This window comes from Sciurus carolinensis, chromosome 11 (genome assembly GCF_902686445.1).
Source record: "Sciurus carolinensis chromosome 11, mSciCar1.2, whole genome shotgun sequence".
NCBI lineage: Eukaryota > Metazoa > Chordata > Mammalia > Rodentia > Sciuridae > Sciurus > Sciurus carolinensis.
Window position 1 is genome coordinate 57,828,144 of NC_062223.1, and position 72,089 is coordinate 57,900,232.

General features: G+C 38.2%; 4 protein-coding genes and 3 pseudogenes across 4 annotated transcripts; 4 read left to right on the forward strand and 3 right to left on the reverse strand.

Annotated features, from left to right (window-relative positions):
* Window positions 1–11,147: 11,147 nt before the first annotated feature.
* LOC124959468 (mas-related G-protein coupled receptor member X2-like) lies at window positions 11,148–12,139 on the forward strand. Its single transcript, XM_047517913.1, is given in 2 exon segments — window positions 11,148–11,871; window positions 11,874–12,139. Coding segments are annotated over 2 exon segments (990 nt in total).
* Window positions 12,140–14,466: 2,327 nt separating this feature from the next.
* On the forward strand, window positions 14,467–14,993 carry LOC124959469 (mas-related G-protein coupled receptor member X2-like; annotated as a pseudogene).
* Window positions 14,994–20,219: 5,226 nt separating this feature from the next.
* Window positions 20,220–21,430, reverse strand: LOC124960071 (casein kinase II subunit alpha-like; annotated as a pseudogene).
* Window positions 21,431–28,003: 6,573 nt separating this feature from the next.
* LOC124959470 (arf-GAP domain and FG repeat-containing protein 1-like) lies at window positions 28,004–30,151 on the reverse strand. The gene is given in 1 exon segment (XM_047517914.1): window positions 28,004–30,151. A coding segment is annotated over 1 exon segment (1,530 nt). The 3' UTR covers window positions 28,004–28,621.
* A 1,639-nt stretch (window positions 30,152–31,790) lies between these two features.
* Window positions 31,791–32,753, forward strand: LOC124959471 (mas-related G-protein coupled receptor member X2-like). Its single transcript, XM_047517915.1, has one exon. The coding sequence runs from the start codon at window positions 31,791–31,793 to the stop codon at window positions 32,751–32,753; it is 963 nt and encodes a 320-aa protein (XP_047373871.1).
* A 19,846-nt stretch (window positions 32,754–52,599) lies between these two features.
* On the reverse strand, window positions 52,600–53,424 carry LOC124959472 (mas-related G-protein coupled receptor member X2-like; annotated as a pseudogene).
* A 9,969-nt stretch (window positions 53,425–63,393) lies between these two features.
* Window positions 63,394–69,708, forward strand: LOC124960163 (mas-related G-protein coupled receptor member X2-like). Its single transcript, XM_047518734.1, has 2 exons — window positions 63,394–63,481; window positions 68,206–69,708. The coding sequence occupies exon 2, from the start codon at window positions 68,231–68,233 to the stop codon at window positions 69,197–69,199; it is 969 nt and encodes a 322-aa protein (XP_047374690.1). The 5' UTR covers window positions 63,394–63,481; window positions 68,206–68,230; the 3' UTR covers window positions 69,200–69,708.
* The last annotated feature ends 2,381 nt before the right edge of the window (window positions 69,709–72,089 follow it).

A 72,089-nucleotide genomic window follows, 5' to 3' on the forward strand; every position in this document is an offset into this window, starting at 1 on the left:
GTTGCAGAGGAAGACAGCCCAGCCCAGGTGGTACTTGTAGATTGAGGGGAACCTCTAGGAGGGCAACTGACCAGCGAGACATCCCCACCGAGTGAGTCTTCCCGGCCGGGGGAGGTTTTCCCACAGGGACGGTAAAACCAGAGACACAGGCACAAACAGGTCTTGTCTCAGCCCGCAGTCTAGTTCCCCATTGGATGACCATTGGTCAACAAGTGGAGGCACCTCTGCCCACTAGCAGGGAATATACGCCACCTGAGGGTCACCACCCCTAGAGAGGCAGCTTCTTCGTGGAGCTCTGCATTATCAACCTCCTCCAAGACTTCAGGCTACTGAAGGATAAGAGGGGATATACTAGCAATCTTCAGGGACATTATAAGTTGATAGAGGAAATCTGCAATATCTTAATGACCCACTGATTCCTGAACAATATGAGAAAACAAGGGAAGAAAATGCCCCAAACAAATCTAGATGTTACATCAATAAAATCCAACGACAGCATGGCAGAAGAAATGACAGAAAGGGAATTCAGAATGTACATAATTAAAATGATTAGGGAAGCAAACAATGAGATGAAAGAGCAAATGCAGGCATTGAATGATCGCACCAATCGACAGTTAACAGAGCAAATTCAGGAAGCAAAAGATCATTTCAATAAAGAGTTAGAGATATTGAAAAAAAACCAAACAGAAATCCTTGAAATGAAGGAAACAATAAACCAAATTAAGAACTCCATAGAAAGCACAACCAATAGGATAGAACAGCTGGAAGACAGAACTTCATATATTGAAGACAAAATATTTAACCTCGAAAACAAAGTTGAACAAACAGAGAAGATGCTGAGAAATCATGAACAGAATCTCCAAGAACTATGGGATATCATGAAAAGGCCAAATTTGAGAATTATTGGGATTGAGGAAGGCTTAGAGAAACAAACCAAAGGAATGAACAATCTATTTGAAGAAATAATATCAGAAAATTTCCCAAATCTGAAGAATGAAATGGAAAATCAAGTCCAAGAGGCTTATAGGACTCCAAATACACAAAATTACAACAGACCCACACCAAGGCACATTATAATGAAAATACCTAACATACAAAATAAAGACAGAATTTTAAAGGCTGTGAGAGAAAAGAACCAAATTACATTCAGGGAGAAGCCAATACAGATATCCGCAGATTTTTCAATCCAGACCCTGAAAGCTAGAAGGGCCTGGAACAACATTTTTCAAGCTCTGAAAGAAAATGGAAGCCAACCAAGAATCTTATACCCAGCAAAACTTACCTTCAAATTTGACGATGAAATAAAATCATTCCATGATAAACAAAAACTAAAAGAATTTACAAAAAGAAAGCCAGCATTACAGAACATTCTCAGCAAAATATTTCATGAGGAAGAGATAAAAAACAAAGAAGCAAATCAGCAAAGGGAGGAATTATTCTAAAGGAACTGTCAAATAAAGGAGGAACAAAGATGTGTCAAAAATTTTAAATATGAACCAAATGACTGGGAATACAAATCATATCTCAATAATAACCCTGAATGTTAATGGCCTGAATTCATCAATCAAAAGACATAGACTGGCAGATTGGATTAAAAAGAAAGATCCAACAATATGTTGCCTGCAAGAGACTCACCTCATAGAAAGAGATACCCATAGACTAAAGGTGAAAGGATGGGGAAAAACATACCATGCACATGGACTCAGCAAAAAAGCTGGAGTTTCCATCCTCATTTCAGATAATGTGGACTTCAAGCCAATGTTAGTCAGAAGGGATAAATAAGGACATTTCATACTGCTTAAGGGAAGCATAAATCAGCAAGATATAACAATCATAAATATCTATGCCCCAAACAGTGGCTCATCCATGTATGTCAAACAAATCCTTCTCAATTTCAGAAACCAAATAGACCATAACACAATAATACTAGGTGATTTTAACAAGCTTCTCTCACCACTGGACAGATCTTCCAAACAAAAATTGAACAAAGAAACCATAGATCTCAATAACACAATCAATAATTTAGACTTAACAGACATTTATAGAATATACCATCCAACGAAGAGCGAATACACTTTCTTCTCAGCAGCACATGGATCCTTCTCTAAAATAGACCACATATTATGCCACAAAGCTAATGTCAGCAAATACAAGAAGATAGAGACACTACCTTGTATTCAATCAGATCATAATGGATTGAAGTTAGAAATAAATGAAAGAGTAAAAAACAGAAACTACTCCAACACCTGGAGATTAAACAATATGCTATTATATGATGAATGGATAACAGAAGATATTAGGAAGGAAATTAAAAAATTCTTAGAGGTAAATGAACAAAAAGAAACATCATATCAAAATCTCTGGGACACTATGAAAGCAGTACTTAGAGGAAGATTTATTTCATGGAGCGCATTTAATAAAAGAAGTAAAACTCAAAAAATAAATGACCTAACACTACAGCTCAAAGCCCTAGAAAAAGAAGAACAGACCAGCACCAAAAGTAGTAGAAGACAGGAAATAGTTAAACTCAGAGCTGAAATCAACAAAATTGAAACGAAAGAAACAATACAAAAAATTGACAAAATAAATAGTTGGTTCTTCGAAAAAATAAACAAAATTGATAAACCTTTAGCCACACTAACAAAGAGAAGACAAGAGAAAACCCAAATCACTAAAATTGGAATGAACAAGGAAATATCACAACAGACACGACTGAAATACAAAACATAATTAGAAGCTATTTTGAAAATCTATACTCCAACAAAATAGAAAATTTTGAAGACATCAACAGGTTTCTAGAGACATATGAATTGCCTAAACTGAACGAGGAGGACATACATAATTTAAATAGACCAATTTCAATTAATGAAATAGAAGAAGTCATCAAAAGCCTTCCAACAAAGAAAAGTCCAGGATCAGATGGGTTCTCAGCCGAGTTCTACAAAACTTTTAAAGAAGAGCTCATTCCAATACTTCTCAAAGTATTCCAGAAAATAGAAGAGGAGGGAACTCTCCCAAACTCATTCTATGAAGCCAATATTACCCTGATTCCTAAACCAGACAGAGACACATCGAGGAAAGAAAATTTCAGACCAATATCCTTAATGAACATCAACGCAAAAATTCTAAACAAAATTTTAGCAAATCGCATACAAAAACATATTAAAAAGATAGTGCACCATGATCAAGTGGGTTTCATCCCAGGGATGCAAGGTTGGTTCAACATCAGGAAATCAATAAATGTCATTCACCATATCAATAGACTAAAAGTCAAGAATCACATGATTATTTCGATAGATGCAGAAAAAGCATTTGATAAAATACAGCATCCCTTCATGCTCAAAACACTAGAAAAAATAGGGATAGTGGGAACATTCCTAAACATTGTAAAGGCCATCTACGCTAAACCCATGGCTAATATCATTCTAAATGGTGAAAAACTGAAAGCATTCCCTCTAAAAACTGGAACAGGGCAGGGATGCCCTCTTTCACCACTTCTATTCAATATCGTCCTTGAAACTCTAGCCAGAGCAATTAGACAGACCAAAGAAATTAAAGGGATACGAATAGGAAAAGAAGAACTCAAACTATCCCTATTTGCTGATGATATGATGGTATACTTAGAGGAACCAGGAAATTCCACCAGAAAACTTTTAGATCTTATAAGTGAATTCAGTAAAGTAGCGGGATATAAGATAAATGCACATAAATCTAAGGCATTTTTATACATAAGCGATGAATCTTCAGAAAGAGAAATTAGGAAAACTACCCCATTCACAATAGCTTCGAAAAACATAAAGTATTTGGGAATCAATCTCACAAAAGAGGTGAAAGACCTCTACAATGACAACTACAGAACACTAAAGAAAGAAATTAAAGAAAACCTTAGAAGATGGAAAGATCTCCCATGTTCTTGGATAGGAAGAATTAATATTGTCAAAATGACCATACTACCAAAAGTGCTATACAGATTCAATGCAATTCCAATTAAAATTCCAATGATGTACCTTAGAGAAATAGAGCAAGCAATTATGAAATTCATCTGGAAGAATAAAAAACCCAGAATAGCTAAAGCAATCCTTGGCAGAAAGAGTGAAGCAGCGGGTATCGCAATACCAGATCTTCAACTCTACTACAAAGCAATAGTAACAAAAACAGCATGGTATTGGTACCAAAATAGAAAGGTGGATCAATGGTAGAGAATAGAGGACACGGACACAAACCCAAATAAATACAATTTTCTCATACTAGACAAAGGGGCCAAAAATATGCAATGGAGAAAAGATAGCCTCTTCAACAAATGGTGCTGGGAGAATTGGAAATCCATATGCAACAGAATGAAACTAAACCCATATCTCTCACCATGCACGAAACTAAACTCAAAATGGATTAAGGACCTCGGAATCAGACCAGAGACCTTGCATCTTATAGAAGAAAAAGTAGGTCCAGAGCTTCAACATGTCGGCTTAGGACCAGACTTCCTCAACAGGACTCCCATAGCACAAGAAATAAAAGCAAGAATTAGTAACTGGGATAGATTCAAACTAAAAAGCTTTCTCTCAGCAAAGGAAACTATCAGCAATGCAAAGAAAGAGCCTACAGAGTGGGAGAAATTCTTTGCCAATCATACTTCAGATAGAGCGCTAATCTCCAGAATATATAAAGAACTCAAAAACTCTACACCAAGAATGTAAATAATCCAATTGACAAATGGGCTAAAGAAATGAATAGACACTTCACAGAAGAAGATATACAAGCAATCAACAAACATATGGAAAAATGTTCAACATCTCTAGTAATAAGAGAAATGCAAATCAAAACCACCCTAAGGTTCCATCTCACCCCAATTAGAATGGCGATTATCAAGAATACAAGCAACAACAGGTGTTGGCAACGATGTGGGGAGAAAGGTACACTCTTACATTGCTCGTGGGGCTGCAAATTAGTGCAGCCACTCTGGAAAGCAGTGTGGAGATTCCTTAGAAAACTTGGAATGGAACCACCATTTGACCCAGCTATCCCACTCCTTGGCCTATACCCAAAGGACTTAAAATCAGCATATTACGGAGATACAGCCACATCAATGTTCATAGGTGCTCAGTTCACAATAGCCAGATTGTGGAACCAACCTAGATGTCCTTCAATTGATGAATGGATAAAGAAAATGTGGTATATATATACAATGGAATATTAGTCAGCCATAAAGAATGATAAAATTATGGCATTTGCAGGCAAATGGATGATACTGGAGAATATCATGCTAAGTGAGATAAGCCAATCTCAAAAAACCAAAGGAAGAATGATATCGGTAATGAGTGGATGATGACACATAACGGGGGGTGGGAAGGGTTAGTGTTGGGGTTGGAGTTGGGTTTAAGGAGGGGCGCAGGAATGGAGGAAGGAAGGAGTTTATAAATGGAGGGGAGGGGGGAAGGGAAAAAATGGCAGAATGAATCAAACAACATTACCCTATGTAAATTTATGATTACACAAATGGTATGCCTTTACACCATGTACAGACAGAGAAACAACATGTATCCCATTTGTTTTCAATAAAAAAAAAAAACCAGCAAAGAAAAAAAAAAGAAAAAAAGAAAGAGGTGAAGAAAATAAAACTTATTTTCTCATGGAAAAAAAAAAAGAATGCAAATAATCCAATCGACAAGTGAGCTAAGGAAATGAATAGACACTTCACAGAAGAAGATCTACAAGCAATCAACAAACATATGGAAAAATGTTCAACATCTCTAATAATAAGAGAAATGCAAATCAAAACCACCCAAAGATTCCATCTCATCCCCAGTAGAATGGCGATTATCAAGAATACAAGCAACAACAGGTGTTGGAGAGGATGTGGGGGGAAAGGTACACTCATACATTGCTGGTGGGGCTGCAAATTAGTGCAGCCACTCTGGAAAGCAGTGTGGAGATTCCTTAGAAAACTTGGAATGGAACCACCATTTGACCCAGCTATCCCACTCCTTGGCCTATACCCAAAGGACTTAAAATCAGCATATTACGGAGATACAGCCACAACAATGTTCATAGGTGCTCAGTTCACAATAGCCAGATTGTGGAACCAACCTAGATGTCCTTCAATTGATGAATGGATAAAGAAAATGTGGTATATATATACAATGGAATATTAGTCAGCCATAAAGAATGATAAAATTATGGCATTTGCAGGCAAATGGATGAAATTGGAAAATATCATGCTAAATGAGATAAGCCAATCTCAAAAAACCAAAGGAAGAATGATATCGGTAATAAGTGGATGATGACACATAATGGGGGGTGGAAGCGGTTAGTGTTAGGATTAGAGTTAGGGAGGGTTAGGGTTAGTTTTAGTGTTAGGGTTAGGGTTAGGGAGGGTGGAAAGAATGGAGGAATGAAGGACTGTTTAGAGGGAAAAGAGGGGTGGGAGAGGTGGGGGGAAGGGAAAAAAATAACAGAATGAATCAAACAACATTACCCTATGTAAATTTATGATTACACAAATGGTATGCCTTTACGCCATGTACAAACAGAGAAACAACATGTATCCCATTTGTTTACAATAAAAAAAGATAAAAAAAATAACAGTGCTTTTTTCTTGGTCATGCAGGATCTTGCTCACAGTGTTTGGTATCGTTGGCCAGCTGGCAGCAAGATGTTCAGAAACAGGGGTTGGGGTTTGGCTCAGAGGCACAGTGCTTTCCTAGCATGGTAAAGGGCCTGGATTTGATCACTAGGACCATTTAAAAAAGAGGTTGAATCACTTGTGTGGAAAGAGACCTGACTGGGTACATACTCTGCACTCTCATTGGCCAATAGGTCCCAGGACAGGAATCCACCCGAGACTACCCAGCATCTGGATAAGCATCACTTGATCATCTGATTTCACTCTTGCAGGGACCTCTGCATGGTAGAGAAGTATCCTGTAGAGACTTTCAACCCAGGCAGTTCTTCCCTTCAGCTCAGGCAGTTCTTTCCTTCAACCCATTTCAGCTCAGGACGGTTTACCATCTCCAGTAAGAAGAATGGAGGAAAGGTAAGACTTTTTCAAGGCCGTATTTCGAAAGTCTCAGTTGTATTTTTTTTTTTCTCTTAGTCCAAAACCACATTCCTTCACCTTGGGATGGTGAATACAGGAACCAAAGGGGCTCCAAGAGGAAGAGATTGGAGAGGAGAAACTTCCTCCTAGCAAATTTGGATGATAGCAGTCTTGTCTGTGGGCGATATGAAAGCAGTGAACCAAGGCTGTTCCTTCTTCCTCAACCTTCTCCCCAGCCAACCCTGTATTCCAGTCACACAAATTTGCTGACATGGTGGGAAATCTGCTGTGTTCCTTAATTTAGGAAGCAAGATAATGTACATGCATGTTCCCCAAAACAAAATTCTCTGAAGACACCACTCACCTGTTTTACTTGCTTTACAAAGTTTCTTTTCCTTTGTGTATCTGTCAGCATCTCAGCACAAGATACCTGATCTAATACTTGGGTGGGTTTAGGGTAAATTACATGGGATGGTAAAATCCTCTCACCAGCAAGGAAAATAATGGTTTCGGGAGTTTAACATCACTAGGTTTTAAAAGACAAAGGGAAGGAAACATTATCAGAATTCAGAACTGGCTGAAAACGTAACTATAGTTGTATCTTTGGTTGAGGAAATGGCCACTAGATGGATGGTATGTCCTCCAGTCCAGTAACACTGTCGTTGCCAACTTAGAGTCTAGTAGGAGATGGAAAGGGAATTAGATATCCAAGTTTGCTGTCATGTTGCTGTCTAATCTTTTGTCAATATATTCCTTTGGCTAAGTGTAATCAGGAGGCAGAGCAAAATGAATCTTATAGATGAGGCATAAATATGTATCTTCCCAGGATTCAGAAGAGGAGAGGGAAGAGAAGACATGCAACATTGCTGGAAAATGTGAGAGATCTATTTCCTCTGGTAGCCTCCCAACTAATGGTATTTTCTGAGACCTTCTCTATCCCAATGTGATTGGATACATTTCTCATTGCATCTCCTATCAGTTTTCTTGGTCCTTGTTTGTTCTAATCTCCTTATCTTGTGCCATATTCTTTGAATAATCTCTCACTAATATCATAAGTTACCTGAGAATGGGAAGTAGTGAAAATAGAAGAGAGATCAGTGAAGAAGAGAATGGGCATTCAGGGGGAGGGAGGAGGGACTGGAAGGGAGGAATGGTGGAATAAAACTGACCAAACTCTCTCATGTACATATATGAACATACCACAGTGAACTTCACCTTTATGTATATCTATAATGCACTAATGAATAAACTATAAACAAATACAAGAAATATGGGCAGAGTAGAGGAAAGGGAACAGGGGGAGGGAGGAGGGGAGGGAAAGGGTAAGTACTAGGGACTGAATTGGAGCAAACTGTATTCCATGCTTGTACAATTGTGTCAAAATGAACCCCAATATTATGTGTAGCTATAATGCACTAATAAAAAAATGCAAAAGAATGGGATGTAGTTTTAAAGGCAGAAGGTACATGGGTATTTACAAATATTTTAAGTTTATTGCATTTGCTAGTATAAAGAGATACCTGTGATCATAGCTACTTAAACCAGAAACTTTATTAGAGTTGGACTGGGTATTCCAAGATGTTCAACACTAGAGGTCTTTACAACTTGGTGACCTCTTCATTCCTAGAGATGTCCTTTCATCCTCTCGATCCTACCTGGCTTCCAGTCATACAGCACTCCACGATGGAGGAAAAGGAGCAGGGACAGCACAATCCAAGATCTGGGACACTTCTGCTCACCTCCCACTGGCCCGTGCCTAGTCATATGGTGCCAACACCATTAAGGAAGGTTGAGATTGGGGTCCTTTCTCTGGTCTAAAACTCTCCCAATTATGTGAGAAAGAAGAAGTATAACTGGAGCACTAACAGTTTCTAAACCATGATTATCCTTTGCATTTTAGTATTCCATTATTCAAGAAATATTTTCTTGGGAGTTTCTGATATAGTGAATGACGAGATAGGGAAGAGTGAGAAAGAACTGAAGAGGATCCTGAGATCAGGGCTGGTGTTGGACTTGATCTTCACCATGTGGTTAAAATATCTTTTGTATTCATGTTTCAGGTTCTTCCTCTGATAAATGTGGATATTACAATAATTGGTCTCCAAAATACTTGTGCTAGATGCTGGGGATATAATCACGAACAATGACGAAACCCAGCAGTTTTAGACGATTTGGAGATTTGAGTTTGATAAAGGAGACAAAAGAAAAATATATATTGCCTTAAAAACAGAGTTCAATTTGTGTTTAGAGCCATTAATAAAAGGATAAAGAAACCCTGAGGGAAGATGGCTGTGGTTCTCCTCCATATCCTCCTCAGGACAACCAGGGAGACAGTTCCTAGACAGTAACAATGAGAGTATTTGAACGACTGCATTTGGCCCTTGATGCTCAGAGGTTCCTGCCATCTTTTCCTCAGATCCTCACTTCCTGTGTGAGTTGCTCGGGCACTGACTGGTGCTTCTTCGGAGGCGGTAGAAGTTCTAGGCTGGAGTCTGTTGTCCATTGTCCTCTCACTACCTCTTATGTGTTGTCTTTCATGGACTTGCATATCCCATTATAAAAAAGTATGAATTGCTCCTTTTAAATCTCTGAGAATACAGCTTTTGTCTTCCATTTCCTTTCCAAATGGCAGGTGAGCTGCTGGGTTGGAGAGGGCAGCAGCATTGGTGCAGATATGGGGGTTCAAATCCAGGCTCTGTCACTGTCTTGCATCAAAACTGGGGCAAAACTTTCAACCTTCCTGTGCCTCTGTTTTCTCCTATGTAAGGAGGGAATAGTAATACATCATATGGTTATTTACAGGATCAAAAGGTATACCACATATTAATTTCCAAGCTGCTACATTTTACCTATTTCTGTGTAGTTCCTTGTTTTCCACCTGAATTGTGCATAAGCATCTCTCTTTTCACCCAAAGTCCTTCATCAGTAAACATTAAAAATATTCCCCCCTCAAAGAACTCTCACAGAGGAAACATTTTAATTCAGAAAGCAAACTCTATTCAGAATCAATGGGGATGGGTAATGAATGGGTTTTATGTCATATAACTCACAGCAAGTTGCTCACTGAACCCCTTAGAAGTTTCCATGATCAAACACCCTCTATTCAGCCTCATTTCCAAATTTCTTTCTCTGTTCTTTCTCAAACTTTCTTTTCAACTTCTCAAAGGCACCAGAAGTTCACATCATTCCTGAACCCTGTCCCTAAACTATAGCCTTAATCCCTTCTCATGCTCAGTTAAAGCCAGACACTAGACTTCTTTGAGATAGAGACACAACTGTGACCATTATTACTCATCTCTGTTACATGAGGAATACTTTCCAATACATCTATGTTTTCCACAGAGGATTTATGAGGAATAGAATTGCTCCATTTCATTGCATATGTGTTTCCTAGAGCCTTATTCTACTTAAAATTTTTTTGTAACATTTAACCTAAATTTCAGGTATTTTTATGCTTCCTACTTGTTCATTCATTCATTTGTGGATTACAGACTTCTTGACTACTCACTCTGTCCTCCACATGGAGCTGGGCTCTGGGAAGCAACCTTGATAAGAATAAGGTACTTCCTGTCCTCATAAAGCTGACTAATTGAAACATTTCTTCCCCAAGAGATCTGTCTATTCCTACACCTACCCTAGCAAGAAGTCACATTTCCTTTATGACTCTAAATGACATCCTTTATCCCTGGTAGAAGGACCACTCTCAGTCACTGAGGGTGGCCATTTGTCATTACTGGGACCTCTGAATTCTTGCTCCTGAAAGGAAACTCCTGTTCAGAGGAATTCTGAACTGACCCACATTTCTGTCCCACACAGTCTGCTCTGGAGGACATGGCATGACCTAGGACACTCAGTGAGAGTGTTGGCATCATAGAATATTCGTATGTCAGTAACAGACCCATGTTTCAGAATCAGGAAGTATTGGGTTTTATCCAAGTTTCAGAATCCCCCAACTTCAATAAATTACTTAACCTCTCTAAGCTTCTGTATTCTTCCCTGTTACATAGGGCCAGTACCTCCCACATAGCAGGGTGGTCTTTAGAAATGGAGTGCAAGTGGCAGGTACTGAAAACTTATTTGTGTTTGCAGGGGCACCGGTGGAGAGTTCCTGAGCATGCATCCAACTCCCCCAGCCTGGGGGACTGATTTCACAAAAATGAATGAAAATGAGGAAGATAGTCCCTTATACTTTTGCAAGAAGACCCTGATTGTGAAGCTGCTGACGCTCATTATTACTCTGGTTGGGCTGGCAGGAAACGCGACCATGCTCTGGTTCCTAGGTTTCCACATGCGCAGGAATGCCTTCTCTGTCTACATCCTAAACCCGGCTGCTGCAGACTTTCTTTTCCTTTGCTGCCACATTGTAGATACCCTGCTGTATTTTGCCATAATCTTTTATTCTGTCTCCACCTACACTTATAGCTTCTTTGCCCCTCTGTGGATTTTTACCTACGTTGCAGGCTTGAGCATGCTCAGTGCCATTAGCACTGAGGGCTATCTGTCAGTCCTGTGGCCCATCTGGTACCGCTGCCACCGCCCTAGACACACGTCAGCTGTCTTATGTGCCCTACTCTAGATCCTGTCCTTGCTGTTAAGCATCCTGGAAGGATACCACTGTGACTTCTTATTTAAGGATTTTGATTACGATTGGTGTCAGGCATTTGATTTCTTCACAGTTGCTTGGCTGATTTTTTTATTTGTTGTTCTCTCTGGGTCTAGCCTGGCCCTGCTGGCCAGGATTTTCTGTAGCTCCAGGAAAAGACTGATTACCAGGCTGTATTTCACCATCCTGCTCACAGGGATGGTCTTTCTTTTTTGTGGTCTTCCCTTAGGCATCCAAGGTTCCTAGTAACCTGGGTTGAGACGGACTTTGATATATTCTTGTCGTATGTTCTTCCAGTTCCATCTCTCCTGTCCTCTGTCAACAGTTGTGCCAACCCCATCATTTACTTCCTTATTGACTCCTTTAGGCAGAGGCTTCATAAGCAGCCAACTCTCCGATTGGTTCTCCAGCGGGCTCTGCACCACACTCATGAAGAAGATGAATGTGGAGACAGCCGTTCTCAAGAAGCCCTGGAGATGTCAGGCAGCAGAATGAGATGGTGACAAAGAGCCTCTGCTTTGATCAGACAGATTTTTGTTGAGACCCAACTTCTCCCATATCATGTTGGGACATTTTCTTAACTTTTTTCATCCTTGACCTCTGATCTTAAAACTGTTAAGATAATAATTGCCCTCAGGGGACTTAAGTGAGACAAGGTCTGTTAAACAAACATTGATTACAATGTCTTGAATTGCCTTAGGACTTTCACCCCTTTGGCTCCGGAGTTTCACCAGGTCTAGGGTCCAGGACTGTTTTATTTTTATTGACTCCCTTCCTCAGAAGGAGACTGAAAGTAGTGCAAGAAAGGTCTAAATTACTTTGGTTACTGTACCTGATAGAGACCAAATGAAGGTTATGTTTTTGACAAGTTGTTTTTTTTTTCCTGTTCCTTGACTATTAAAATTGAAGACTTAAATTTCAGTCTAACCCCCAAAGAACAGCTTCTTTAATTTTGGCAAGACTTAGAAAATCTCTGTGGCTTGATTAGTGTTTATCATATTAATGAAATAAATGACTCAATGAATGAATAGAACGGATGCAATTTTAAATAATTGAAAATGTCTTGGTTAATTCGTATGTGGAGTTTTCAATTTGTACACAGTTCTTAACATACAAACCAAACATCTAAGAAGTCATGCATTGTGATTCTTTTAAAATAGTTTCTCTAGTGACTCTCCAACTTTAAATATGGAGATTAATTTTCCTTGAGTTCCATTATCTTCTAGTGTTGATAAGTTGTAACATAAATCCCACTAGTTCACAATTTTATGTGATATATACTGTATACTCAATTTTTAATTTGTAGCACATTAGCAAAATCATTAGAAAAACTTGACTATTGTGACCAAACATGTTACAGAGCGCACGCAATTCTGATAAGGTAAGCATCAAGGAGTGATTTTCTTTAGGAAGCAAATCTACTAAAAACGAGATGAAAATAGATGTGATTTAAAATGTTCAGGGCAAAATAAATGCTTGTCTGTGACTCCATACTGCCATTTAGTATACTTTGTATTGTAGGATACAAAACAGACCCTTCTACCTATGGAATGTTAGGCTGACACTCAAGACAGTCAAGGCCTCCTGTAATTCATATCCCCTCAAAACGAACAACCAGTCAATGATTTCCACTCTTTAAAAAAATCATTTATTCAAAGAAAATGGGAGAAGACAGTGTGAGGTTCCCTCCTAAAAAATGTTGCTAGAATTCACAATAGCCACCTTATGGAACCAGCCCCTGATGCCTCTCAACAGATGAAGGAATCATCTACATATATGTGCAATGGAGTTTTACTGAGTCATAAAGAAAAATGAAATTATGGCATTTGCTAGTAAATGAATGGAACTGGAGAATATTATGATAAGCCACTGTCAGAAAGTTAAGGGTCTAATGTTTTTTAATAGTAGCTCAATTCACAATTTTAAAAATCTTTTCAAAGAAAGTGCTTTTGGTTTCATTAGTTTTCCTCCACTAATTTTCTGTTCTTAATTTAATTGATATTGGTACCTCTTATTGTTTTTTTCTTGTACTTTTTGGATTTAATTTGTTCTTTCTTTATAAGTTTACTAAGTTAGAAGTATCAGTTATTGATTTTTAGATCTGCTTCCCCTACTGTGTGTATTCTATGTCATAGATTATCTCCATTTCCATCCATTTTTCTACAAATGATATGATTTGTAGAAAAAAATTCTTTTTGGCTGAACAATACTACATTGTGCCAATTGTGTCAATAATACTACATTTTTCTTTATCCTTGTATCCACTGAAGGGCATCTAGGCTGATTCCATAACTTGGTTTTCATGAACAGTGCTATGATAACATGGCAAGGGGCATTTCTGTAGTATGCTGACTTGATTCCTTCAGATACACTCAGGAGTGGTATAGCTGGATCACATGATAATTTCTTCCTCCTGCCTCCAGTGATCACGACATGGCCTAGCACGGTGCATCCGGGTGGTAGGACTATGGCATTTCCCAGGTCAGTAACAGACCTGTGCTGTAGTAGAGAGGTCTTAAAGTCAGAGAGTACTGGATTTTATCCAGGCTTCAAAATTCTCCACCTCTGATAAATTACTTAATATTTGAAAGACTGTTTCCTCTCTTATAATACAGGGACAGAACTTCCTACGTAACGGGGTGGTCCTGAGAATCAGAACTCATGGAGAAGGTGCTTCAATCTTATGCCTGGAGCTTGAGTAGAGGTTTCTGAGCTTGGATCCAGCCATTTCAGCCTACGGGACTGATTTCATAACAGTGAATAGAAATGAGGACGACATTCCTTCATATTTTGACAAGGATATCAAACCCTGCTTGGGCTGGCAGAAGTTATGGTTGTACTTTGGTCCCAGGGCTTCCTCATGTGAAGAAATGCCTTCTCCATCTATATCCTCAATGTGGCTGCAGTGGAATTTCTTCTCCTTTGCTGACACATTATAAGTGCCCTATAAAATGCCATTGCCTGGCATTTTATCCTTTTTTTACAGGCACATCTTCTTCAACATTGTGTTGGCCTTTGCCTACAGTGCAGGCCTGAAAACGCTTAGTGCCATTAGCACCAAACAAGATCCATCTGTCCTGTTGTTCACTTGGTACTGCTGTTGCCACTGGAGACACACGTCAACTATCATATGTGCCCTGCTCTGGGCCCTGTCCCAGCTGCTGAGCATCCCACTAGAGGACTCTTGTTTCTTCCATAGGAGCATTTTGACTATGATTCATGTCAGACTTTGAATTTCATTACAGCCATATGACTGATTCTTTTGTTTGTTTCTTTATGATTCTCTCAGGGTCCAGCCTGGTCCTGCTGGTCAGGATCCTCTGTATTTTTCAGCAAATGACGCTGAGCAGGCTATGATATGTGGGGCTCATAGTGCTAGACTTCCTTCTCTGTGTCCTGCCCACAGGCATCCACAGGTTCCTGTTATTCTGGATTTAGACTCATATAGATATGTTGTCTTGGCACATTTTCTACTTCTATATATCCTGCAGTGTGAACATCTGCACCAACCAATGGCTTCAGGGGCAGGACAACCTCTTTGTTCTGCAGAAGGCTCTTCAGGACACTCCAGAGGAGAATGAATGTGGAGATCTTCCTCAGGAAACCCTGGCAGGCTGCTGAGTGGGACAGTAATGAGCTTCTGCTTTGATCAGACAGATTTGCTTTGAGAGGCAAATTCTCTTATGATCAGTTTTGGAGATTTTCTTAACTGATTTCATCCGTGGCCTCTTATCTTTAAACAGTTAAAATAATAATCATCCTTGTGAGGACTGAGACTGGGTTGTTAAACAAATGGTGATTTCAGAGTCTCTGGAACAGCCTTCCTCAGATTCTTACCCCACTTATGTGAATTTCAACAATGCTGAGGTCCAGACTGTTCCCACACTGACTGATTCTTCCTTGACAGAAGGCAGGAACCAGTGCAGGAAAACTCCACATTGCCTTGGACACTGCACTGGAAAAAGATTAATGTTACATTTATATAATTTATTTTCATATATATATGCATCTGTCTTAAAACTAAGAGAATTAAATTTGGATCTGGGCTTAAAAGGATACCCTTCTTTAATTTTGGCAGAGCTTAGAATAGCTCCCTGATTTAATAAGTGTTTATTGTATAAATGCCTTAAGGAATAAAAATATAAACTGAAGACTTTTTAATTCAAACCTGTGCTAAATCTCCATTTCCTGGAACTAAGACTTCATCCTTAAGGGTATTGCTTGCATAATTTTCCAAATTGTTTGCAAGTGAAGTTGTGGATTATGAACAGATTAACCAACAACCGTGTATGCATACATTTTGAGGTAGACTCTCTTGCTGTGATTTCTTTTCACATATCCTGTGTGAGCATCTCAGGTGCCCTTCCCTGCCTTCCTTTTTGCCTTTAGAGATTCTCTCTCTTTGGGAGCTATCTAATCCCTTATGGCAGGCTTCTGAAGCGATTTACTGGATTAATTATTCTTGGAGGATAGGGTTCAGGTTAAATTTATGTTTTATTCCAAAAAACTCACAATATTTACTTTATTAATTAATTTTAATTTTTTTTGGCTCCATGTTCCATAAAAATAATACATGAATTTAAAAAAGATTCATTGTTTAATACTCTCATTTTTATTGATGGCATGATTAAGATAGAATGATATGTAAATATGAGAGTTATATAGTTGATGTGTTTTGGTAGAAAAATATACCTATGCGAAAAAAAATATATACCCATGTGATCTGAAATGCATTCAAGACACAAAACATCTTCATACCTCTGGAAATTACCTTGTAATCCCCTGCCCCAACTCTGAGGCCACCATTTTCCCTATTTCTATCACCAAATATCAGTTTTGCCTGATCTTTGGCTTTATTTGTTTGGAAGCATACTGTGCACGTTTTTCGTTCCTAGCTTCCTTCACTCATTATTATATTTTGGGGGTTGATTTATTTCATTTCATTCTTTAGCACTATAAAACTGAGCACAGAAACACCACTGTTTAACCACTTTCATATTGATCCATATGGGTCATTTTCAGTTTTCAACTGTTATGAATAAAGCTGCTGTGAACATTCTTATTGAAGGCTTTTTGTGGACATATAACCTAATTTTCTTGGATAAACAACACAGAGCAAAATTGCTGGATCATAAGTCTAACTAAGAAATTGTTCAACTGTTTTTCAAGTCACTGCTAATTCATATTCTCACCAGCAGAGTGTGGGAGTCCAGTTGCTGCACATGCTTCTGACGAACGTGGTATTGTCCTGTCAGTCTTTTGAATTCTGGTCATTATAACGAGTGTAAAGTAGTATTTTATTGTTTTATTTTGCATTTACCTAATAACTTATGAAGTTGAGCATCCTTTTATTCACTCATTGGCTACTTGTATTTGTTTTAAGTTTACATTTTGTAGGGAACATTCCTCAAGCTTATCTGACAGTAGTCGCTGACACTAAGGTCTAACTAAGCCAAGCAGTCTGGACAGAGAAACTGAGGTAATGGTTAAGACTCACTATGGACTTACGGTCTTTGCAGTTGCTGAGGCTGAGTTATGAGTTGAGGGGGAACCTCACTCTTCAAAACTGCTTTGGCTATTCTGATTTTTTTGTTCTTCCATATGAATTTTAAAAGGACTGCTTTTTGTTATTCTGCAAAGAAATGTCATTGGTATTTTGATGTGGATGGCATTGAATCTGTAGGTCACTATTGTTAATATGGTCATTTTAACAATATTACTTCTGCCTACCCATGAGCATTGAAGTTCTTTCCATCTTCTAATATCTTCTTCTGTTTGTTTGTTTGTTTTTGGAATTCCTTAATTTTCCTTGTAGAGGTCTCTCACCTCTTTGGTTAGATTGATTCATACTTTTTTAAATTTTGAGGCTATATGAATAGAATTGTTTTCCTGATTGCTTTATCAATGAAATTTATCAAAGGTTTTTCTATATCTATTGAGATGATCATGTGGTTTTTGTCCTTGATCCTATTATGTGGTGTATTACCTTCATTGATTTGGCAATGGTTGAATTGTCTTTAGATCCCAGAGATGAAACTGACTTAATAGTCATACATGATTTTCTTAAAATGTTACTGAATTTGATTTGCAAGTATTTTGTTAAGAATTTTATATCTATATTTACTAAAGATATTTGTCTCTAATTTTCATTTTTTGACAAGTCCTTATCTGGTTTTGTTATGAAGATGATACCAGGTTCATAGAATAGGTTTGGAAGTGCTTTCCTTTTTCTATTTTATGGAATAATTTAAGGAGCATTGATATGAACTCTGTTTTAAAGGCCTCACCAAATTCAGCTCTTAGTTCATCTAGTCCTGGGCTCTTCTTTATTTAGAAGTTTTCTATTAATCTTCAATTTTATTTCTTGTTATTGGACTATTTAAGTTTTATGTATTATCCTGGTTTATATACTCATAGCATCTTGTTGACTTTATGTCTAGATGATTTATGTATTAGTGAGAGAGGTGTATTGAAATCACCCACTGTTATTCCAATCATCTAGGTCATATAAGTCTAGAAAATTATCCATTTCTTCTGGATTTTCCAATTTTTTAGAATATAGATATATAAAGTACCTCCCAATGATCCTCTGAATCCTCTGATGTAGTATTCCATTTTTTTTGTCTCTAATTTTACAAATGTAAGTCTTCTCTCTTTTAGTTAGTTTGGCTTGAATTTTTTTTCAAAAAAATCACTTTTTCATTGATACTTTTTATTTTTTAATTCTCTTTATCATTAAAATCTACTTGTTTTGGAATTTATTTGTTATTGTTTTTCTAAGAACTTGAGATGTATCTTTAGTTTGTTTATTTGAGATCTTTCTGATAGTTTCACGTAGGAACCCATAGTACTAACTTTTCTGTTACAAATGCCTTTGCTGTATCTCATATGTCCTTGTATGTTGTATTTCTGTTCTTGTTTGATTCTGAGGAAATTTTAACTTACCCCATGATTTCTTTGATGACTCACTCATCATTAAAAACTGTATTTGATATCCATGTGCTTTTATAGTTTCTGTAGTTTTTCTTTTTGTTGATTTCTTATTTAATTTTACTATGATACGATAAAATGCAAGGAATTATTTCAGTATTTTTGTATTTGCTAAAACTTTCTTTGTGGTCTAAAATATGATCTCTTTTGGTGAAAGTTCCATGAGGAATTGACAAGAAAGCATATTCAATTAGTGTTGGATGAAATATTCTGTAGATGCCTGTTAAGTCCATTTGATTATAGTTTAAGTCTGCAATATCTTCATTGATTTTATGTCTGGATGCTCTATCAATTAGTGAGAGAAGTGTATTAAAACCATACATTGTTGTTATTTTGGAAACTGATTCTTTTTTTTTTTTTTTTGATAAATAAAACCAAACGTTTATTTACGCCAAAGAATTCCAACACTGGATCTTTCACATATGAAGGACAAAGTATTATATATATACACACAGCAAGGGGTGGCAGGGAACAAGAGTTGATAGTTGGCCACAATTACAGGTCTACCATTTCTGTTTCACTGGAGATAGTGGCTCTGCTCCTGCCAGTTAGATACATTTACAAGACGAAGGAACAGGTCTCCTCCTTGGAAGGCATGTGAAGGAAGGGGAGGGTAGGAGAAAAAGAAGGTAGACAGCTTAAAATGAAACTCAGTGTGGCCTCACCTCCCGTCAGCTCTCAGCGTTACTACCGTGAAACCTATATAGAAAATGTCTCTTTCAAGAAAAGCAGTAAGTTATATCCAGTAACCAGCTGACTTCAACATGGCCAAGTCAAAGAAAATGAAAAGGTTTTTACCTTCTCCCTCCTACCAGTTATGGAGCACAGCATTTTTGGAGATGAAAAGGGAAAAGACCAAGGTAGAAGCCTGGGAGGGAAGGTATCACAATTTTAAACTAAACTAAAACTAAAATTATAAGTGAGATTTAGGGTTAGGTCAGTAAGACATGATTCATACTAAATAGAAGTTTTTAGGATCTGTCTGCACTTTGTGTAGATTTTCAACATTTCAACCTAAGTAAGACATGTTTCCACTAGAGTCGCCAGGATAACCCCACTGACCCACTTCTGGAGTCAAGTGATACAAGCCAACAGCAGTACACTGCTCTTAGATTGGGTCCGGCATGCCTCTCTTCCTTCCTGCCTCCTGAGAAGTTACGTTTTTGTAATCTCCAGAGAAGAGCATGAGATACAACCCCCCAAAGTGTAGGAAGGTGGGGGAAGCAAAGGTAAGAATGGGAAGAAATCTCCGCCCAAATGCAGCAGCTGGGATTGAGGCTGGTTTATCTTTGTTCTTTAGTAAAGAGGAACTGAATTTGGAAGGTGAGAAAAAAATCTGTCCATGAAATATTCCACCTGCAGGTAATTTTCAGGGAATCCCCTGAGTTATGAAAAGTTCGAGTTTAAAAAAAAAAAAAAGAAAATCAGCCTATTATAATTTTTTTTATATGACTGAACTACTATAAATCCATAAGCAACGGTTCAGACACGGTGCTTCTGAAGTGTTCACCCCTTCCCCCCAGGCACAAGCTGCATCAGGGAGAAGGTGGACTTCCCCACTTCTGCTCAGGCATCAGGAGACTGATGGGGCCATTACTGCTGAGCACCAGCGGCAGCTGGAACAGGCATCCCAAGGGGGTTGGAAGCAGCAATCACTGGTGAGCCTGCCAGAGGTCCAAGGGGTGAGGGGTTGGCACTGAGGAAATCCCTGACATCATATTGGCGCTGCTGACAGGTGTACTGCCCCGGGCATGTTAGATGAACCCATTAGAGACTGGTCCTTTACGACAGTGTAGAAATCAGGATGTTCCATGGCCTCTCTTGCAGTGAGCAGTGACTGGTGGTCATACCGCAGCAGGTTGTTCAAGAAATTCAAGGCCTCAGGGCTGACAAGGTGCTGGTTTTCACTGTGTGCAAAGCATTCCCATTGCTTATGAGAGTGTCTACCCAAGATATCGTTGAAACGTGGATCTAATTCAATGTTGTATTTGTCAATATAGTCATAAATCTTCTGTCCCCAGAACTTTGGCTATCCTCACCAACTGATCATAATTGTCATGTCCATGGAAAAAGGGTTCCTTCTGGAATCATACTTGCCAGGATAGAACCCAAGCTCCACATATCCAAACTATAATTGTACATCTGATAGCCTACCAGTAGCTCAGGACCTTTGAAGTATCAGGAAGCAACTCTGACATTATATTCTTGGTCAGGGTGGTAAAACTCAGCTAAACCCCAGTCTATTAGCCATAGCTTTCTGTGCTCATGATGGAACATGACATTATGGGGCTTCACATCTCTATGCATAGTTTCCATGCTGTGACAATAATCCAGGGCCTTCAGGATCTCATACATGCAAAATTGAATATCATAGTCTGTTAACATCTGGTACAATTGCTTGAAGTCTGTGTTGTTTACATTTTCAAAAACCAAGGCTGGGGTTCATGACACAGGGTCTTTTACAATGTCTGCCAGTGTGATGATGTTGGGACCGCCTCTCAAATTCTCCAAAATCTTTATTTCATGCTTAATTTTCTTCTTTTTTACTGGCTTGAGAATTTTAACAACAACTTTTTCATTATTTGTGATGTTGATGGCTTCAAATACTTCACTGTATTTACCCCGGCCTAACTTTTGAATGAGCTGGTAGTCATCTTGATTTCCCCATTCCACCACATGTGACTCATAATCCCAGTATTCTCGGGGTCTGTGTGTATTGACATCTGTGAAAATTCTGGCCCTGCTTGGCACGGGTCCCAACATGTCAGACAGGTTGGCGGACAAAGCTGAACTTGAGGCTTGAAGATCTGGCAGTCACTGTGTGTAGAGATAGCTGGAGTAAGACCTTGTTTCAGACCTGTTTTCTTCAAACTGTGGTAGAAGCGGCAGCTGTAGCGTCTGCTCTCCCCTCTCCTCACACAGACAATATCGGAACCTGAGTTTTTATATCAAGAATTATTTGCTTTATGAAATTAAGTACAGCTACATTGGGAGCATACATATTTGCAATTGTTATATCTTCTCGTTGGATTGTTCCCTTTACCCATATTTAGTGACCATATTCTTTGTCTCTTCTGATTAAATTGGGTTAAAATCTGCTACTTCTGATGTTTTTGGATTCCACTTGCATGTCTGTGGAAGTTTTTGCCAATGAGGCATGTTTCTTGCAGGTGACATATAGTTGTGTCCTGTTTATTAACCCAATCTGCCAGTCCTTGTCTTTCAACTGGAGAACTAAGACCATTCAGAGTCAATGTTACTATAGAGATGTATGTATTACTTATTGACATTTTGTTTTGTTTCTACTGTTTGATTCAATTCTAATTCTCATTAGCTTATCTACTCTTCTAATGAGATTTGTTCTTTCCTGTGTTTTCTTCATTCCTTTTATCTTTTCTGTGCTGTTGTTTTTATCCTGCTTTCTGTTTTCTTAGCTTCCTGCATCTGTGGTTTGGTTTCTGATAATAATTTCTGGAAATTATAAACCAGCATTATGTGAAATATTTCTTCTTTTCTTTTTTCTGTTCTCCTCTGATATTCCCATTATGTAGAAGTTATTTCTTTTTATACTGTCCCACAGACTATGAACATTCCATTTGCACACATTTTTCTTCTTTGCTTTTCTTTTACTTTATATCAGTGAGCCTGTAGTTTCAGTTCTTTATATTTACTTTCTTTCTAGACCGTGTTCAGTCTACTGACGAGTTCTTCTATGTCACTTTCATGTCTGTTAGCTTTTTTTATTCCTAGTATTGTCTCTCACTTCATGTATCTACCTTTCTTTATTTACTGTCCATTTTCTATTGAATATTGCCCTCATTTTTCATGAGAACCATTAGAATTTTAATCATAGATATTTTAAATTCACAATCTTATTTTTCAAATTATATACCATATCCTAAATTCTTCTCAATTCATGTGATTCGTCAATTGATCCTATTTTAATACACGTTAATTCAAAAATAAAATATTTACTCCTCAAATTTGAAATCAGAACTAGTAAAAATATTTAGAAGACAAACTGGTATTAGTTGTTAAGTTTGGAGAATAACTTAGGAAGATGTTTTCCTCTTATTTGATACATATCTGTGTCATTTGGGAAAAAAGCCTATAAATAATTGTGTGTAACTGCTCTGATAAGAAAAAAGTGTGGACCAGATCATGAGGATTTTGAGTGATGAGTAAAGAAAAGTGTTATTTTTTAGTTACGTAGATTCCAGGAATGGGCTTATTTTGCTTGGCATTCCTGATCATCCATCTGGCAGTAAGAAACTCCAAAACTACGATCACTTGCAGAGAAGAGGAGCCAATGAGGTGGCTATAGGTATAGGTAGATGTTGGGAGGTGGGAATAGAATCAGACTAAATATTGAGAATAATTTCATGAAGAATATCACTCAAATAAGCCTACACTCTCATTTGTCAGTAAGACTTAGAACAGGAAATCACAGGACTATCTGAATTTTGATAAGCTTTTCTCAAGCACTAGCCTTCCATCCATTCCCTACAGTCATCTCTCCAGAGCAGAGACGTGTTCTGTAGTGGCAACCAACTCAGGGGGCTCTTCCTTTTGCCACGGATCAGCTTATCACCTCCAACAAGAAGAATGGAAGAAAGGTAAAACTTTTATAAGAACTTACTCCTAAAGCTGTTGTCTTTTTTCTATTAGCCCATAATCAGATAAATTCACCTTGAAGTGAAGTATACAGGGAGCCTTATGTGTTTCAGCAGGAACAGACAGGAGACATGAAAGTCTCTCCTAGCAACACTGAGAGCTGACAAGCTTAAGTGTGGGAGTTGTGAAAGCTGCAAACCAAGACAGTTGTCTTTTCTTGGGCCCTCTCCCCATTCTGTGTTTAACTCCTTAACTCGAACCATTCAAATTTACTGGTACAGTGAGAAATCTGCTGCTTTCCTAATTCAGGAGACAATATAGGTGAATGCATGCTTTCCAAAACTGAAGTGCTGTGAGTGAACCAGTCACTCATGTTACTTGTGTTGGAAAGTTCTGATGCAGTATGAATTTCTCAGAGCCTCAAAAGGAAATAGATGATCTAAAAATGAATGAGAAGAGTTTAACCAAGAAACAGTTTACCAATATTTGCATAGTTTGGGAAAGTTACGTGGAATCGTGGATCTTATTCCACCCCAAGGAAAAAAAACATGGAGTGGAGAGAGGTTCAATGTCACTATGATTAAAAACAATGGGAAGTATGATATGCTCCAACTCCATTAAATATCATGCTTAAGCAAAATAAGCCAAACCCAAAAAAACCAAAGGCTGAATGTCTTCTCTGATATGTGGATGCTAATTCACAATAAGGGAGGCTGGCACTAGGGAAGAATAGAGTTACTTTAGATTAGGTAGAGGGGAGTGAAGTGGGGGAAAGAGTTTAGGGGTAGGAAGGACAGTAGAGTGAAACAGACATTATTACCTCATGTACATATATGACTGCATGATTGATGTGATCCTATAATATGTACAATCAGAAAAATGAGAAATTACACTCCATTTATGTATGATTTATCAAAATGCATAAATGCCTTCTACTCTCATTTATAACTCATTAGGACAAATAAAAAATTTTTAAAAATGTGAAGAAGTTATCAGACTTGAGAGATGACTGTTGCTGTGGCTGTGGATATAGCTATGGTTTGAGGAAAGGGTCTAGGAACAATGTCCTTAGGTACAGTAATACAGCTACTTCCAACTCACAGTATAGCAAAGAGAGAATGGGGAAATTAGAAACTCCAAAACTGCTTTCTTTCTACCCTCCCATCTCCTGTCCACATGTTTTGTCTGACTGGTGCTATTAGTAGCAATAGAGGGTAGGATTAGGGTCCTTTTCCCATCTTAAATTTCTCAGAATTAGTATATGAGAGAGAAGAAGAGTGATTCTATGTGGCAAATAGCGTTTTCTAAGCACCTCATTTTTCTTCACATTACATGATAAAAGAAGATTTTGCCTGGGAGTCCCTCATAATGCATGAGACGGAGAATAGTAGGGATACCTTGAACAGAGCTCCAAGGGATCAGATGGGCATTGCACTGCCCCTCATTGTGTGATTCAGATATCTCTCTTGTTCACTAAATCTCAGGTTCTTGCTGTGATAAAAAGGATATAATAATAGATGGTTTCCTAGTCATGTGTGCTAGATGCTGGGGATACAATAGTGAAAAACAACTCATACCAGTTAGGTTTGGGTATTTTAGAGTTTTGGGTTTAATGAGGGAAAGTAAAACTGAAACTACATACGTTTTTTCTATTAATTTTTTTATTTTTACAGACTGCATTTGATTCATTGTACACAAATGGGGTACAACTTTTCATTTCTATGATTGTACACAATGTAGATTTACACCATTCATATAATCATAAATATACATAGGGTAATACTGTCTGTTTCATTGTACTATCTTTCTGTCCCCCTCCCCTCCCACCCTATTTTCCTCTACACCATCCAAAGTTCCTTCATTCTTTTCTTCCCCTTGCCACCCCCGTACCTTATATATTGTCATCCACTTATCCAAGAAAACATTCTGCCTTTGATTTTTTGTGCTTGGCCTATTTCACTTAGCATGATATTTTCCAACTTCACCCATTTACCAGCATAATTTTATTCTTCTTTATGGCCAAGTAACATTCCATTGTGTATATATACTACAGTTTCTTTATTCATCATCAATTGAAGGGCATCTCAGTTGGTTCCACAATCTGGCTATTGTGAATTGAGCAGCTATGAACATTGATGTGGCTGTATCTCTGTAGTATGCCGATTTTAAGTCCTTTGGGTATAGGCCAAGGAGTGGGATAGCTGGGTCAAGTGGTGGGTCCATTCCAAGGTTTCTGAGGAATCTCCATACTGCTTTCCAGAGTGGCTGCACCAATTTGCAACTTCACCAGCAATGTATGAGTGTGCCTTTTCCCCCATATCCATGCCGACACTTATTATTGCTTGTGTTATTGATAATAGCCATTCTAATTGAAGTTAGATGAAATCTTAGGGTGGTTTTAATTTGCATTTCTCTAAGTACTAGAGATGCTCAGCATTTTTTTCATATATTTGTTGTTCACCTGTATATCTTCTTCTGTGAAGTGTCTGCCCAGTTCCTTAGCCCATTTATTGATTGGGCTCTTTGTATTTTGGGTGTAAAGTTTTTTAAGTTCTTTATAAACTTTAGAGATTAGTGCTCTGTCTGAGGTTTCTGTGGAAAATATTTTCTCCCACTTTGTAGGCTCTCTTTTACATTATTGATTGTTTCCTTTGCTGAGAAAGAACTTTTTAGTTTGAATCTATCGCATTTACTGATTCTTGCATTTATTTCTTGTGCTATGGGGGTCTTGTTAAGGAAGTCTGGTCCTAAGACAACATGATGGAGACTCAGGCCTACTTTTTCTTCTGTTTGGTGAAGGGTCTCGGGCCTAATTCCTAGATCCTTGATCCCATTTTGAGTTGAGTTTTGTACAGGGTGAGAGACAGGGGTTTAATTTCATTTTACTGCATATCGATTTCCAGTTTTGCCAGCAGCATTTGTTTAAGATGCTATCTTTTCTCCATTGTAAGTTTTTGGCACCTTTGTCTAGTATGAGATAACTGTACTTATGTGGGTTTGTCTCCATGTCTTCTATTCTGTACCATTGGTCTGCCTATCTATTTTGGTGCCAATACCATGCCATTTTTGTTACTATTGCTCTATAGTAGAGTTTAAGGTCTGGTATTGTGATACCTCCTGCATCACTCTTCCTGCCCAGGATTGCTTTGGCTATTCTGGGCCTTTTGTTCTTCCAGATGAATTTCATGATTGCTTTCTCTATTTCTATGAGAAATGTCATTGGGTTTTTAATTGGAATTGCCTTAAATCTGTATAGCACCTTTGGAAGTATGGCCATTTTGATAATATTAATTCTGCCTATCTAAGAACATGGGAGATCTTTCCATCTTCTAATATCTTCTTTAGTTTCTTTCTTTAATGTTCTGTAGTTTTCATTGTAGAGATCTTTTGCCTCTTTGGTTAGATTGATTCCCAATATTTTATTTTTTTTTGAGGATATTGTGAACGAAGTTGTGTTCCTCATTTCCTTTTCAGATGCTTCATCGCTTATGAATACAAATGCTTTAGATTCATGTGTGGTGATTTTATATCCTTCTATTTTGCTGAATTCATTTATGAAGTCTAGAAGTTTTCTGGTGGAGTTTTTTGGATCCTCTAAATATGGAATCATGTCATCAGCAAATAGTGACAGCTTGAGTTCCTCTTTTCCTATTTGTATCCCTTTAATTTCTTTAGTCTGTCTAATTGCTCTGGCTAGTGTTTCAAGAATGATGTTGAATAGAAGTGGTGGAAGAGAGCATCCCTGTCTTGTTCCAGTTTTTAAAGGGAATGCTTTCAGTACATTTAAAAATACAGCTGTAAACTGTGTACAAAAAAAAAAAAAAAAAAAAAAAAAAAAGGCCAAATTGCCAGGAATGAGAATAACAGAGAATGTGGTTTTCCTCCATAACCTTCTCAGGTCAACCAGGGCAACAGGAACTAAGTGCACCTGAGATGAATTCAGCCCTCAATGCCCAGAGAGGTTCTGGTCTCAGTCCATTATGGTCCTCTTGTCTTATATGGGTTCAGGATGGTCTAGATAGACTGGGCCTTTTCAGAAATGGGCTTCTAGGCTCTGAATTGTTATAAAATTACCTCTTCTTGTTTTAGTTTTTTCTTCCTTGTTGTCTCCAAAATTTGCCTCTTCCATTTTAATAAGAGAGGTATGTGAATTACAAATTACAAATGGTGCAAGTAAAGTGTTTCATCCTCTATCCCTTCACTGTGTGTAGTGAACACACCATTCTAGTGGTGGTGATGCAGGGCTGGTGAGGATAAGATTCTGATGTGAAACTATGGGTTTAAATCCAGGCTGTATTTATTTTGAGGTAAGACATGCAAATCTCTCAACCTCCCCCTTCTCGTGATTCCTTGTGTGAGATGGGAATAATAGTATTTACCACAGATAACAATTTAGAAAATCAAAATGAATTTATCACTCAACCAGTTGCTAATGTTCACCTTCCTGAAAGTTCCTACTTGTTTCCCAACTGATTTGTGCATGAGCATCTCTTTCCACCAAAGTCCTTCATTAATGAGCATTTAAATAAAAAATTCCCCTGCCTACCTCAGATAATTAAATTGCTAACTGGCTTTAAAATGCAAAACAAATTCTACTTAATATCACCTGGGAGAAAAATAAATGAGTTTATACTCTACAACTAAAAAATCACTTCCTAATCATGGTGGATATTTCCATGTTTTAACACTCTCTATTCAGTCCCATCACCAATTCTCTTTCTCCTTTCCCAAACTTGCTTTTTACTCTTTTTTTTTTAATTTTCTAATATTTATTTTTTCACCTGCAAACTGTAGCAAAACATGATCAGCTTTATTATGCAGACAGGTATCCCTCTACATTTTTTAAAGAATTTAGGCATGTATAAATAGAAGAGCTCTTTAGAAAGGAAAAATTCAAGAACGAATAAAACCTTCCAATTTTGACTTTGTAACTTTCCAGTAGCAATGGTTAAATTGATTTTAGGTCATTCATTCCAAGATATATGATAGCACCTTAAAAGTGGCTGATCTATTTCCCCAGTAACATTTCTCACACAACAATGTGTTAAAGTTACAAATACTGATATGCACAAATAGCTAATTACTAAGAAAAATATGTACAGTACTGCAGCATAATGAATGTGGTATCTGCAATAACTTAATATTAGCCAATTTTTAATATACATGATACCGCTACCTTTTTCTGCCAATTCACAGGTTAAAAGTTGTTACTGGAGCCCTCTGTTTTGCACATATTACCTGGTATTTAATACACAATGCAGGCTTTTTAAAGACTTCTCTTGTGTTTAAAGCTAAAATCAGTGAAACAAGACAACAGTGCAAGAGGCGGAGAGATGTAATGTGACCACATAAGTTCGTTCCAGTAAAGTGTCTATATAAGGCTATAAGAAAGGATTGGTGGATGAGCTTCCTGTTGGAAATTGTCCTGTTGGTGCACCAGTCATAAAAGGATTACTAGATACTCCAGCAGTTGCGACTTGACCAAAAGCGGTTACCACTGGCTTTGTTTGTCCAAATGCTGCAAAACCTGCACCATTGGACTGTTGAGAAAAAGCTGTCTGTTGAGGGAAAGCTGCTTGGGTTGGGAAGGCGGGCTGCTGGAAACTGCCACTAAAGCTGGTGGGAAGACTGTAGGGAGCAGGAGTGCCGAATCCCGCAGGCATGCTCATGGATGCAGTGCCAAAGGTTGCCACTGTTGCTCCTCTGGCATTGGTCTTAAATGGATTTGTAGAAGATGCCACAGAAGGACCAGCAGCAGCAACAAATGGATTTGTGGAAGGCGTAACTCCAAATGGAGCAGGCACACTTGAAGAAACAGGTTGTGTCTGTGCAGAAGCACCCACTGGCACTGTTCCAAAAACATTGCTGCTAGCATTACTTGTGGAAGTATATGCATTACTGGAGGTGGCAGCAGAACTAAAAACGCTGTCTAATTCTGCCAGGGCTGCATACTTGTCTGAAGATGCACTTGAATGACTGGGAACTGAAACCACAGAACCAACAGGAGCTTTACCTGTGGTCCCAAAACCACTCCCTTGGTCGCCACCTTGCTCAGCACTGAAGATATTATCTAAATTAGCAAGTGCTGCATATTTGTCTGCTGTCTGTAAACCAGCTTTGTTTGCTGAAACTTTACTAATAGCTGATGCTGTCTGATGACTCTGGGAAGCATTGAAGGTTCCAAAATCAGCACTGGAGGATTTGGGGAAGTTATCAAAATGAGCAAAATTAGCATTTACTGATCCAGCACTTCCACCTGTAGTTTGGGGTTGAAAAGGAGAGTGACTCGCTGTGGGGAAACCTCCAAAATTACTCAAACCACTAGACTGTCCAAATGTATCAAAGTTTGCAAAATCTGCATTTGCAGAATTCTGAGCTGCATGACTGTTGAAATGTTCAAAGTTAGCAAAATTGGCTGTGGCTGTTGACTGAGGAGCTGGAGCAGCAAAAATGTCTGAGCCAAGATCACTCAAAAGGTCAAACTGCTTCTTTTCCTACTGCTGTCCTTGAGAGCGACCAACAACTGGGGACTGACTAGGTGTGCCTTTATTTAAGTGCAGTGCTGGTGTAGAATCTCCTAAAAGAGATTTCAGTGGTTTGACCTCAGGTGTGCTGCTTGTGCTACTGGCAGAGGAACCTGAAATAGATGCATGAACTGATGCCACCACTTTGGCTTGTTCTGGTGGGACATACTATCTTTTCTTTTCATATTTTTCTTTTAAAAACTCTTTGACTTTTTGTGGGTCCCTGAAGTCTGGAATCGCTGAAGATCTATCATCAAATAATCCTAGCCAAATCAGTTTACAGACTTCATTTCCATGTTTTTGCAGGAGTTCAATTTCCTGTTGTGTAAATGTTGTCATGGAGATAGATTTCACCCTGTGCGGTGGATTTAGCCCTCGCCATCTCATTCAAGACGGCAATGACATTTTTGGAAACAATGTTGTCTCGCCATCTCTCCCTACTGGCGTGTGCAGCCAGGACACCTGCGTATCGATCCAGGAGTCTCAGACACCGCCAACCGTATTTAGAAATCACACAACTCCCCACCAGTGCCTGATTTCCATTAAAACGTTCCCCAAACTCCTCAACACTCACAACCGCGGCCCGCTCTCCGCCTCCCGCTCCCGCGAGGAGCCCCTGGCCTCCCTCAGGACACAGGCCGCCGTCCAAAGGCTGCTGGGCCGGGACACTCGCGGTGTCTGCGCTCCCGGCGAGCAGAGGCTCCACCCCACCTCCCTCAGCCCCGCACGGCGCCCGGCAGGTGCCGGGCCGGGACCCGCAGCGCCGGCGGCGGGGAGGCGGGGCACACAAAGGACCCGCGTGGGCCTCCGCGGCCTCCCCGCGTCTTCCCACAGCCCCGCCGGGCCCGCGCTGCCGAGCCGGAGGCCGCTCGGCGGAACCGGGGATGCTCGCCCCGGCCGCCGCCTCCGGGACCCGCCGCCGCCCTCGCCCCACCCACGAAGGCTGCCCCGCGGCTGGACCCTCGCCCGGCCGAAGCGACTTGCTTTTTACTCTTAACAAGTTCAACTTAACCTGGAACTCTCTCCTTGAACTATGGGCTTACACTTTTCTAGTTGATCATTAAAGTCATATTCTGGCTATCCATGGGTTGGAGGACATGACACTGACTACCTTTGACCATTGCTGCTGGCATAAAGAAATTCTTTCAAACACACCAGAGGTTTCCACGGAAAGAATCGTGAGCAATGGCATTTTCTTCAGTTTCTAGATGCATGTTTTCTGGCGACTGATTTCACTTAAAAATGCTCATATGACATTTATCCCAATTTTCAACTACCCTTGGGCTCCCTGCCCTTTTAATCATTTATCATTTACACATTTCTTGACTATCTTGACTATCTGCCATGACCCTCACACAGAGCTGGGGACCCTGGGGACACATCAATGGGTATAAGGGAAGTGCTTCCTATCCTCTTTAGTTTCTGCTTTTTGTAGTTTCCAAAATTTGAAACAGACACTGAGCCATTTTAACCTAAGAGATCTGGCTGTCTTCACAATTATCATACTAATAGGTCATTTTCTCTATATAAGACTAATTATGATTTCCTTTCTCCCTGTTATATGAACCCTTCCAGTCAGTGAGAGTGGGTGTGGGTCATGCTTGGGGCTTCCAAATTCCTGCACCTGACACAAAACCTCTGTCCTAGGGCAGAAAGAAAACTGGGCTCAGGATTCTGTATCTGTCCCATATAGTTTAAGATGCTGAGTGGGTGTGTTGGGGCCTTCAAATATTCCCTGTCAGTAGAAAGAGGGGGTTGCAGATGGTTCAGGCTTTACAGTCAGTGAGAACTGGGCTTGAAAGGAGGTCCCAGGACTTTCTGGCCTTTGATAAATCACTTAATTTCTGCAAGCCTGTCTTATCCTTCCCTGTACCACAGGGGCAATACTTCCCACATAGAAGGGTAGTCCTAAGAATCAGAGATCATGCAGCAGTTGTTCATACCTTGTTTGTATTCCAGGAGCACCAGTGGAGAATTCATGAGCATAGATACAATTGCGCCAACCTGGGAGACAGGAACCGCACCGATGAATGAAAGTCACCAGTACATTCCTCCAAACTGTCAGAAGAATCTGATCCTGGGTTTCCTGACCCTCATCATTGCCCTGGTGGGTGTAGCAGGAAATGCAGTTGTGCTCTGGCTCCTGGGCTTCTGCATGGGCAGGAACGCCTTCTCCACTTACATTCTCAACCTGGCTGGAGCTGACTTTCTCTTCCTCTGCTTCCAGATTGTAGACCACCTGCAGATATTAATTGACTTCTTTCATTCCACCCGGATCCTCATTCCCAGATTCTTCACTTTTGTGTCAACCTTTGCCTATCTGGCAGGCCTAAGCACGCTCAGTGCCTTGAGCACTGAGCGCTGCATGTCTGTCCTATGGCCCATCTGGTACCGCTGCCGCCGCTGGAGACACACATCAGCTGTCATGTGTGCCTTGATCTGGGTCCTGTCACTGCTGATGAGCATCCCGGAAGGGAACTATTGTGGCTTCCTGATGAGTGGGTATGACTCTGACTGGTGTCGGACATTTGATTTCATCATTATTGCATGGCTGATTGTTGTATTTGTCATTCTCTCAGGGTCCAACCTAACCGTGATTGTCAGGGTCCTTTGTGGCTTATCGAGGATGCCACTGACCAGGGTGTATGTGACCATTGGGCTCACAATGTTGGTCTTCCTCTTCTTTGGCCTGCCCTTTGGGATCTACTGGTTCCTCTTAATCTGGATCCCGAGTTATCGTAATACTATCCCTTGTGGATCCTATTTGGTGACAGTTTTTCTGTCCAGTGTTAACAGCTGTGCCAACCCCATAATTTACTTCTTCGTTGGCTCCTTTAGGCAACGGCGGTGGAAGGGGAGGACCCTCAAGCTGATTTTACAGAGGGCCATGCAGGACACCCCTGAGGAGGGTGACTCAAGAAGCAGGGTTTCGTCAGAAAATCTTGGAGAGCAGGCAAGAGTCTGGTGCTGGCGCGGCTCTCTGGAGTAACTTACGAGAGCCTCTGCTTTGATCAGACAGATGTGCTTCGGAGAACCTTCCTGGCCCTGTCAGTATGGGAGATGCTCAGAATCTGGGTCAGTTGGTTGCCTGGTTTTAAATCAGAAGATAATAATTATCCACCTCTCAAGTGTTATGGGGCCTATTAAACACTGTCTCTGGAACTGCCTCTTATTCAGGTGCTTCTCCCCATTTGCTTGTGAGCTTCATCAGCTCTGGGATTTAGGACTGCTTCTACTTTTGACAAGTCTTTTTTCCAGCACAAGGTTCAAAGCATTAAAATCAAAAAATTCTCAATTTCTTTAATCAGTGCACCTGATTAAAGACTAAAAGAATCTTACATTTTTGAATGAAATTGGAGAATATCATGCTAAGTGAGATAAGCCAATCTCAAAAAACCAAAAGACGAATGATATCGCTAATAAGTGGATGAGGACATATAATGGGGGGTGGGAGGGGTTAGTGTTAGGGTTAGAGTTAGGGTTAGGGAGGGGGGCAAGAATGGAGGAAGGAAGGACTGTATAGAGGGAAAAGAGGGGTGGGAGGGGTGGAGGGGGAAGGGAAAAAATAACAGAGGGGTGGGAGGGGTGGGGGTGAAGGGAAAAAATAACAGAATGGATCAAACAACATTACCTATGTAAATGTATGATTACACAAATGGTATGCCTTTACGCCATGTACAAACAGAGAAACAACATGTATCCTATTTGTTTACAATAATAAAAAAAAAGAATCTTACATTTTTGAGATTTTCCCCCTAATCCTTACAACTTTTGTCTCAATATTATTAGAAGAATTAGATAAACTACCCCCATAATCTCAGTCTTCTTTAATTTTGGCAGGTCTGAGTATATTGTACTAGCTTAATAAATGTTTACTGAATGAATGATTTAATGAATGAATATAGCTGATTCATTTTTAAGTTAATCCTGTGCTAAATCAATCACATATATGTTTATTGTTTTCATCGTTTTGGGCAAGCCTGATGTTAAGTTTTATAATAAGATGGGGGACTTTCTGATTAGAATCTTAGAATTTATTTCCAGGAGTTCACGGAATGTATTTTATAAATTGAATTGTATGTATTTCTACTTAACATTTTCTGTGAAAATAGTATTTTCATTTTAAGGGCTATAGTGTTTAATAATTTTAACTCATGTATAATTAAAAGATAATAATGAGCACAGATCATAAGTATACAGTTCAATGAGTAAAAAAAGGAATATAGCTATAGGACCCCAGAACAAATCAAGACACAAAACATTTTTATACCTCTGTAAGTTCTCATTGTTTCTTCCAGTCAGTCTTCCTCAGGAGGTTCTTATTTCATTTATTACTTTTAAAATAAATTTTAGTGTATAGTTTTTAGGGATATAACATGCTGCAAGATAGATATCAATAAAGTAAAATGGTTTATAGTTTAAAAAATTAAAATACCTATCATATTATATAGTTATTAATTTTCCCTATTGCAAGAAAAATTATAATTATTCATTTAGCAAAATCTTGAATAAAATCACTATTCTCAAATATAGTATCATACTGTACATTGTTTCATCATACATGTTTATTACTTTAAATTTTTTTACCTAACTTTTCCCATTTTCTGTCTACTGTTCCAAACTTGGTAACCACTATTTTTACATTCTAGTTCTCTGTGTTGTATCTTCAAAAAGTGCTCCACATACATTTCAGCAGAATAGAGGAGAGAAAAAAGGGGGAGGGAGGGGGAGAAGAAAGGGGAGGGGGAAAATGGGGATTGAATTCAAATCCCTTGTATGTATAATTATGTCAAAAGGAACCCAAATACTATGTAAAAGTACAATACTCTAATAAAAAAGTATTCCACATATAAACAAGATCATGAAATATTTTTCTTTCTGCATTTTACTTCTTCATTTAGCATAATGTTCTATAAGTATATCATGATGTGGCAAATGACAGGATCCTCTCTTTTTTTTCAGGTTGAACAATGATCTGTTGTATATGTGTACCTGCATTCCTGGACACCTAGGTTGTTCTTATATCTTAGCTGTTGTGAATAATGCTGCAATGAATATGAGGTGCAGATATATTCACAATGTGGTAATTTAATTTCTTTTGGGTATATATACCCAGAAGATGGGTTTCTGGGTCAAATGGTAAATCTATCTACTTTTAATTTCTTCTGAAATCTCCTTACTGCTTTCCATAATGACTGCACTAATTCGATTCTCACCAAGTGTGCCAGGGTTCCCTTTTGTCTACACCATCACCAACACTTGTTATCAGCTATCGTGTGGATGTTGAATGTCTCCCAAAGGTTTGGTTTGGTCTCCAGTTTTGGTGCTATTGGGAGGTGGTGGAAACTTGTAGAGGTGGGGTCTAGTGGGAAGTCTTCAGGTCATTGGGGAAAAGCATAGTAGAACCCTAACCCCTTCCTCTTCCTGTCTTTTGCTTCTTGGTCAGGAGGTAAGTGGGATTGCTCTGCTATGTCCTTCAACATGGTATGTGCCCTAGGACCAAAGCAACTGGGCAACTGATCATGGACTTAAAGATCCAAAACCATGAGCCCAAATGACCTTTTTCTCTTTAGAAGTTGATTATCTCAGGTATTTGTTACACTAATGGAAATCCAACACATTATCTCTTCTCTTGTTAATGTTGTATGAGACCGATGTCTCTCAGTGGCTTTGATTTTCATTTCCATTTTTATTAGTGATGCTGATCACATCATTTTCTTATGTTTGTCATTTATATGTCATCTTTGGAGAAATATCTATTCAAGTCATTTGCCCTTTTTAAATTGGATTGTTTTTATTTTTGCTAATGAGTTTTTTAAGTTCCCTATGAATCTAGAATAGTTTGCAAATATTTTGTTTTAGGATGTGGGTTGTCTTTTCATTTTGTTGATTGTTTCCTTTGCTATACAGCAGCTTTTCAGTCTGATGTAGTCCCATTTACTTATTTTTGCTTTGGTGGCTTGGGTTTTGGGTGGGATGGCCAAGAAATCACTGTCAAGGACAATTTCTAGAAGACCTTCTCCTGTTTTCTGCTAGAGCTTTTATCATTTTAAGTGTCATGTTTAGGTCTTTTCATTCATTTTGAATTAGCATTTTGGTATGGTATAAGAGAAAGACATAATTTTATTATTTTGCATATAGAATACAGTTTTCCCAGGAAATTTGTTGAGGAAACTATCATTTCTTCATCATGTCTTTTGTTGCCTTTGTAGAAAATGAGTTGACCATATATGTCTGGATTTATCTCTTGGCTCTCTGTTCTGTTCCACTGTCCTATGTGTTTGTTTTTATGTCATGTACCAAAATGTTTATACCGCACTATTTTTTTACCATTCTGTTCTGATTACTATAGCTTTGAAATATAATAGTAATCCACAAGCGTGATGCTTCCAACTTTGTTTTCGGTCTCAGAATTGCTTTGACTCTCAGGGGTCTTTTGTGGTTCCATATAAACTTTAGGATTTCAAAAAATTTCCGTGAAAAATAATACTATTGGGGTTTTTTAAAAAAGCTTATTGGTGCATTGTAATTACAGATAATAGTGGAATTCATTGTTACATATTCATACATGCACATATCATAATTTCGTCAATTTAATTGCCCTTTCATTTCCCTCCTCCCCCTGCCTGGTCTCCTTCCTCTGCTCTACTGGTCTCCCTTCTATTTTTCTGAGATACCTCCTACCTTTTTTTTCACTTTTACTCTCTCTAGCTTCCACATATGAGAGAAAAAAATGATACTTGACTTTCTGAGTCTGACTTACTTAACACTCTCAAGTTCCATCCATTTTCTTTCAAATGACATAGTTTTATTCTTCTTTATGGCTGAATAAAACTCTGCTGTATATATGCCATATTTTCTTTTGGAATCTTCTAAGTATAGGATTATATCATCTTCAAACACAGATAATTTGACTTTTTTTTCTATTTGTATCTCTTTTTTATTTATCTTTTAAGTTTTTACAGACTGCATTTTATTTTTTTGTACACAATGGGGTACATGTATTTGTATACCTTTTACTTCATTCTCTTATTGAATTACTCTGTCTAAAGTTTGAAATAATATATTGAATAGGAGTGGTGATCATTGGCCTCCTTGTCTTAATTCTGATTTTAGGAATGTTTTGAGTTCTTCCCTATTCAGCATGATGTTGACTTTGGGTTTTTCATATATAGTCTTTATGATTTTAAGATAAATTCCTTCTGCCTCTAGTTACTTAAGACTTTTGGCCATGAATGAGTGTTAAATTTTATAGGCAACTTTTTCTGCATCTATTCAAGTGATCATGTTATTTTTTTTTGTCTTTGATTCTATTTATATGATGTATTACATCCATTGATTTGAATATATCAAACCATCCTTGAATCCCTGGAATGAAACAAACTTGATCATAATGCACACTCATTTAAATTCTTGTTGAATATGATTTATTAATATATTATTAAGGATTTTCACGTCTATGTTTATGAAAGATATTTGTCTGGAGTTTTCTTTCCTTGAAGTATACTTCTTTAGTTTTGGTATCTGTGTTATACTGGCTTCATATAATGAGTTCAGAAGTTTTCCCTCACTTTATATTTTCTGCAATAATTTGAGGAACATTGACACTCTAAAGTCCAGTAGAATTTAACTGTGAGTCCATCTGATCGTTGACTTTCTGTATTCAAAGTTTTTTTCTGCATCAATCTTTTTAATTGTTATTGGTGTATTTAAGCTTTCTACATTCTCTTGGTTTCATTTTAGTAGGCCTTATGTTTCTAGAAATTTGTACATCTCTTGTAGATTTTTGAGTTCATTGGAAAATATATTTTCAAAATAGTCCCTAATGATGCCCTGGATTTCAGTGGTGTCTGTTTTAATATCTCCTTTTTTGCCTCTAATTTCATTAATTTAGATTTTGTCACTCTTTCTTTTGGTTACTATGGCTAAGGGTTTTTCAATTTGTTTACCTTTTCAGAAGACCAACTTTTTGCTTCATCAATACATTATATTCTTCTTTTATTCTCTATTTCATTAATTTCAGCTCTGATATTTATTATTTCTTTCCTTTTTCTGGTTTTGGGTATGGTGTGTTCTTGTTTTCCTAAGACCTTGAGATGCAGCTTTAGGATATTTATTTTGGATCATGCTGATTTTTTAATGTGTGCATTCCTAGCTATAACTTTCCTCTTAGAACTGTCTTTACTGTGCTCCAGACATTTCGTTGACAGTATTTCTATGGTGATATTTACTCATAGGCCTGGGTGGACATTTCCACTGCTATAAAAGGGCCTTTTCAATGAACTTTCTTCTTTTTACTATGTGCCCTGAGATGTGGTAGATTTAAGTGGCAAAACTTGTGCTCTATGTGAGCACAGTGCTATGTTCAGTTCCTGATCCAACTTTAAGAGGAGATAATCATTAGCAACTGTGAGCACTTTAGAGCAAAACCATACACTAATAAACAATATAAAAACTTATAGAAAATGTCCTTCACATTTCCACTAATCCAAAAGTGTAAGGGACGGTCAACAGCCTTTAGCTCATAGGGATCCCACTTCACAGGCTCATCAGATTGCCACATCAATGACATTCTCTACGGTATTATTTGCTGGTATTTCTAGGTTGGATGAAGTAAAGTTTTACTTTCTTCCAGCACCGCAGACTGAGACATGGTCTCTACAAAATGTTTGGCCACCACAATTTTCCACCAGCAATGAGTGAGAAACTGGGCACTTCTCACTCACCAAGTAACTATTTTTTTTTTTTAAGTTTAGATTATTTGTTCCACATTTTTTGTTGGTACATCATAGTGGGATTTATTACATAATTGCACACAATATAACAATATAATTTGGCTAATATCACTCCCCAGCAGTATTTCCCTTTTCCTTCCCCTCCTCCACTCCTTGACCTTTTCCTCTACTGTTCACCCTTTGGTTATCTGACATCTCTCCTGCCTTTCTCTTCCTTTTACTTTAAGAGAAAACATACAACCCTTGACTTCCTGACATAATTTAATTTTTCTTTATGGCTGAATAAAATTCCACTGTGTATCTATTCATTCACTGATGGACACCTAGTCTAGTTCCATAGATGATTATGGTGAATTGTGCTGCTATAAACATGGGTATGCATGTACTGCCAGAGTATGATGACTTTATTTATTTAAAGTATAAGGAGGGCGGCACCATCACAGGTCAGTCACAGTCTCAGATCGAGCTGGTGGGTGAGTCAGGCCGCCTGCATCGTGGAGGTAGCAGGTGGGCACCCAACCAGGAACATTGCAGAGGAGGGCTGCACAGCGAGAGGCTTCGATGCAGAGGGAGGGACCGAGGCCCAGGTGGTAGCTCCAGTGACCAGGGAATGTAGCAGAGGAGGGCTGCTCAGAGAGGGAGTCCCTCGCAGGGAGAGACTCCCCAGCCCAGGCAGTAGGTCAGGATCCCTGGGAACATCACAGAGGAGGGCTTCCCACTCCAGGTGGTAGTTCTGGATTGAACTAAACTTCTCAGAGGAGAGCTGCCCAGCGAAACTTCCCCACCTGGTGAGTCTTCCCCGCTGGGTGAGGCTTTCCCACCAGGGCAGTAGAACCAGAGACACAGACTCAGATCAGACGTGCCCCATTCTGCAGTCTAGTCCCCCTTTGGCTGACCAGCAGTCAACAAGTGGAGGCACCTCTGCCCACTGACAGGGAATATACCCCACCTGATGGCCACAATGCCTAGAGGGGCAGCTTCCTAGTGGAGCAAAACATTATTAAGTTCCTCCAAGACTTCAGGCTACTGAAGGCTAGGAGGTGAGTTATTGGAAATCTATAGAGACAATATTAGTCAATAGAGGAAATCTGCAATATCCCAGAGTTTCACTACTAGAAGGATAGATACCTGAGCAATATGAGAAAACAAGGGAAGAAAATGTCCCAAACAAACCTAGATGGTATAGCAATACAATCCAATGACAGCATGGCAGAAGAAATGTCAGAAAGGGAGTACAGAATGTACATAATTAAAACGATCAGGGAAGCAAATGATGAGATGAAAGAGCAAATGCAGGCATTGAATGATCGCAACAATTGACAGTTAAAAGAGCAAATACAGGAAGCAAAAGATCATTTCAATAAAGAGTCAGAGATATGAAAAAAAACAAACAGAAATCCTTGAAATGAAGGAAACAATAAACCAAATTAAAAACTCCATAGAAAGCATAACCAATAGGATAGAACATCTGAAAGATAGAACCTCAGACACTGAAGAAAAAATATTTAATCTTGAAAACAAAGTTAACCAAGAGAGAAGATAGTAAGAAATCATGAACATAATCTACAAGAATTATGGAAATCATGAAAAGGCCAAATTTAAGAATTATTGGGATTGAAGAAGGCACAGAGAAACAAACCAAAGGAATGAACAATCTATTCAATGAAATAATATCAGAAAATTTCCCAAATCTGAAGAATGAAATGGAAAATCAGCTACAAGAGGCTTATAGAACTCCAAATACACAAAATTACAACAGACCCACACCAAGGCACATTATAATGAAAATACCTAACATACAAAATAAACACAAAATTATAAAGGCTGCGAGAGAAAAGAATCAAATTACATTCAGGGGGAAAACAATACAAATATCAGCAAATTTTTCAATCCAGACCCTAAAAGTTAGAAGGGCCTGGAACAACATTTTTAAAGCCCTGAAAGAAAATGGATACCAACCAAGAATCTTTTACCCAGCAAAATTTACCTTCAGATTTGATGACGAAATAAAATCCTTCCATGATAAACAAAAGCTAAAAGAATTTACAAAAAGAAAGCCGGCATTACAGAACATTCTCAGCAAAATATTCCATGAGGAAGAGATGAAAAACAATGATGCAAATGAGCAAAGGGAGGAACTATCCTAAAGGAGTAGTCAAATAAAGGAGAAACCAAGTAGTGTCAAAAAATAAACATGAGCCAAATGACCAGGAATAGAAATCATATCTCAATAACAACTCTGAATGTTAATGGCCTGAACTCATCAACGAAAAGACAGACTGGCATATTGAATTAAAAAGGAAAAATCCAACAATATGCTGCCTGTAAGAGACTCACCTCATAGAAAGAGATACCCACAGACTAAAGGTGAAAGGATGGGAATAAACACACCATACACATGGACACAGCAAAAAAGCTGGAGTATCCATCCTCATATCAGATAATGTGAACTTCAAGCCAAAGTTAGTCAGAAGGGATAAAGAAGGACATTTCATATGGCTTAAGGGAAGCATAAATCAGCAAGACATATCATAAATATCTATGTCCCAAATAGTGGCTCATTCATATACATCAAACAAATCCTTCTCAATTCCAGAAATCAAATAGACCACAACACAATAATACTAGGTGATTTTAACACACCTCTCTCACCACTGGACAGATCCTCCAAACAAAAAAATTGAATAAACAAACCATAGATCTCAATAATACAATCAATAATTTAGACTTAACAGACATTTTTAGAATATACCATCCAACAAAGAGCAAATACACTTTCTTCTCAGCAGCACATGGATCCTTCTCTAAAATAGACCATATATTATGCCACAAAACTAATGTTAGCAAATACAAGAAGATAGAGATACTACCTTGTATTTTATCAGATCATAATGGATTGAAATTAGAAATAAATGACAGAGTAAAAAACAGAAACTACTCCAACACCTGGAGATTAAATAATACACTATTGTATGATGAATGGATAACAGAAGACATCAGGAGGGAAATTAAAAAATTCTTAGAGGTAAATGAGAACAAAGAAACATCATATCAAAATCTCTGGGACACTATGAAAGCAGTACTTAGAGGAAAATTTATTTCATGGAGCACATTCAATAAAAGAAGAAAAAATCAACAAATAAATGAACTAACACTATAGCTCAAAGCACTAGAAAAAGAAGAACAGAGCAACACCAAAAGTAGTAGAAGACAGGAAATAGTTAAAATCAGAGTTGAAATCAATGAAATTGAAACAAAAGAAACAATAAAAAAAATTGACAATATAAATAGTTAGTTCTTTGAAAAAATAACAAAATTGATAAACCCTTAGCTACACTAACAAAGAGAAGAAGAGAGAAAACCCAAATTACTAAACTTCGAAATGAACAAGGAAATATCACAACAGACACGATTGAAATACAAAACATAATTAGAAGCTATTTTGAAAATCTATACCCCAACAAAACAGAAAATCTCAAAGACAACAGGTTTCTAGAGACATGAATTACCTAAACTGAACCAGGAGGACATACACAATTTAAATAGATCAATTTCAAGTAATGAAATAGAAGAAGTCATCAAAAGCCTACCAACAAAGAAAAGTCCGGGACTAGGTGGGTTCTCAGTCGAGTTCTACAAAAACTTTAAAGAAGAGCTCATTCCAATACTTCTCAAAGTATTTCATGAAATAGAAGAGGAGGGAACCCTCCCAAACCCATTCTATGAAGCCATTATCACCCTGATACCTAAACCAGACAGAGACACATCGAGGAAAGAAAATTTCAGATCAATATCCTTAATGAACATTAATGCAAAAATTCTCAACAAAATCTTAGATGAAAATATATTAAAAAGATAGTGCACCACAATCAAGTGGGTTTTATACCGGGGATGCAAGGTTGTTTCAACATCTGGAAATCAATAAATGTAATTCACCATATCAATAGACTTAAAGTCAAGAATGACATGATTATTTCAATAGATGCAGACAAAGCATTTGATAAAATAGAGCATCCCTTCATGCTCAAAACACTAGAAAAAATAGGGATAGTGGGAACATTTCTTAACATTGTAAAGGCCATCTATGCTAAGACCATGGCCAATATCATTCTAAATGGTGAAAAACTGAAAGTATTCCCCCTAAAAACTGAAACCAGGCAGGATGCGCTCTTTCACCACTTCTATTCAACATTGTCCTTGAAATGCTAGCCAGAGCAATTAGACAGACCAAGGAAATTAAAAGGACAAGAATAGGAAAAGAAGAACTCAAACTATCCCTATTTGCTGATGACATGATTATATATTTAGAGGAACCTGGAAATTCCACCAGAAAACTTTTAGATCTCATAAGTGAATTCAGTAAAGTAGCAGGTTATAAGATCAATGCTCATAAATCCAATGAAATTTTATACATATGTAATGAGTCTTCAGAAAGAGAAGTTAGGAAAACTATCCCATTCACAATAGCTTCGAAAAAAATAAATACTTGGGAATCAATCTAACAAAAGAGGTAAAAGACCTCTACAATGAGAACTATAGAACACTAAAGAAAGAAATTCAAGAAAACCTTAGAAGATGGAAAGATCTCCCATGTTCTTGGATAGGCAGAATTAATATTGTCAAATTGGCCATACTACCAAAAGTGCTACACAGATTCAATGCAATTCCAATTAAAATCCCAATGATGTTCCTTACAGAAATAGAGCAAGCAATTATGAAATTCATCTGGAAGAATAAAAAAGCCAGAATAACTAAAGCAATCCTTAGCAGGAAGAGTGAAACAGGGGGTATCGAAATACCAGATGTTCAACTCTACTACAAAGCAATAGTAACAAAAACAGCATGGTTTTGGCACCAAAATAGAAAGGTGGATCAATGGTACAGAATAGAGGACACCAACACAAACCCAAATAAATATAATGTTCTCATACTAGAGAAAGGTTCCAAAAATATGCAATGGAGAAAAGACTGCCTCTTCATCAAATGGTGCTGGGAAAACTGGAAATCCATATGCAACAGAATGAAATTAAACCCCTATCTCTTACTCTGCACAAAATCAATTCAAAATGGACCAAGGATCTTGAAATCAGACCAGAGACCCTGCATCTTATAGAAGAAAAAGTAGGTTCAAATCTTCAACATGGTGACTTAGGATCAGATTTCCTCAACAGGACTCCCATAGCACAAGAAATAAAAGCAAGAATCAACAACTGGGATAGATTCAAACGAAAAAGCTTTCTCTCAACAAAGGAAACTATCATCAATGGGAAGAGATAACCTACAGAGTGGGAGAAAATCTTTGCGACTCATACTTCAGATAGAGCACTAATTTCCAGAATCTAAAAAGAACTCAAAAAACTCTACACCAAGAATGCAAATAATCCAATCAACAAATGGGTTAAGGAAATGAACAGACACTTCACCAAAGAAGATCTACAAACAATCAATAGATATATGAAAAAATGTTCAACATCTTTAGTAATAAGAGAAATGCAAATCAAAACTCCCCTAAGATTCCATCTCACCCCAATTAGAGTGGTGATTTTCAAGAATACTAGCAACAATAGGTGTTGGAGAGGATGTGAGGAGAAAGGTACACTCATACATTGCTGGTGGGGCTGCAAATTAGTGCAGCCACTCTGGAAAGCAGTGTGGAGATTCCTTAGAAAACTTGGAATGGACCCACCATTTGACCCAGCTATCCCACTCATTGGCCTATACCCAAAGGACTTAAAATCAGCATACTACAGATATACAGCCACAACAATGTTCACAGCTGTTCAATTCACAATAGCCCGATTTTGGATCCAACCTAGATGCCCTTCAATTGATGAATGGACAAGGAAAGTGGTAGATATATAATGGAATATTACTCAGCCATAAAGAAGAATAAAATCATGGCATTTGCAGGTAAATGGATGAAATTGGAGAATATCATGCTAAGTGAGATAAACCAATCTCAAAAAACTGAAGAATGAATGATATCGCTGATAAGTGGATGATGACACATAATGGGGGTTGGGAGGGGAGCAAGAATGTAGGAAGGCGTACTGTATAGAGGGATAAGAGGGGTGGGAGGGGTGGGAGTGAAGAAAAAAAATAACAGAATGAATCAAAAACTCTTACCCTAGGTAAATGTATGATTACACAAATGGTATGTCTCTACTTTATGTACAAATAGAGAAACAAGATGTATTCCATTTGCTTACAAAAAAAATGAATTAATAAAAAATAAAGTATACGGAGTTGTACCACCAAGGAGGTCTAAACAGTTAACGAGGATGGATGATGATCACTGTCTATATTTTCTAATACAGAGAGGGGGTGGAGAGAGAGAGAGAGAGAGAATTGGAGAGCGAGCTCACAAGGGTGGGTTTGTTAACCCATTCCTCTTTTTGTGTTGTTCACTGAGCTACCAGTAGAAGTGGCCTAAAACTGAAACGTGTTGGCTTCTCTTCTCACAAGGATAAAGTAGGATGAAGTGGGCCCAGTGATTGGAGTTCCCTCTGGAGAGATGAAGCACTCCCAGGGTGCGGCTGCTGCAGAGTTCTAGGAGTGGAGTTCTGGTGACCTAGGGGCTTTGGTGGGTGGTATCTGCTCTGGAGAGATTAGGTTAACTCATCCTAGGACCAGGCAGAGGCTGATCCCTGAAGGAGCTTGGATCTCAGGAGTCTCTCCACAACTCTACTCTCCCAGCCAGGTAGCCAAATCTCCACACATTCTGTCACCCATGAGTATGGCATTCCTAGGCTTAGTCCCTGAGTGTATTCACACCCACCTGTTCAGTTTCCCAACCCTCTTCAGTTCGTCACCTGTTCAGTTTCCCAACCCTTTTCAGTTGGTCATGTGAACCACGAGACTCACAGGGAAAGCAAGTTGCCCCACCCGCCATTTTCTGACTTGGAATCCCTGTGGGTGCAGTTTTCTCTGTGTAGGTTTCATTCATGTTCTGCTACATACACCCTAGGCCATGTGGTAGGTGCTTTCCAGAAATGTATGGCAATGTTTGCTATGATCTCTGGGTTCCTGCAGCACCGAGCTGCAGCGTGGTCTCCTCAAGGTGGCTCCCACCTCAGCTCTTAGCTTGTCAGATGAGAAGTAGAAAGCACTCCAACCACCAGTTTGTCATGCAACCTCTGAATCAGTTAAGTTCAGGCTGCTTTTCTGATGTATAGGATTTTATTTTTCCCGTACCAAATTTGTTCATTGTGTTTCTCTCTCTCTGTTATCCCTTTCCTCTGCAGTTAACCAGAGCCACCGCTGCTGCTGCAACCTGCGTGATTGGGTGGAATCTAGGAAATGGAGACCATCTGAGTCTGGAAAGTTGGAGACCGCCCCTGGGAGAATGAAATGTCAATGTCTCCAGCGCCCTTTGATCAACAAGTTTACCTGCCTCCTCCCAAAAGTCTGCAGGCAGGGAATTGCTAATTAATATCCTGGGCCCCTACCTGCCTGAATCACTCAGGCTGGCCCTTCCCCCTGCCCATCTGCTTCTCACTTTTTTTGCTATCTCACCAGCATCTCCTGGGCCTAGTCATGTAGGCAGAAAGGAGAGAGATAAGTGGGGAGAGAGCAGGAGAACAAAGGAAACTTTAGTTTATAAGAGGAGCAGGCACTCTCACTTCTCGGGACACAGAACACCAGCCATGGCCCCCTTCAACCTCCTGGGAGAAGAAGTCTGTGTTCCTACCTTTAAATAAGACCTGCTTCATATGCTGGTCTTGGCGTGCTTCTCTGGTGTTATCCTTCAACATTTGAGGAAGCAGAATTTGTCACTGATAACCAGTGGTATCATTGTTACTTGATCAACACACCCGAAGTTCTGAGATTCTAAGAGACTCTGACTGTATAATACTGAATTTTAGTGACTTCCCTCTTTCACCTACCTTGCTGTGAAGCATTACTTCTGCTGCTTGAATTCTGAGCGATGGAAGAACTGGAAATTCAACCTTCCTCTAATCTGCCATCTTGAAACTCCCATTTTAAAAGTTTGATTTTTTTCTTCTATCACTGTTTCCAAAGTAATCTTGCTAGCTTTGCCTCTCCCTCTTTCTTGCTTTGTTACTTCTCCCTGTATACCAGCTCTGATGATACAGTTGAAGGTTCAGAGATAACAAATTCTTTCCTGTTCACTGACCAAAATTTCTGAGTCTCCAAGTTTCTGACAGTTCAATACTATTTATCAGTGGATTCCCTCTGTATCACCCCTTCCTCCTCTTTGATTAGCTGTTCTCTTACTGCTTTGATTTCAGACTGTACAGAAGTTGAGATCTGCAGCCTATCTGTATTCTGGCATGTGGATTCCCAGAACTTACACTCTTTACTAGTAGCTAGATCAGAAATAGAGAGAAGCCAAAGTGCAGAGTCACAGATAACATGCTCTTTATCTCAATTCAGTGATCAGTAATACTTCTCCACCTCCCAAGAGAGGAGTTAGTAAAGGAGAGAGGATTAAATATCCTCATGGGTGTTTCTTTGAATGGCAGGAAACATCTGAAGTGGTCAAGAAATTTTTTCTTAAATTAGAAACTGAGTTCTAATCTCATGCTTGTTTCTAACTCATATGACCCTGAACTTGTCTCTTCTCTCCTCTGATATTCTCCTCCTCATCAAATGCAAAGTTGTACTATATCCAAAGGATCTTCTACTTTTAATATTCTGAATTCATGAGGTTTGACCATTATTTGTTGATTCATTTTTTTTTTCATTCATTCAGGAAACATTTATTGAAAATACTGTATGTACCAGATTCTCAATAAATTCTACAATAAGAACTCAGAATATCATGGAGAAAGAATACACACAGTCATTATCTTTTGAAGCCAGTAATTTAGTGGGTGTATGTGAAGAATAGATCATGACCATATAATAAGATTACTTAGTATTTGTCTATAAGTATAATCAAGTGATGCAAAATGATATAGAGGGTGTCCCCAAAGGATAAAATAGGGAATTTCTCTCCCTGTGTTCTCATCGGAACTTAAAGGGCACTGACTAAGGCTTACCACGGGTGGGGGTCAAGGGCTTGTGTCATGAGATCTCATAATGAGCCCTTCACTGTTTCTGCCACTTCAGCATTTGAACTGTTGATGATTTTCTTTTCACCTGGAGGTCTCTGATCCACAAGAGCCCCTTGCTGATTGCCCTGGTGGCTCCATTTCTGTGGAGAAAAGAGTCCTGGACAATCGTCCTTTCCCAAAAACTTCCATCTTCTTATATCTATTTCAAGAATTTATTGACTTTCCTTTGTGTTTCTGAAATTTACCTTTTGACAGATTTGACAGTTTTGATCTTCCCTCTCTTCCTTTCACACACTCAAACACTCACACACACACTCTCACATAAACACACATCTAGCACTTAGTCATTTAAGGATAGGTGATTTCATCTGATTGTGGACTGGAAGGTGTGATTTTTCCTTCTCTCAACAGGAGCAGGAGGGAAGCGGATGGCATAGTGCTTCAGCAGGGAGACCGAGGGAGCCTGCCTGGGAGTCAGTCTGGGCCCTGAACTTCAGGCTGTGTGATGTGCCTCAACTAATGCTTTGTGCCTCACAGCTTTGTCTAAAGGACAAAGAAAATGTTAACACCCACCTCTTAGGCTTATGGTGAACATAAAATGAGAAGAATGTACCTAGAACCTGGTACATATAGAGTGCTCAACCATTGGCAGGTGATATCACCAGCGGCCAGCTCTGCCCTTCTTCCCCAGCTTCTGGATCTACTTGTGTTAATGTGCTTGCTTTGTGGAATCCAGTCCTTCATTCCTGTGGGACCTAAGTCTTTAGTTGTCTTGCCTTTTAAGTTCATGTTTTCTGTAGTTGTCTTTTTATGGTGCTGTTAAATGCAAAATACACACCAGACTATTGAAGATGTACACTAAAAATACAAAATATTTCATTACTTTTTTAATATCACTCATATATTGAAATGCTAATGTTTTGAATATATTGGGCTAAGTAAGATATGTTAGTATTTTATTATATAATCACTAATTTTTGTCTTTTGCATTTTTATTATGATTACGATAAGTTGTAAATTTATATATACAGCTCACTATATGTTTCTATTGTACAGTGCTGTAGTAAAGTAACTACTGAAACTTCTTAAATGGTCTAACTAAAAGAATTAACACAGGAAAAAATAAAATTCATGATTAATTTATAAAAGGGAAAAAAGTAGATAAAAGATAAAAAACAGACAAGGCATAAAGAAAGTAAATAGTAATATGGCATTCTTAAAACCAACAATGTGTTTCTAAATTATATTTAAATGAACTAAACAATCCTATTAAAATAAACCTACTTCAATTTCAAAGGAACACACTTCAAATATAAAGGCCCATGTATTTTGATAGAAAAATGATAGAAAAAGATGAACAATGAACATAATAAATTAAAGAGGGTACAAGTATAATAATATCAGACAAATTATAATCTGAAGCTAGAAGTATTACTAGACAAAGTGGAGATGTTTCATAATAACAAAAGCATCAATTCATATGGAACATAGCAAAATTATATATGTATGCACTTATAAAGTTCAAGTATGCAAAGTAAAAGGAAGCATAACTAAAAAATAACACACAATTCTAAAATCATCATTGTGATTTGAACTCAAAACTCCTAATAAAAGAAGAAAACAGACATAAAAATCTGTACAGATGCCCTACAACAGATGAATGGATAAAGAAACTGTGGTATATATACACAATGGAATATTATTCAGCCATAAAGAAGAATAATATTATGGCATTTGCAAATAAATGGATGGAATTGGAGAATATCATGCTAAGTGAAATAAGCCAATCCCATAAAACCAAAGGCTGAATGTTTTCCTTGATAAATGGAGAATGATATATAATGGGGGTTGGGGGGGGTGGGGAGTGAGAGAAGAATGGAGGAACTTTAGATTATGTAGAAGGAAATGAGAGGGAGGGGTGTATGAAAAATGGTGGAATGAGACAGACATCATTACCCTATGTACATGTATGATTACACAAATGGTATGAATCTACATCATACACAACCCTAGAAATGAAAAGATGTACCTCATTTGTGTACAATGAATCAAAATGCAGTCTGTAAAAAATTTAAAAATAAATAAATAACTTAAAAAGTCTGTACAGATCCATGAGACTTCTACACATTATTAAGTTATTTGACTTAATTGACATATGTGGAACAATGTACCCAGTAACTGCAAAATACACATTGTTTTCAAATTTATGTAATTTTTTTCTCAAAGTAGAACATACTATGGATACAAAACAAGTCTCAAGACATTTTAAAATACTAATTCATTTTAGGTAGATTCTCTGACCATGGAATTAAACTAGTGTTCAATAATAGGTAACAGGAAACTATTTAAATATTTGAAAATGAATCAGCATGCTCTAATTCATTTACTATAGAAGAAATCACATACGTATAATTGAATAATAATACCAAATGTCACAAATATTGAAGTCATCTAACACAGCAAAGTGAAATTTATAGCTCTTAATGTCTATATTAGAAAAGTGAAAGTATGGAAATTGATATCTTAAGATCTTATCTAATGAAACTTGGAAATGAACAGCAAAAGAAAGAAAATGCAGTAAGTAAAAGAAAGAAGATTACAAAAGTCAGAAATACAAAAACTAAAAAGTGAAGTTCCAAATAGAAAAATAACATACTGATAAAATTAACTTTTTTGGAAAACATAAAATTGTTGAATTCTTAGCATTACCAATCAAGGAAAAAGAAACAGAAAAGAAAACTTGCACCAGGAATCAAAACAACTCATCACAATATATACTTCCAATATTATAGAAGGGATAACAAAAAGCTGTTTTGAAGGATTTTGACAGAATTTGACAATTAAAAAAAAACCTATTCTCTGAGAAATGCAGCTTACCGAACTTGATCAAGAATAAACGGAAATTGCAAAAGTAATCTTCTATTGACTAAGGAAATTAAATGTGTAATTAAAATGTCTTCTACAAAGAAAGCTTTGGGTTCAGATGGCTGCATTGGTGAATTCTTTAAAATGCAAAGAATTTTAAACATAAAGATTTAAGCTTTAAGAGAATTTCAAGCCCAAATAAATAGGAAGAGACAATAAACAGAAGTCAATGAAATATAAAACAAATAATACAGGAAAAAAAGCCCAAAGTTATACGATAGCAAGGAGGTTAATGATATTCCTAAATTTCTAGGAAGAATAATCAGTAAAAAAGAGAAACATCAAGTAGCCAGGTGTGGTATTGCACATCTGTAATTCTAGATGCACATAATTCACTAACCATAAAATTAAAAGACTGATAAATTAGACTTCATGATAAAAATTTCTGCTTTTCAAAAGATACTTAAAAGTGAATATATTTAACACCAATGAATTGAACACTTGAAAATGGTTAAAATTTACAATTTTATTATGTATATTTTATCCCAACAATAAATAGATTGTTTAAAAATGATTACTTTAAAAATGAATAGGAAAGTCTCAGACTGGGACAAATATTTATATTATATATATCTGACAAAGGATTTTTATTTAGAACAAAAAAAATGTAAAAACACAACTCAATGAAAAGGAGCAGCAGTCTTGAATAGACAATTCACAAAAGATATATAGTTATTAAACCCATGAAAAGATGTATACATGGTTTTGGAAATGGCATGCTTCATGTTGCATGTTAGACAATTGTGTCAGGATAGGGAAAATCTTTATTTGGAATTAATTTAAAGAGGGTGAGTAGAAACCAGGATGAAAATGGATAGACTGTGATAGTTTGAAAGTGTCTATTTGTCCAGTCCAAACTTATTTCCCAGATTTCCTTCCCTAGGTTAGGTTGGCTTTAAGATTTGGTGGTGAGAAACAAAGTAGTAGTTGAGCGGGTAGCCAGCACCCAGACACAGCAGGTTCCTGCTCAGGAGGAACTGCCTGGGCAAATAAAAAGTCTGAAATAATCAGGAAGAAATAAGACAAAGCCAAAGATGAGATATATAAAGTAGAGACCTGATGGGTCTTCCAGTCCTGGTATGAACTGGAACTGAACCACTGGAATAGGCCCCAGTTCTTTATTTAAGGGCGAGTACATCAAAGGCAGGTTTCAGAGGGAGGAGTTTTGTTTGTGTGCATTTTTCTCAGCGGTGTGGCAGGGGTCTGGGAGTAAACAGGTTGATTGGCATTTGGCAGGTTTCACCTATCTCCAGAAAGCTGTGCTTGGCTTGAGCAGTGAGCTAGGACAGGGTGCCACTTGAATCAGGTATTCTTGAACCAGTGAATTCTGACCGGGAGTCCCTAAGACCAGGCTTCCCTGCCTAATTATTTGAACATTGCTCAGTTCTGACACATGGTTCATAAATGGCCTCCAGCAAGCAGTCATATTGTTTTTAGGCTTTGAAGGTTTGTTAATGGCTACTGAGTTGTTTCCCTGTTGGCTACTTCATTGGCATGAGCCAGTAGCTAGACCTCTAGCTGCTCCACCTACCCTTCATCACCTCTTCAACTTCTCTGACTGCTGGATCCAGTGTGTGTTTAGCTCCCTGATGATGAGACCCAACTTCTGCAGAACACTAATATCATCAAGCTCACAGATACTGAAAGAGATTGATAGGGGTTCTAGTTGGTTCTTATGGGTCTTGACTCAGGTTCCTTGGTTCTAGCTTGTCTTATAGTCTTTAGTACCAGCCTGAGACCAATGGAAAAAAGTTTTATACAGACTAAATAAAACTTATGATTGTGCAAGGTTCATACCCACACCAGCAAGAACAAGTTAATGAATATTTTAGTTTTTGCAGCCACTTGATTTCTGTTACAACTATTTATCTCTGCCGTGGTTGTGTGAAAGCAGCCACAGATAACACATCAATAAATGGCATCTCTCTCTCTCTCTCTCTCGCTCTCTCTCTCTCTCTCTACATACATCTATATCAATGTCAAGTTCCAGAGACACTTCCTGACATACCACTTCTTTGAAGGAACCTTGAAGATGCAGAATCACTACATTAAGAGGATGCTGGACTCTTCATAGTTTCCCAGGAAGGCTTTCTCTGCTTTTCTCCACCTCAGGTATGTCTTGGAAGGCCTTCTCCAGAACCAACTTGAGTGACTGTCACTGCTGCTGACCATGCTGCCCCCACTTACATGAGCCAACAAAGAAGTAAATGATGGGGTTGGCACCACTCTTAATACCACACAGAAATAAAGCAGTACTCTTAGAAAAATCCAGAATTATATAGTTTTTATGAATCCAGAGCCATAGAAACTCCAGGATGCCTATCGGTAGGCCACAGAAGAGGAAGACCAGGACTGTGAGCCCAATGGTCACATACAACCTGGTCAGTGGCACCCTCGAGAGCCACCGAGGATTCTGACGAGCAGGGTGAGGCTAGACCTGGACAGAACGGTAAGTAAAAAAAGCAGTCATGCAGCTGTGATGAAATAAAACGTCGGACGCCAATAGAAGTCTAAATCCTTAAATAGGGGTTCACAGTGGATGCTCAACAGCAGGGACAGGACCCAGAGTAGGGCGCATATGACAACTGATGTGTGTCTCGGGCGATGGCAGTGGTACCAGATGGGACACTAGAATGACAGGCAGTGCTCAGCGCTAATGGCACTGAGCATGCTCAGGCCTGTAAGGTAGGAACAGTTCACCGCAATGGATAAGTGCTTGAGGATGAAGTTGAGAATGGAAACCAAAGTGTGGGTGAGTTCATTCAGAGAAGTTATAACATGAAAACAGAAATAGGAAGCCGGTTCCCGCCAGGTCGCGGATGTAGACTGAGAAGGCGTTCCCGTGTATTCGGAAGCCCAGAAGCCAGAGCACAACTGCGTTTCCTGCCAATTGGACCAGGGAAATGATGAGGGTCGGCAAGCCCTGGATGGACCATAGGTTGACAGGTTGAGGAAAAGTCCAATTACTTCCACTCACCATTGTGAATTCTGTCCCCTTGGTTGGGATGGTTGGACCTATGCTCACAAACCCTTCACTGGTGCTGTTACGAACATAAAGAAGTCATGAGTTCCTGCTGCATAAGACCTGATTCCCAGGACCACCCTGCTATGTGGGAATTACTGCCCTTGTGTTACAGAGAGGAAACAAATGCTTGCAAATATTATTTTTAAAAAGATCAGGGAGTCCTGGGTCCTGGACTCAAACCCATTTCAAACCCAGTTCATGTCATCTCTAAATGCTGTGCTGGCTACTACTGCACAGGTTCATCTACTGACAGGAATATTCTGTAGTGCAGTCATGCACACTGACCCCTCCCATTTCTGCCAGAGGTTATGCCATGTCTCCAGAATTTCTTGAGGAAGGAAGTCTGGGATAGGATCTGAGATATCAGGAAAGGACTGTGGACAAAGGCATTATCCTGTCCTGGATCAGAATTCTTCTCTCAGGTTAAGAATTTTTAAGAAGCAAAGATGGTCCCAGACCACACTCATGACTAAAAGTGTTGTATGTGGGAGAAAAAAGACTTCTTTGGGGACTTGAAAGGAATGTGGCCTCTTGGTAGGACAGGCGTGAGGATGGTTGGGTCTGGTAGGTGAGAAATGACTAAGTGTGTCATAGAAATGGCTCAGTGTGTCAACCACGGTGGACAGCAGCACTATTCATAACCCCTTGTCTAGATCTGTTGTTACACACTGTATTCACAATGGTTATTTAGTGAATGGATACATGAACAAGGAGACTAATGGTAACAGAAGACTTGGGTTAAATGGCCAAATAAAGCTGTACTATGGAACCAACCTAGATGCCTTCAACAGATGAATGGATAAAGAAAATGTGATATACACACACACACCCAACACACACACACACACACACACACACACACACACAATGGAATATTACTCAGCTTTAAAGAAGAATGAATACGGGCATTTTCTGGTAAATGGATGGAGTCGAAGAATATCAATGCTAAGTGAAATAAACCAAACCCAAATAACCAAAGGCTGAATATTTTCTCTGGTTGCTAATTCACAGTAAGGTGGGGGGATAGAGAAGAATAGAGTTACTTTATATTAGGTAGAGGGGAGTGAAGGGAGGGGAAGAGGTATGGCGGAAGAAATGATAGTATAGTGAAACAGACATTATTACCTCATGTACATGTATGATTACATGACCAATATGATCCTATAATATGTATAATTAGAAAAATGAGAGATTACACTCTGTTTATATATGATCTATCAAAATGTATAAATGCATTCTACTGTCATGTACAACAACTTAGAATAAATAAAATAAAAACAATTTAAAAATGAAATACTACTAAAGAACTTAGAACATTCAGGTAAGGTCACATGAAGAAAATTTCGTTCATCATGAGTGTGTTTAGAAGATTTACTTACGCTTATCCAAATAACTGACATGAACCACTGATGTGCTGTAAAAGCAAGGAACAAAAATGACTTTGCTGGGTACTTGTAACATTTTGGTGCAGAGTATGAGGTTAAGATTTACGTTTGAACTGAATTGCCCAGCAATTCATAGGGTAGAGGAATAAGCAAAGATAAGGTCTGAGTGCCAGTGAAAGATTTTTGAAGTATGCAAATATCTAAAGGAAAGCTATTAAGTGATGTGCTGTGAAGTGTATAATATAAATCTTGCCCATTCTCTCTTCCAACAGAGTTTGCTTTGCAGGTAGAAGTTTTGTGTGAGGGTAGTCTATGAGTGAGAAGTAAAAAGTAAAAAGTACAAGGATTGGAATGGAAAGACATGCTTGCGTATATTTTAACTAGAGAAAGAGAACTAGCTCACACCTGGGTGAATAATAATAGATGATGGAGAGTTTACAAGGTATTGTCTCCTTGCATTCCTTCAGAGACCTCTGAGGTGAGAATTTGTATTACTTCCATTTTACAGAGGATGAAACTAAAGCACAGAGAGAATGAGTGATTTCTCCTGGTCCTACTGAACTCAGTAGAGCTGCCTCAGGGCCCATTGTTTGGCCCTACTGACCCAGCACCACAGAACTGTTGATTACATCTACATGGGGTTGGGGAAGCAGAGGAGTAATTACCAAGTTAAATCCAAGATGTCCATCAAAATTGTGTATTTAAAAAATATAGCATAAACAAACTTCAGAAATGAGAGGAAGGGAAGAAAGAGAAAAGGGGCAAAAAAGAGATGCTTGGAAGCCAAGTCAGAAAGAGATGAGAATATAGAAGCTCTCCCCTGCCTTGCAAGGGCAGCCAAGCCTTAGAGGCCAGAGAACTCACAAGGACCCTCAAGTGAAGACACATCCTTCTCTGGGGTACAGAGAGGCACCTAGAAGTGAATGCATCTGACACGAGGGCTTGTCCATATATATAAAAGCTCCCACAACCTTGGTTGTCCAGAGGAGGATATGGGAGGACGTCTACAACCTGTCATCCCCATTCTGGGAAATTCAGTTGGAATGTGTGGGAGATGCTGCCAGGAGACTGAAGGGCATGAAGAGAGGGATTTGAACTCTTCAATTCCTGGCTCTCTGCTTGTGAGGTTGTGATTTGCAATGGCAGTGCTTCTCCTCCTGCCTGATGGTCACCAAAAATGAAGAAGAGTGAATGACATTTTTTTGAGTAGGGTTCAGCAAATAGATTTCTAGCCTCTCTATCTTTCAGGACTCACATTCATCAGGTATTTCCTATTATATGCAGTCCGGATTGTTTGTAATGGAGAGGAGATCTTATCATTATAGAGAGAGCACAGTGCACAAGGATATTCTTAGATGTTCACAAATTTTTTCCATGGTAGTATAGTTTTCAGGCTTGCAACTATTTGACTAAAAGTAATTTTGAATCTTCCTTTTAGTTTTTTAACACTTACATTAGCTTTCATTGTACTACGACTTACTTTGTTGATTTATATTTTGTTATGATAAATTAGGCAGTTATATTGACAAATTCAACCAGCATAAGCAGAATTGAAGACAGATCCATGTTGTCCTTTTAAAGCATCTTCCAAGTTCCAGGTACTGTAAGGTAGTGCACAGCCCAGGTGCAGTAGAGTCAGTGAAAGACTGTAAGGACTCAGCATTTCTGGAATCAATCAATATATTTCCTAGTCTCCTAGACAGATATTTATTTAAAAGGTGTTTGTTATGCATGGAATTAGCACAGAGCTTGAGCGACTAGGTTTAAATATTTGCTTAATTCATGCATAAACAGCCAAGAGTAACGGCTCCCAAAATGTGCTAAGAAGGACTTCCATATCTTTTCTCTCTTCCTAAAGAAAACTCCTAGATATCCTCTATGCTGAACCTCAAGATGTTACTAAGGTAAATCCATCACTGGTATAGAAATAAGAGAGGCTCTTGGATAAGCCTTTGTCTTCCCTCCATCTTCTCCTCAGGGGAAATTAGTAAAGCTAAAATTAAAGGGCAAAGGGCAAGGCTTTCCTCAGATTGGTCTACTGTAGAGGAAATCCTCTGGTCTTTTGAGTGGTGGTGGCTGCAGGAACTCAGTGAGACCAGATGACTGAGCCACTCTTTTCAAGGTGTCTGACAACTGTGATTTTCAAGCAGGAGATTTTTTTTTTAATTTTATTAAAAAAAATTTTTTAATTGTAAACAAATGGGCTATAACTTGTTTCTCTGGTTGTGCATGAAGTAGAGGTATACCATTTGTGTAATCATACATTTACCTAGGGTAATAGTTTTTGATTCATTCCGTTATTTTTTTTCCTTGCCCCCACTCCTCCGACCCCTCTTATCCCTCTATACAGTCCCTCCTTCCTCCATTCTTGCCCCTTTCCCACCCCCCATTATGTGTCATCATCCGCTTATTAGTGAGATCATTTGTCCTTTGGTTTTTTGAGATTGGCTTATCTCACTTAGCATGATATTCTCCAATTTCATCCATTTGTCTGCGAATGCCATAATTTTATTCTTCTTTATGGCTGAGTAATATTCCATTGTATATTTATACCACAGTTTCTTTATCCATTAATCCACTGAAGGGCATCTAGGTTGGTTCCACAATCTGGCTATTGTGAATTGAGCAGCTATGAACATTGTTGTGGCTGTATCTCTGTAGTATGCTGATTTTAAGTCCTTTGGGTATAGGCCAAGGAGTGGGATAGCTGGGTCAAATGGTGGCTCCGTTCCAAGTTTTCTAAGGAATCTCCACACTGCTTTCCAGAGTGGCAAGCAGGAGATTCTTGAGAAAAATAGATGCTGAACATCTTTCAAGTTCCAGATACAATTCCGTGCTCCAGAAATTCAAACACACGCTCTCTGTTTCAGTCATCTTTCTCATCACTGGGACCAAAAGACCTGATAAGAACAATTTAGAGGAGGAAAAATTAATTTGTCTCATGGTGTCAGAAGTTTAGTCCACTGTCAGCTGACTCCATAGCCCTGGGCCCAAGATCAGACAGACCATCTGGTGGAAGAGTGTGGCATAGGAACGCTGCTCAGCTCATGGCAGCCACGGGGCAGGGAGGAACTCCATCCATCAGGGGCAAAATATTAACCCTAAAGGCATGGCCCCAGTGTCTTACTTCCTCTAGTCCCCCCTACACCTGCCTAAAATTACCACCTAAATTAATCCAAATCAGTAGATTAATCCACTAATCAGATTACATCTCTCATCATCTAATCATCTTGTCATGTCTGAACATTTGTGCATTGTCTCCCACATGAGCTTTTGGGGGACACCTCAAATCTAAACCATAACAATATTGATAGGTTTTTGGTGGAGTCTTTAGGTTTTTACCTATAAAAATCATATCACCTGCAAAACTATGATTTGACATTCTGCCTTCATATTTGTATGTCTTTAATTTTTTTCTTTATCCTAATTACTGTCTGGCTAAGACTTCCAGCAGTATATTGAATAAGAGTAATCAGAGTGCACACCCATATCTGGTTTCAGATATCAGAGGAAATGCTTTTGGCTTTTTCTATGTTAAGCATGATGTTTTGCAGTGAGTTTGTTATATGTAGTTTTTATTATATTGAGGCTCATTCTTCTTATACTTAACTCATTCAGAGTTTATATCATGAAGAACTGTTGAATTTTACCAAATGCATTCTCTGTATCTATTGAGGTGATGATAAAATTTTATTATTCATGTCATATATTCATGTGATATATTCCATTTATTGATTTTCAATTTTGAATGATCCTTTCATTCCTTGGATAAATCCAACTTGATAATAATGGATGATTTTTTTATACTTTTTAAATTGTAGGCAGACATAATACCTTTATTTTATTTTTATGTGGTTCTGAGTATTGAACCTAGGGCCTCATGCATGCTAGGTGAGAACTCTACCACTGAGTCACAACCATAGCCCAGTGGATGATTTTTTAAATGTATTATTTGATTTAATTTGCTAATATTTCATTGAGAAATTTGAAACTATGTTCACCAGGGGTATTGATCTATATTTTTCTTTGTTTGGTACTTGTTTGACTTTTACATATTGTTAATGCTGACCTCATACAATAAGTTTGGAAGAGTTTCCTCCTTTTCAATTTTTTTTTGAAATGTTTGATAAAAATTTGTATTTTTTCTTAGTAGTTGGTGGAATTCATCAGTGAAACCACCTAAGTCTGGCTTTTCTTTGTTGGAAGACTTAATATGAGTGATTCAATCTCCTTACTTGATACACTTAGGTTCAGACTTTCCATGTCTTGAAGGTTTGGTAAGTTATATGTGTCTAGAAATGCAGCCATTTCTCATCAATTCTTCCAATTTTAATAGCTGGTTTGGTAGCCTACTTCCACGAGGGTCGCAGGTGGACACCAGGATGTATTTTTCCTGTAGTGTCTTCTGTAATCACTGGCGTCAACAATTGGGGTATGATGTCGTCATTTTCCACCTTGGCAGTGGCATGCAGGTCCCAGTGGACAGGCAGCAGTAATGGGGCTGCAGAGTTCCACTGTGGAATCCAAGAGGACACACATATATATATAATATCCCAGGGGAATCCCACAATGCTCTGGGAGGTGGTGGGCAGGAGCAGGTGGGGAGAGAATGGGCTCCAAACATAAAGTGGGTAAGCATCAAGGCTTCTACAGTGCTGGGGATAGCACCTCTCCCGCTGTGTTGAAGCCCTTGTCCCCTATAATGTAGGGCACTGCATAGGCTAGGGTGCTGGGGTCACATTTGTACTGCTGAGTCTAGTTGCATTTGTGAGGCTGCATTCCTTTTTGCTAGTGTGATAGAATGTTTGTGTAGCTGTGGGGATGGGGATGTACATCTCCTGTTCCCTAGGGCAGTGTGAACTCTTTCTCAAGGTGGCACTACACTACCATAGGCTGTGCTCTGGGTGTGGCAGGGAGACAACGGGAGTTCCTTCTCGTAGCAAAAATACCATGCCTACCCTAAGGAACTCCCCTTACTGGACTCTGAACCTGTGACAACGATGGAAACCACTTGTAGACAGGATTGTCAAGTAGCCAGAATGCAGGGAGATAGAGTCTGCTGGGGCTCTCCCATCTACCCTTCCATTGCAGTGGAGAGTCCCCTTGGCTATGGTCTGTGGTCACAGTGGCTGATGTGCTTGTTTGTCTATGTTGACACCCAGGTCTCTGTATACTGCAACATTCCCATGTCTCCCTTACTGAGTTCCAGTGTTTTAGTTTTTCTTTCTTTTTGTTGTTATTGTCAATTTTATTTTCTGTGGAGAAGGAGGCAAGTGCTATGCCTCCAAAGATATTTATTCAAATTTCTTTGTCTTTTTCTTTGCTACTGTGTGCAAAGAAATTATTCTATGCAACGATTTCCTCCCAAGGACTAGTTTACATCATCCACCAAATTTTGATAATTTAAGAATAATTTTTTTCATTTAGTTGAAAAAATGTCAATTTCTCTTGAAACTTCTTCTTTAACTCTTGTGATATATAAAAGTTTGTCATTTAACCTCTAAATATTTTGGGTGTTTCCAGTTATCTTTCTGTTACTGATCTCTCAATTACACTATTGCCTGAAAGCAAATACACTGTATGATTTCTGTTATTCAAATTGGTTAAGGTATGTTTTTCTGCCTAGATTGTGGTTGATCTTGATGAATGTTTCTTGTGAACTTCAGTAGTTGTATTATAATCATTGGATCAAACTTTTGAATGTCAGTCAGATCAAATTGACTGAAGATGCTCTTCAATTTCAACTATTCAATTCCTACAAATTTTTGCCTGCTGGATTAGACAATTATTAAAGGAGGAATGATAAAACTTTCAAATCTAAGAGTAGATTATTTCTTCATTGCCTTTCTATTAGAATTTGTCTCAGACATTTTGTCATTCTGTTTTTAGGTTTATGCAATTCGAAATTATGATTTCTTAGAGAACTGACTTTTTTATTATGGGGTCACTGACTCCGATATCCTTGATAATTTTCTTTTTTCTGAAGTGTGCTATGTCTAGAATTGATATGACTTTCAAAAGAAAGAAGGGGTGCATTTTCTCTATCTCTTTCTTTAAATCTATTGTGTCTTTATATTTAAGGTATTTTTCTAGTAGCCAACATATAGTTAGATTTTTTTAAATGCTCACACGGTCTCTGTCTTAAAATTGCTATTGTAAACCATTTACACTTAAAATGATTGTTATAATCAGTAAGTCTACCATATATGCAACTGTAGTCTATTAATTACCCTCATCTTTTTTATTATACTCTTTGACTTTTTTGGGTTAATTGATCATTTTATATGATTCTTTTTCTCTTCTCTCTTACCATATTCATTATTCTTCTATTAAAATTATTTTAATGATTACTCTAGTATTCTCAACACACATTTATGACTAATCTAAGACCACTTTCAATTAATAATACACTTCTTCATGAATAGTTCAATTACAATAACAGGGTATTCTCATTTACTCTTACCTAGCCCCTATAACATCACTGTCATACATTTTTCATTTTCCCATAAGTGATAATCATTCAATATTGTTGCTCTTATTATTTTGAACAAAATAATATCTTTCAGATCTGTTAAGAATAAGAAAAATAAATGATATTATTTTAACTTCATTTATTCCTTTTTTGAATGATTTTCATTTCTCTGAGGAAAACTCCTTTAATATTTCTTTTTTTGTTTGTTTGTTTTTTTGGTGGTGCTGAGGGTTGAACCCAGGGCTTTGTGCATGCAAGGCAAGCACTCTACCAACTGAGCTATATCCCCAATATTACCTGCATGAAAGTTGATCTCAAGGATATAGAGAATGTAATACTTGTTACCAGAGCCTGAGAAAGGTATAGAGAAAGGAGGAGTGGTGAGATGGAAGTAAATGGAATGGATAGGAGGAATAACTTCTTAGGTTCGAGGCACAGTGTGATACCTGTGGTTGAAAACAATTAGTTGAGTATTTTAAAATAATTAATAGGATTTTGAATGTTTCCAACACAAAGAAAGATGTACATCTGAGGTGACAGATCAATTATACTGATGTGATTATTACACATTGTATACATGTATGGAAATGCTATAGAAATATGCCATAAGTGTATATAATTACTATATGCCAATTAAGATCTTCTAAAGAAGATTTCTAGCAATACAGGTATACCAATAACAAATTCAATTTTTGTTTGTTTTACACAGTCCTTTTTTCCTTCAATATGGAAGGATGATTTAACTAGGCCTGGTGTTCTGGGTTGGAGACCATTTTCTCACAACACTTTAAATATCTCACTCCATTCTTTCCTTGCTGCTTGGATTTTGAAGAGAAGTCTGATGTAATTATTTTCCTTATCTTTCATATGTAAGAGGCTTCCTCTGGTGTCTTTCAAGATTTTCTTTGTCTTTCATGTTCTGCAGTTTGAATCCAATATGCCTAGATATAGATGTTGGTTTTTGTTGTATTTATCCTGCTTGGTATTTTCTTAGCTTTGGATTTATGGCTAGGTGTTTTGACAAAAATTTGAAAAATCTCAACCAGTATTATTCTAAACATTTCCCTTTCTTTTCTATCATTTCCTTCTTTTATTTTGAATATGAATATGTTAAACAATTAAAATATTCTGTGTATTTTTTTCTCCAAGTCTTTGTTTTTGAATCTTCACTTTTGTGTTTGGGAAATTCCTATCACCTTCCTTCCATGAGTCTATAGTTTCAAGTCCATTGTATCTTTTTCTAGGTTGTGCACAGTACACTGATGAGAGTTCTTCAATGACATTCTTCATTTCTGTTACAGTGATTTTTTTCTCTTATCATTTACTCTTAGAGTTTCTTCTCTGTGTGTCATATCCACTTATTTTTACACACTGTCCACATTTTCCATGAGAGTCTTTAGAATATTTATCATAGCTATTTTACATCGCTAGTTACTTTCAAATTCTCTACCATATCTAAAATCCTTTGTATCTTTCATGGAAAGCAATTGATACTATCTTTAATATAGATGAATGGATATAAAATACACAAAATGTAAGTTTACTATTCAAATTTGTAACCATAACTAACAAAATCAAGAAAAATAGTTAAATGAAGATGTTGATTCTGAAGAATAGGATTTAGAAAGACTTCCCCCTTCTGTGTGATGCACTTCAGTATTCAAAAAGAATTAGTCAACCAGCATGTGTGACTGCTGTGACAATGAAGAAGAATGGGCCAGGGCATGGAGGACCTCAGATGGCAAGTAAGTTAAATGTGATTTATTTTTAGTTACGTGGCCTCTCCGTACAAGTTCATATTACTTGGAATTCGTGGTCAGTTAGCAGCAAGAAATACCAAAACAAAATTAATTCCAGAGAAGGAGACCTGATTGGGTGGGAATGGGCAGAGATTGAGAGGTAGGAGCAGAGTTTGACCAAATGTCAAGAAACATCTTGTGAGGAACATGACTCAACAGACTCTACACTCTCATTTGTCAGCAGCACTGGGCAGGAAATCACAGGGCTGTCTGGTATCTTGTTAATCATTGGAGCACCGGGACCTCACTCAGATTCTGCAGTCTCCAGGGCAGAGAAGTATCTTTGAGTGACTGTGAACCCAGGAAGCTCTTCCCTTCAACACAGCTTACACCTCTGGCAAAAGAATAGAAGAAAGGTAAGAATTTAGCAAGAACTTATTTCCAAATCATTCTTGACTTTTTCCTTTTACTTCATATACAAATAACTTCACCTTGGCCTGGTGTATGAGGGAATCCACTGGGGTTAGAACTGGAACAGTCAGGAGACTTGAAGCTCCCTCTTTGTAAATTTGGTGCTGGCAGTTAACTGTGGGAAGAATGAAAGCTGTAAACTTGGACCCTTCCCTGTTCTTGGAACATCTGCTCATTTCTCTATTCATTACAACTCTCCAAATTTACTGACATACTGGGAAATCTTCTGCTTTCCTTAACCAAGGAAGTAGGATGGTGTACATGTGTGCTTTTCCAAACTAATTCCTGTGAATAAATTTGTCACTTGTTTTCTTCCTTTATCATTTTTTCTTTGCTTTATGTACCTCTCAGAGTCTCTGTAGGAAGTAGATGGCCTAAAATGAGATAACTGAGAAGTCTAATAAGGGAAAATGTACCAATATGGATAGATTTGGAGAGGTTGCAAGGGATGGTGAGCCTTACCTTACTCCCACCAAGTAAAGTGATATCATGGAACTTGAAATCAACAGGTTTTAAAAGAAAACCAGAAGGAGAAGTCACTGGGACTTAGAGATGGCTGAATATCTAGCTGTCTTTTTGGTGATGGTCCTAGGAAATGTACTACATAGAATCTGTGTCCTTAGTAACACAGTAACACTGCCACTGCCCACTCACTGCCTAGCATAAAGGACCAGGAAATTTAAAATCTCCAAATTACTCTCCCCTTGCCCTTCAATCACCTTTCAATGCGTCCTTTTGAGCAAATGCAACCAGAAGTTGGAGCAAAAGGATCCCCTTATTGGCACATGTAAATGTCTCCTCCTAGGATGGAGAAGAAGGTAGAGAAGGGTGAACATAGCATTCTGATAGCAAATGGGGTATATTCCATCTCTTTGTAAAGCTTTTTCACACTTCGCATTTCTTGGGAATTTTTCTCTCACAAAGTGATAGAATCATTTCCTCATTTATCTCCTCCTAGTTTGTTTGAATGTTTATTTGTATCTCCCTGTATGTTGGCTCTTTCTTTCAAGTAATAGCTCACTACCATAAATGACTTGGAAATAGCATATAATGAAGAAAGGAGTTTATAAGTATTTTTTAATTTCTGAAAATTTGTTCTAATTTGTTACACATGACGGTAGAATGAATTTATGCATTTTGATAGATTATACATAAATGCAGTGTAATTTCTCATTTTTCTGATCACATCAGAAAAATGTAGGATCACATCAGTCATGCAGTCATACATGTACATGAAGTATTAATGTCTGTTTCACTCTACTATCCTTCCTAGCCTCATATCCCTTCCCCTCCCTTCACTCCCCTTATAAGTATTTTAAGTTTATGATATTTGATATGACAAAAAGGAACCTGTTACAGTAGTAGTTTAAACAAGAGAGTGAGAGAGTTGATCAGACCCAGACTGGCAATTCCATTGTGGCAGACACCATGTAAACCTGCAGTTTGCTATTTCCCTCTCTAGAGAGGTGCTCATGGGTTTTCATGTCCTTCAAATACATCATCATTCCAGCCTTAAGGGAAAAAGGAAAGAATGGCAGACTCCAGGAGTTTCTTACATCACTTCTGCCCACTTCCCATTTACCAATGCTCAGCGATGTGCTGCCATCAATAGCCAGGGAGGCTGGGACTACAGTCTACAACTCTTAGCATTGTTATGTGAAAAAGCAGGAGGTTGGCTGTTTGGAGTCATTAGTGGTTTCCACATCCTTGATGTTTTCTCATTGTCCATAAAGCAAGATTTTTCTTTGGAACTCCCCTCATAAGGAACAGAGAACAATGATAAAACCTTGAACAGTGTTCCAGGAGACTCCAATTTCTTTTGAATTTTATCTTTACTCTATGAACTTGAATATATTTTGCATTTGTTTAGTCTCAGATTCTTCTGTTATAAATGGGAATATTATAATTAATGGTATGTGAAGTACCTGGGCTAGAAATCAGAAACATAATAGTGAACAAAAAAAAAAAAAAAAAAAAAAACAACACTGAGAACCAAGCAGGTATACATATGAGAGATAGAGAGTATTGAGTATAATGTGAGAGACCAAAGAGGGAAAATAAGACTTATACTTTGAAAACGGAACTGTGATCTCTGTTCAGTGCCATGAACAAAAAGAGAGGGAGAACACCAGAGACTGTGATCATTCAATCACAACCTCCTCAGGTCAACCAGGTCTGTAGGAACTATGAGAACATGTGATGAATGGATACAGCAGTACTCAATGCTCTGAAGATCCTCTCATCTTCCATTAGGACCTTTCTGTCCTGCGTAAACCTTGGGAAATTTGGATAAATAAGGGCCTTTTCAGAATCACAAAGGGATTCCTGGATGTTAAGCTCTCTTCTCTGTGGTCTTCCACCCACCTCTGTTTTTCATATGTCTTGGTTGTTCTTCCTTGCTATTTCCAAAATTTGCCTATTTATTTTGATAAGACAGATATATGAAATGCCATTTCTAAATTTCTAAGAAACAGTAGTTTCATTCTCCGTCTGTGTAGTCAGTAGATCACCCTGGAAGTGGGGCTGTAGGACTGGTGAAAGGTGTACTTGTGGGTTCACATACACACTTTACCACTTTTTGGACTGAGACAAAGAACAAACTTCACAACTACCTTTTATCTCCATTTTCTCATATGTAGGATGGGAACATGAATAATAACTTGCCTCATATGACTATTCAGAAAAATAAAAAGATGAATTAATCACTTTGCCAACTGCTATTACTATTCACTTACTTATGAGTTGTTCCAACCTAAATTGTACATGATTTTCTCTTATCACTGACAACTCTTCACAAAAGAACATTTTTAAAAAATGCTAGCAGAGAATATGCTTATAAAAATATTTAAAACTACAAAGAACACTACTCAAATTTCATGAGAGAGATAGTGTGTTTTATATTATATACCTCATAGCAAGTTACTTATTAACCACCCTTAGATATCTCCATGTCTCAATTCCTTCTTTTCAGACTCTTTGCTGCTTCTCTCTTTCCTTTCCCAAACTTGCTCAAAGGTACAAGAAATTCAGTTCATCACTGAATCACCTCCCTAAGCAATGGGCTTATACTCTTCTAGGTGCTCAGTAAAGTCATGTACTGGCCCTTCCCAGGATGGAGACATGACACTGACCACCATTTTTTTTAGCTAGTTTTGTAGGCATAAGGAATTCCTTCAAGTGCACCAGAGCTTTTAACAGAAGGGATCATGAAGAATGACATATTCATTCTCTACGTGCACATTTTTTGTTGATTAACTTCACTCAAAAATGTATGTGTTACTACGGAAAGCAGTATGGAGATTCTCAGAAAACTTGGAATGGACCCATCATTTGACCTAGTTATCCCACTCCTTGGTTTATACCCAAAGGACTTAAAATCAGCATACTACAGTAACACAGCCACATCAATGTTTATAGTAGCTCAATTCACTACAACTAGATTAAAGAACCAACCTAGATGCCCTTAAATAGATGAATGGATAAAGAAACTGTGGTATATATACATAATAGAATATTATTCAGCCATAAAAAATTTATGGCATTTATATGGATTTGGAGAATATCATGCTAAGTGAAATAAGCCAGTCCCCAAAACCCAAAGGTCAAATGTTTTCTCTGATAAGTGGATGATGATACAAAATGGGGGAGTGAAGGGGTAAGAAAACAATGGAGGAAGGTTGGATTGTGTAAAGGGAAATGAATCGGGGAGAGGGCAGGGGATGGAAAGATAATGGAAAGAGACAGATATCATTACCCTATGTGCATATATGATTACAAGAATGGTGTGAATCTACATAGTATACAACCATAGAAATGAAAACCTGCATCCCATTTGTGTACAGTGAATCAAAAATGCAGTCTGTAAAAATTAATAAAAAAAAGAAAACAAGGCAAGGAATTCCAGTTTTTTTTTTTAAATGTATGTGTTATAGTCAACCTAATTTTTAGTTGCCCTTAGTCTCTCCTTTTACTCATTCATTCACTTGTTCAATACAAATTTATTGGCCATGTTTTGTGATTCTCAAATACAGTTGGGCACTTAGGACACAGAAATAGGCAAGAGAAAATTGAATCTTGTCTTTGTAAAGCTGATCCACTGTGCCATTTCTAGCACAAGAGGACTGGCCATCCATACACCCCTCCCAGCAAGATGTCACATTCCCTTTGTGATCCTGAGTCATAATCTCTTCTCTCTCCTGCTCTCAATTACTGAAGGTGGCCATGGGTCATGTCTGGGGCTCCTGCTTTCTTGTCGTCTTTTCTTGTCTTCTTCCTTTCTTGAGAGGAAATCTGCATCTAGTTTGAAAGGCTTGCTCATCCCAGAGCTCTGTTGCTGTCCCACGGCATGTACCTGCCTTTTCTCCTCCTGCCTTCCTGTGGTCATGGCATGGCCTAGGACAGTGTGTGGGAATGTTGAGATCCTAGAATTTTCCCATGTTGGTAGAGGACCTGTCTTGTACTAGAGAGAGTCTCGGGCTAGCTCAGCAAGCTGCAGCAGAATTGAATTTGAAGCCAAATTTATAGGTGTTTCCAGTCTTTGATAAATCACCTAATCTCTGCAAGCTTCTGTTTCACTCCCTGTAACAGTGACAGCAATCCCCACATAGCAGGGTGGTATTGAGAATCAGAGCTGTAGCAGTTGGTTGCTCACTTCTGTTTGTGTTCTCAGGGGTACCAGTGGAGGGTTTTTGACTATGGATCCAACCATTCCAGCCTTGTGGACTGAAATCACAATAATGAATGGAAGTGACCAACCTCCTCCTCAAGAGTGCAGCCAGGAGAAACTTATCATGCGTTCGCTGACTTTCATCATTGCCACGGTTGGGCTGGCCGGAAATGCGGCTGTTATCTGGCTCCTGTACTTCTGCATATGCAGGAACGCCTTCTCCATCTACGTTCTCAACCTGGCTGGGGCTGACTTCTTCTTCCTCTGCTGCCACATTATAGGATCGCTGGTGACATTTATCAACTTCTTTCATTCATTCTCAATCTCGGTCCCAGAATTCTTAAACACTGTAATGATCTTTTATTACATTGCAGGCCTGAGCATGCTCAGCTCCATTAGCACTGAACGTTGTCTTTCCGTCTTGTGCCCCGTCTGGTATCGCTACCATCGACCGAGACACATGTCAACTATCACGTGTGCTCTACTCTGGGCCCTGTCCCTGCTGCTGAGCATCCTGGAAGGGGACTATTGTGGTTTTTTGTTGAGGGATTCTGACAATGCTAGGTGTCAGGCGTTTGATTTCATCATTGCTGCATGGTTGATTATCTTAGTTGTGATTCTCCTTTTTTCCAGTCTAGTGCTATTAGTCAGAATCCTCTGTAGCTCCAGGCAAATGCTGCTGACGAGGCTCTACGTGACCATCCTGCTCACTGCCCTGGTTTTCTTCCTCCTGGCAGTGCCCTTGGGTATTTACTGGTTCCTACTATTTTGGTTTCATAATGATATTAGTCCGTTACCTTGTAGTTTTTTCCTGATGGCACTTGCCATGTCCTGTGTTAACAGCTCTGCCAACCCCATCATTTACTTTTTTGTTGGCTCCTTTAGGCAGCGGCAGAAGCAGACCCTCAAGCTGGTTCTCCAGCGGGCCCTGCAGGACTCCTACAGCTGTCCTCAGCAATCCCTGGAGATGTCAGAAGTAACATCGTGTAGCCACTGAGAGCCTCTGCTTTAGTTCAAGAGAGGTGACTTTAAGAGGCCCTTTTTCATAATCTCTTCCTGTGTCAGGACCCTGATCCTCAAATGATTAAGATAATCATCATCCTTGTGAGGACTGAGACAGGGTCTGTCACATGAAGACTGTTACAGTGTTTTGGGAACTCACTCTGGGGCAACACCACATCCCCATATGAGTTTTTCAGTTCTGGGGTCCAGGACTGTTCCCACTTTTGAGGAGTCCCTCCTTCAGCAAAAGGCTGAAAGTGATCCAAGAAATGTCTCAATTTCCTCGGTCACTGCACCTGACAGAGACTAAATGAAAGTTATGTTTTTGGTAAGTTTCTTTTCCTGGTCCCTACAGTTTATGTTTCATTAAAACTGGAAGAATTAAGTTTCAGTCTAGCCTACAAAAGAGCCACGTTCTTTAATCTTGGCAGGCATGTTAGGTTTTCAAATTAAAGGAGGAGAAGGAAAACAAAGGTGGGGATGGATATTCTATAAATCCGAGGAACTAAGGCGTGGGAGGCAGGGAGGGAGGGGGAAATGTGGGGCAAAATTACAATATTATATTGTGTGTATGTACAAATATGTAGCAACAGATCCCATCAATAAGTACAATTATAATTCACCAATAAAAATGAGTGGAAAAAAAGGAGAAAACTTCATTGTATGAGTGTTTCAAAGTTGAGGTATGTTTGGTTGTTTCCAAGTGTTGTCAATTAAGACATCAGCTGCTACAGAAACTGGTTAACATCTACCAAGAGAAGTTTCTTCTTGTTTTCTAGTTCCTTCAGATGCCCAATTATGTTCTTTACTTGAGACAGTTCTACATTTTGATGTAGGTATTTATTACCGTAAACTTCCCCCTTAGTGTTCCTTTTTGCATATTCCCTAACTCTTGGTGTGGTGTCTATCCAGTTTCATTTTTCTTTAGAAATATTTTATTTTTTTCTTTTGTTTGATCATTGACTCACTGGATATTCAGGAGCATGTTGTTTAATTTCCATGTGTTTCCAAGAATTCCTTCTCTTGTTGATTTCCAGTCTCATTTATAGTGATCGAAAAAATAACTGATAGGATTTTGACTTTTAAAAACTTGTTAAGACTCAATTGTGGCCTAACATAATCAATTCTGGGGAATGTTCCATGTGCAGTTGAGAGGAATGTGTATTTAATAAATAAATAAAAATAAGAAGGACATAAAAAGTATAAAGGAAAGAAATCAAACTCTGAATCTAAAAACATATTACAAAGTTATAGTAAGTAAAACTGGTATTTTCACCAATGAGGATATGGAACATTTGAAACTATGAGACATTTCTAGGGGTATGAAAATAGTACTGATGCTTTTGAAAAAAATGTTTGATAGTTCCTTAAAAATGTAAACATATAGTAACACATGACTCAGCAATTCTGTTCCGGTATTTTCTCAAGATAAATAAAAAATATATATCTATACAAAGACTTGTTTGTTTATAGCAGCTCAATTCACAATAGCTAAACTATGGAACCAACCTAGGTGTCCTTGCACAGATTAATGGATAAAGAAAATATGATGGAGTATTACTCAGCTTTAAAGAAGAATGAGATATGGCATTTCCTAGTAAATGGATGAAGTTGGAGAATATTATGATAAGTGAAATGAGCCAAACCTAAAAAACCAAAGGCAGAATGTTTTCTCTGATATGTGGATGGTAATTCACAATAAAGGGGTGCGGGATGTTAGGGAGGAATAGAGTTACTTTATATTAATTAGGTAGAAGGAGTGAAGGGAAGGGAAGGGGTATGGGGATAGGAAGGATAGTAGAGTGAAACAGATATTATTTCCTCATGTACATGTATGACTGCATGACCAATGTGATCTTATAATATGTACAATCAGAAAAATTTGAAATTATACTCCATTTATGTATAATCTATCAAAATGTTTAAATGCATCCTACTGTCATTTATAACTAATTAGAGCAAATAAAAAATTTTTAAAAAAGACTTGCTTGTGAAAATTTATGCTCGATTTATTCGTAATAACCACAAACTAGAAATAGCCCTAATGACCATCAACTAGGTGATCATCAAAACATAGTATATCCATGTAATGGAATACTACCGAATGATTAAAAAAAAAAAAAAAAAAACTGTTACAAGGCTGGGGATATAGCTCAGCCTGTAGAGAGCTTGCCTGTCAAGCACAAGGCCCTGGGTTCAATACCCAGCACCACAAAGTAAAAAACAACAACAACAAAAAACTGCTATACACGAAACAGCATCTCAAAAGCATGTTGCTAAATGACAGAAGATAAGATACTATTCTTATAAGACATTTTCAAAGAGAAAAATCTATGGTGGTAGAAAACCTTAATGGTTTTCAGGGGAGATGATGATGGAATTTTTTTTAATAAACCTTGATGGTAGTAGTGATCATCTATACTGCATACACTGGTCAAAACATCTTTTGAGGATGAATTTTATAACTTACGTATCAATAAACTTTATGTATATGGGAAGAGTAAATAGTAGAGGAATATAAGGCACACCCTTGGATCAGCTTTTCTGACCTGAGTTCAATAGTAGTAGCCAAGTGATCAAGTTAATACCACCAGTGATGGGACAAATTCAACCTCATAGGATCCAACCAGAAGAACCCAGCATCACTTCTCATAGGGCCAAAACGTAACCTAGGTCTAATTGTGAAGAAATATTGTTTGAATTCACGTCGAGGGACGTTTCACAAAATGACTGCTCTCTAGTTCCCCCAAAGTGTCACCATCATGAAAGTCACACAAAGATTGAGAGCTGCTGCAGTTTGAAGGAAACTATTCCCACAGGACAAGGTATTGAATATGGAAAATGACAAACCCCAAAATGTATGGCCTGGGGAGAGGGGATGAGGG

Excerpts from the sequence above, each read along its gene's own strand:
- LOC124959471 (XM_047517915.1), top strand. The coding sequence starts at position 31,791 with ATGAATGAAAGTCACCAGTACATTCCTCCAAACTGTCAGAAGAATCTG.
- LOC124960163 (XM_047518734.1), top strand. The coding sequence starts at position 68,231 with ATGGATCCAACCATTCCAGCCTTGTGGACTGAAATCACAATAATGAAT.